Raw genomic sequence first — 72,089 nt, 5'->3', positions numbered from 1 at the left:
CAGGCGGCCCCGCCCACCCGGTGAGGCCTGTGCCAGCGCTGCGGGGTGCAGGGAGCAGAAGGAGGAGTCCGCCTGTCATCCTGTGGGCATCAGGGCACCAGCTGTCCTCAGTGTCCTTAGGTACAAGTGCGGGGCCCTGCCCCGACCACACCGACCCCTCCCCTCTGGAAACAGGCAGCCAGGCAGTGTCCTGCCCCACCCCCACCCCACTCCCTACTCCCGGGAGGCCTCAAAGTGGCTGCTAGGCCCACAGCCCGTCCCGTCCCCGCGCGGGTCCCGCAATGAAGGCCACGGCCGGGCCGGGTGGACTGTGGCTGGGCTCAGCTGAGGGGGACATCGCGGGCCCCAGACACTGAGGGTCAGGCCCCCAGTGAGGAGTGCGGGGAGCCCAGGCCCCAGAACTGGGGCCTGCGGATCGCTGCCCCACACGGGTCGCGTGGGTGTGAAGCCCCAGGAGCTGCTTTCTCACTTAGGGTCAGGAGGTCACGGGGCTGGGGGCCCGAGGCTGGGGGGTTGGGGGGCTGGCAGCAGGCCAGCTAGGGGACACCTGATGGAGGGTCCGATGGAGGGTCCCGGCACACTGAAAGCCCCAGGTGCCTTCTCACTTTGCATTGCGGGGAGTCACGGCGGAGGGGGGGTGGGATGCGTGTGTGTGGGGGGGGTCTGGCCCGAATTGGCTGCCAGCAGGCCAGCAGGGGGACACTGGCGTGGGAGGTCCGGGCAGATGGAAAGCCGGACGTTCTTTCTCACTTCGTGTCCGGAGGGAGATCACGAGCGTGGGGGATCAGGCCTAAGGTGCTGCTGGCACCAGGTCAGCAGAAGAGACCCTGGCATGGGAGTGTGGAGGTGGGCGTAAAGCCCCAGGTGCTTTCTCACTTTGCTTGCGGAGACCATGGGAGTGGCGTCCTGCGCCTCAGGGGCCGACAGCAGGTCAGCAGAGGTGTCATTGACGTGGAGGTCTGGGCGGGGTGTCCCGAGTTGCCTTCTCACTTCCCTAGGGGAGAGTCATGGGGCTGGGGGGTAAGGCGCTGGCAGTGGGTCACCAGAGGTGACATTGCATAGCAGGGTCTGGGCACTGTGAAGCCTATGGTGCTTTTTTCACTTTCCTTTGGGAGATCCTAGGGGTGGCGGCCTGCGCCTAAGGGGCTGGCAGCCGGTCAGCAGAGGGAGGATTTCCAGGTCAGTGGAGAGTCAGGCTACGGAGCATGATCACTGTGGGGACCACTCACCCCAGACACAGAGGACACCTCACAATCCCTAAGTACTGTGGTCAAAGAGGGCCCCAGGGATATGTCGATTCTGGGTTTGAAGGGTCTACTGGAGAGAGGCAGAGCAGATGGGGGGCTGGGGTGCCTGGCCAAAATTCACAGAATGATCCTGAATGTGAACTGAGAGCACATCGCAAACCCAGAACACAAGGTTCCCCTTGCCAGGCCCTGCCGTCACCCCAGTAACTCGAGGCACGGTGTATGGCTCTGTCCTAGGTACTCTCCATGCAGCTTTGCAGGGTTCTGAGGACCCAGGCCAATCAGAGAGGAGCCCCCTGGGTCCCCGAAAGCCCTGACGGCCCTCAGACCTGCAGAGGCGGCCTTGGTTAAGGCCAAGGTGGAATCTCCCTGCAGAGGTGCACACACCATCTCATTCTCCCTCCTCCAGGTGCTGGCATCACCTGTTCTGCCCACACCGGTGCCCGCTGTGCCTGACCTGTGTCATCATGCCTCGGGGTCAGAAGAGTAAACGTCTCCAGGGTGCAGCTGAGACTGAGAGTCTCCGAGGTGGTCAGGCCGCTGCAGCAGCAGAAGAAGAGTGCCCCACTTCTCCTGATTCTGGGGGTTCTCCCCAAAGCTGCCCTGCTCCTGGCCCTTTCCAGGAACCTCAGGGAGCCTCAGCCGCTGGGCCTCCTGAGGCAGGTGTGTCATTCCCAAGTTCTGATGGAGGGGCCCAGAGCCAAGTTGAGGAGGGCCCAAGCACCTCCCTTGTGGCATTGTCCACTCGGTCGGCTCCCCCAGATCCTCTGACCAGGAAGGCACACAGGCTGGTGAAGTTCCTGCTGGGGAAGTATAAAATGGGTGAGTGCATTACACAGGCAGAAATGCTGAAGTCGGTCAAAAAGAAGTACAAGGAGCAGTTCTCTGAGATCCTCAGGAGAGCCTCTCAACACATGGAGCTGGTCTTTGGCCTTGAGGTGAAGGAAGTCGACCCCGGCAATCACTTCTATGCCCTCATCACCATTCTGGATCTCCCCAGTGAGGGAAGTCTGAACAGGGATAAGAGTGTCCCAAAGATTGGTCTCTTGATGAACATCCTGGCCGCGATCTTCCTGAAGGGCAACCGCGCCACCGAGGAGGAGGTCTGGGAATCACTCAGCGTGTTGGGCGTCTACGCTGGGAGGAGGCATGCCATCTTCGGGGAGCCCAAGAAGCTCATCATCAAAGATTTAGTGCAGCCCAAGTACCTGGAGTACCGCCAGGTGCCCGGCAGTGATCCTCCACGCTATGAGTTCCTGTGGGGCCCAAGAGCCCACGCTGAGACCACCAAGATGAAAGTGCTGGAGATTATGGCCAGGCTCAAAGAGACCGTCCCCAGTGCCTTCCCAAAGCTGTACGAGGAGGCTTTGAGAGATGAGGAAGAGAGAGCAGAGGTGAGAGCCGCAGCCAGGGCTGCCAGTATTGCCAAGGCCCGTGCGCCTTCCAAGGCCACGGCGCACGGCTCCTCCCACATGTAGTGAGGTCTGGGGCAGGCTTTTCACCTCGGGGTTGAAGAGACCAGCCTGCCTGTCAAGTAGTGGGCGGTTGAGGTCACTTTAGTTTTAACAAAATGTTTATGTGCTTTTCCTTTTTTCTCATGAGTGACTTCTGGGTAGAGATAGAAGAATAGATAGATGACAGATACTAGATCGATACGTAGATAGATAAACACATAGAAACGGAGACCAATTTCAGATTATTTGTTTTAAGAAAGGTTTACAAGATTCAAAATATAAACATGAGAATGACGTGGCTGTCACATTTGTTGCTATCTAAAACGTTTGAAAGTTGTAAGACAAATTGTGGTGAAGGACGGTTTACTTTTAACAAAGTGTTTATCTGCATTTCCTTTTTCTTCACGACTAACTTCTAGGTAAATAGATTAGATGTAGGTATAGACAGACATGTAGTATTTTATCAAATGTGATGTCTTTTAAAGAAGGTTTAGAACTCTCAACATGTGAATATGTGAATGACATGGCTGTCATATTTTTTCTACGTAAAGGGTTTGAAAGTTACAGTTTTGGAATTTGTAAGACAAACTGTGGTCAACGTCAGTTTAGCTGTAAGCAGGATTTTTAAGAGCATTTCCTTTTTCACCCCATGTGCAACTTCTAGGTAAAGAAAGAATGATGGTACAGTGATGGATGGATGGATGGATGGATGGATGGATGGAGAGATGGATGGAAAGATAGGAGATATAGATAGATGACAGATAGCTATAGAGATATGTAGCATTTTGTCAAATGTATCTTTTAATGAAGGTTTATAACCTTCACAATATAAATATGTGAATGACATGCTCTCACATTTTTTAACTATCTAAAGGTTTGAATTTTAGACTTTTGGAATTTATAAGACAAGTTGTGATCAAGGCCAGTTTACTTTTAAAACGGTGTTTGTCTGCATTTCCTTTGTCCTCATGAGTAACTTCTGGGTAAAATAGATTAGATTAGATATATTAACAGACGTAGTATGTTTTTCAAATGTTATGTCTTTTAATGAAGCTTTACACCTTCAAATTATAAACATGTGAATGACGTGCCTGTCATATTCTTCCTATTTAACGGGTTTGAAAGTTACAGTTTTGGAATTTCAAAGACAAATTGTGGTCGAGGTCAGTATAATTGTAACACAATGTTAATCTGCTTTTCCATTTTCCTCACGAGTAACCTCTAGGTAAAAACAGACAGACAGATAAATAGACTGGTATAGATATGTAGTGTTGTTTTCAAATGTTGTTTCTTTCAGTAGAAGGTGTAGAACTTTCAGAATATAAATATGTGAATGCTATGGCTCTCACGCGTTTGCTGGTGAAAAGCTTTGAATGTTACAGTATTGAAATTTGTAAAACAACTTGAAAATATTCAATATTTTGCTCCTGATCTAGAGGAGATAACGGGGCAGTGAAACAGGATTCTCATGGAGACGTGAAAGAATCCAAGGATAAAACCCTTGGGATCCTAAAGGGAAGGAAGGAAATTAAAACACAAAAATTTCACTGTGATCAATTATTGGTTTGCCTTATACCTTACAGTCTTTATTTTGCTAATGTTAAAACTACGTGGATATGCTTAGCTTATTAAAGAAAGTTTGTTGCGAATCATTGCGTATTATTTGATATGTGCTGGATTTAAGAAACAAAAAACTCTGATGGGATCTTACTGTTTTGGGGATTCAAAATAAACACATAATAGCGGCTAATCATTAAAGACCCACTACATCCCAATCCATATCCCAAGTCGTCTATAATACAGTATGTATGTTCTAACATTCCTACACGATAAGGCTTACCGGACTGCCTTTAGACATCAATAACTTGCACATTTTTCACCTTCACAAAGCTGGTAAGTGACCGAGCCCGGATTAGATCCCTGTTTTGAATTTGTGGGAAGTTCACATTTTTCCAATCCTACCAGCCTGAGTCTGACTACGTGCCTTTTAATTCACTATTTCCATCTCAGAGCTCCAGGAATGCATCTCAGGGGACTAAGGAAGGTCTCTGTACAGAGAGCAGGGGATTAGAATAGGATACACACAGCAGTAAGAATAGCGATACAGAAGTATCGCTATGAGAATGAGCAGGATGAATAAAGAAGACAAGAAATAATAGTGGCAGTATGATTACGTACATATGCACAACCAGTTAAGCTCAAAACATTGAGGTCTCAAAAATCAACGTGGGCAGCCCCCCCTTGCAAAAGTCAGTCTGGCACTACAGAAGTCACATGACAGGCCAAGTGGAAAGAAGGAATCCATCAGACTGTTTTTTCTCTGACAACCCAGCACCTCGTCTGGGGTCCCTGCGTTTTGCCACAACCTGCCCCTGTCACATCACTCCTGGCACGAGGACCCAGTCTCTGCCAGGTTTGCAGTAGGAAACTTCTCAATGTGGTAGGGATGTGACACTTCCAAGAAGGGAACCAGAGCAGTGGGGTCCATAGAGCCCCACCCCAGCTGTCAGCCCTTGAAAGAGGAAAACAGTTGTGGCTATTCGCGGCTCCTCCTGACCTCTGTCTTGGAAGTCCCAGGAAGGCTATCCCCTAGGCCTGAGGGCTATCCCTTCAGGTAAGCAGAGGATACAGTCCCCAGATTGGCTCACACTCAAGGTGAAGACCCTGATTAACACAACAGAGGGGCCTGCACCCAGCCCCTCCCTCGAGGTTTGCCCTGGCAGGCCCAGGGAAGGCCTGGCATGATGGGGGACAACCTGACTTCTCCTTGGAGGGATTCCAGGAGATGGGGCTTTGCTTTTCAGCTTGGCTGTCCAGCAGAGAGGGGCAGCCCAGCGCAAGGCAGCCATCCAGGTAAAAATCCTGCATTAGGGATGAGGCAGCCATCCACCCCAGAAGAGAGGGGAAGGCACAAAGTTCTGCTTCCGCAGTCGGCCCTGGACGTCCAGGTAGAGCTTTCACACTGAGGTTACCCCTCAGTTTCTGAGGGAGGAGATGATCTGCGGGAACTGCAACTCTGGGACCCATGGGGGAGCCCCATTCAGCCAAGGGGCTAACAGTGTCAAGGTAGTGACACTAAGTGACAAAGAGCGTACCCTTCCCAGAAATGAGGGGGCAATCTAGAGCCCTGTCCCATTGTTGGACTTGGAGACCTGGGCTCCGTGAGGTGACCAGTCACACCTCCCTCCAGGGCGTCTCCTAGAGGGGAGGGACCTCATCAAGGAGTATCTCAACGCAGCAGAGGGAGGAATTACCGGTGGTCGGGAGTCAAGGTGAGAGCCTTGAAGACTGAGGGGACCAGATACCTGTTAACTGGGGGCAGCACAGATTCCTTCCACTGCTGTCAGCCTTGGGAGACCAGATGAGGCAAACTTCCCTTCTTCTCAGGGGTCAGGTTATTGTCAGCCCTCGTATGAGGGAAGAGCTACAAGTCAAGATACGGAGCATACTGAGGGAGGCCTCAGGAGGGCACTGGCCCAGAGCAGAGGGGAGCCACCAAGTCTCACCATCTTCCAGCCCTGCGAACCCTGGGCAGGGCTAGTCGGATATGTCACCACCTCACCTCCAGCCCCAGACACTCAATGAAGTGAAGGTATTGGCCTGAATCTGGGGTTCTCTAGTGGGCAGAGGGGGAAATTCAGATTCCGACCCTGTGAGAACTAAGGGGGCCGCCAACCTCAGAACAGTGAGGTCCCATAGAGCAGTCTCACTATTGCCAGTGAACTGATAGCCAGATGTGGAACCTTCCAGACTACGGACCAACCACCTCATAGCAGTGGGGGCCCCACAGAATCCTCCGACTATCAGCCCTGGGAGGTCCCAGGAAGAGATATCGGGAAGAGACGCCATCAGATCCCACTGAGAGGCCACTGAGGAGTAAGGGTCTCAGTGTGAGTGGGGTGGTCCCAGTTCAGCAGAGGGAGAAACATTCACGCCCACAGTTAGGAGTCTTTCAGGGTTCTTTCAGGGTTCTCAGGGACATGCGAGCTTGGCTCTATGTAGGTGACCTTAAGCTGAAAGAAGGAGCAGTCCCGGTTCCCATCAGGAGTCATGTAAGGATCCCGAGTGAGCATTGGGGCTCACTCCTACGCTGAACAAGAGGCCCCAAGGAGTCTGAATCCTGCTGTCAGCCCAGGAAGGGCGCAGGGAGGACATCCTCATGCAGCACTCCCTGACCTTCCCTCCCTGGCACCCCAGGAAGTGAGCACTTGGTCTGCGGCTCTGAGACCCAGGACACTACAGGGACGCATTCCAGGCCCTGCCAGGATTCAAGTGCAGAGCCCGGAGAGACCACAGGGTATTGCACACCCCAGGGCAGTGAGGTGGCCCAGAGACTGCCCCAGCCATCAACCCTGGGGTGCCTTGGTCAGGGCTGTCAGACTGACTCGGAGAGAAGGGTGGCAGAATGGAGGGCCTTGGTCTGAGGGGAGGGTCCTCAGGTAAGCCAAGGAAGATGTCCCCGGCCCTGTCAGGAGTCGAGGTGAGGACCCTGAGTCAGGATGTAGGGAACACTGCACACTCAGAACTGAGAGGACCACAGAGAACCCTGCCCCTGCTGGCTGCCCTGGGTACCTGGGCACTGTTGACAGGAAGTGACATACTCACTTCCTCCCGTGCTGTCACAAAGGGGTGACTTACTCTAAGGGGTGTGGCCTAAGGACCACAGGGGAGGATCTCTAGGCTTTCCAGAGGCCAACGTGAATACTGTGAGGACGAAGGGAACCACACACCTCACAGCAGTAGAAACACGACAGAATTCTCTTCCTTACCTGGCCGCAGGAGACTGACACAGGTATGGTCAGAGGCGGAGGTCCTCACTTCCTCCTAGGGGTCTCAGGGTGGTGCTGGCCTTAGCAGGAGGGGTAGGCCTAAGGGCTGGGGAGGAATTTGAGGCCATAATGGGGGTAGAAGCAACCACTGAGGGACCATCACCACTAAATCGTAGGGATGACAAAGAATCAGGCGACATCCCTGGTTTCAGCCCTTGAAGACCCAGGACGGGGCTGTCCCGCTGAAGCTCCCCCAACACTTATTTACATCAGGTCTATGGGAGGTGAAATCCTTAGTTTGAAAGTGGAGCCACCATTCGACTAAAGGGGTGGGTGTACCAGGCCCTATGTGGAGCCAAAGTAAGGGCCCTTATTGAGGACTGAGTACCCCAAAGTGACCGGGACAGAAAACTCCCCACTGGAGACCTGGACAGGGCTGACACCCTGAGGATCCCCTTCACTTTCTTCTCATGGGTTCCTAGAACTGCACCAATTGAATGATGCCCTTGAACATGAAATCAGAGACTTCTCATACGAAAAGACTCACAGCCCCTGTCCCGTCAGTATGCTACAGTCAGAGCACACAGATGCAGCCTAAAGGGGACAGGCCGATTAGAGCGGGAGCCCTGTGGGAATTTCGAGCAGTGCCCTTGGGGAAAACTGCAACTGTAGCCTCCTTGTAACCACGGTGGTATTTCCATGCTGAAAATGACTCCAATCAGCGTCTCAAGGAGAAGCGGTCTTTAATATGGCGGTTGACCTCAGGTCAGCACATGAGTGGTGGACCAACCCCCACAAGGAGTCAAGGGAAGACACAGACAGAGGACTGCGGGCGGGGGGGCGGAGTGAAGGGGGCGGGGGCCCCAACATCTCCAACAATCTTCCCCCCTGAAAACAGGCAGCCACACATTACCCTAAACTACCCCCACCCCCATTCCCGGGAGGCCTCAAAATGACTGCTAGGCCCAAAGTCCTCAGTTAGTCCCAAAGTCCTTTGCGTACCCCGGGTGGTCTCAGGGAATAAAGACCTCGGTCCGGACTACTGCTCTCTGGCTCAGCTCAGCTGAGGCAGAAATCGCAGGCCCCAGAGACTGAAGGTCAGGCCCGAAGTGAGGAGTGAAGGGACCCCAGACTCAGGAACTGGGGCGTGCGGATCACCACTCGACTTTGCATGGGAGGGTCCCGGCGGGTGCAAAGCCCCAGGTGCTTTCTCACTTTCTGTCACTACGTCATCGGGGTGGGGGCCGGGGGCTGAGGTGCTGGCAAAAGGTCAGCACAGGGAGGATTTCCTGGTCAGTGGAGAATCAGGGTACGGAGCATGATCACTGCGCGGACCACTCACCCCAAACTCAGAGCGAGGACCTCAGTATGCCTGACTACTGTCACTCAAGGAGGCCCAGGCCTTTGTCAGGGAGAACTGCCCCTTAATTCTTCCTCCGGGAATCACAGTGAGTGAAGGCCTTTGTCTGAGTGGTGCAGTCACAGTTCATCAGAGGGAAGAATCTTAGATACACCCAGGCATTCCAACAGGATTTGCGGGAGACCCGGTGGGAGCATTCACGAGGGGACCTCAACTTGTTCGTGCATCTTTCATTTGAGCGAAGCCAGGCCAATGCAGCCAGAGGAGGCGAAACTCTATTCTTCCTGCCGGCCCTCGGGTAGGTGCTGACATTACTATGAGATAGGCCTGAAGCCGAGAGAGGAGACCCTGGCTCTGGCTGTGCCAAGGCAGGAAACTGAGTGAAGCCTGAGGGACCACCCATCACCCTGAACGTGTGGTGACGGTAAAGCCAACAGTCAGCAGGACGGACGTCTCTCAGTCCCTACCTGGAACCACGTGAGCATTCCCCACGAGAACTGACGACTCCAAAAAGCGTAGGACAGAGAGGGCCCCAGAGAGATGTCAGTTTTGGGTGCACTCTCTACCAGAAGCACCATGTCTTCATTCTTGTGGCATGGAGGATTTAGGTGGCAGCTTAAGAACCACAGTGGGGAGTGGGGTAGGGCTTCTTGCCAATCATTAACATAATCATCCTGAATGTGAACTGAGAGCACTTCCCAAACCCAGGACAAAGGGGATCCCCTTGACAGGCCCTGCTGTCGCCCCAGTAACACCTAGAAAGGGCTGTGTGGCTCTGACCTAAATACGCTCTAAGCTTCTCTACAGGGTTTTCAGCAGACAGGCTGATCAGAGAGGAGCCCTCACATCCTTAAAGAGGGTTCCCAGAGCAATGACGGCCCTCAGACACTTAAAGAGGTGCCCTTGGTTAAGGCCAAGGTGGAATCTCCCCGCAAAGGTGCCACACCATCTCGTTCTCCCCCGTCCAGGTGCTGGCATCACCGGTGCCCGCTGTGTCATCATGCCTCCACGGCGACAGAAGCGTAAGGGCCGTGCCCGTAACAAACACTACCGAACCCGTGCTGACTCCAAGAGTCACAAGACAGATCAGAAAGCTGCAGTAGTGGGAAACGAGTACCCCTCCTACTCTTCTGTTTTGGAAGGTGATCCTCAAAGGCCATCAGCTACTGAGACAAGTAGCACTTCCCAGGGGTCTTGGAGACCCTCGTCTACCACCTTTACCTCTTCAGGTGCTTTTGACACAACATCTGACAAAGGTGATGAAAGTCAAGATAAGGACCATTCGTGTTCTTTGGAGGTCCCATCTCCCGAGACCTCGTGCAGTGATCTTCTAACCACGAAGTTGTATTTGCTGGAGCAATTTCTCCTGTGCAAGTATGAAATGCAAGAGCCCATTCTGAAGGAAGACATGCTGAAGATTGTGGGCGAAATTAACCAAGACCAATTTGCTGACATCATCAAAACAGCCTCTGATCATATTGAGGCCGTCTTTGCGGTCGACTTGAAGGAAGTCGACTCAAGCAACCAGGCATATGACCTGGTCAGCAAACTGAACCTCCCCAATAATGGGAGGGTGTATGCTGGCAACGGGTTACCAAAGACCGGTCTCCTCATGGGAATCCTGGGCGTAATCTTCATGAAGGGCAACTGTGCCACAGAGGAAGACATCTGGAAATTCCTGAATATACTGCAAGTATACGCTGGGAGGGAGCACCGCATCTACGGGGAGCCCAGGAAGCTCATTTACACGGACCTGGTGCAGCTAGAGTATCTGGAGTACCGCCAGGTACCTGACAGCGATCCTGCGCTGTACGAGTTTCTGTGGGGCCCCAGAGCTCGCGCTGAAACAAGCAAGATGCAAGTCCTGGAATTCTTGGCAAAGGGTGTTGACACAGGCCCTAGTGCCTTCTCACCCTGGTATGAAGAGGCTCTGTTAGACGAAGAGAGAGCAAGCGCTACAGAGTCAGTCAGGGCTGCCACTGGTGCCACAGCCGGACATGACATCACGGCCCTGGCTGCTCTCGCCCCTAGTGATGCCTGAGGATTTTTTTTTACCATGAAGATAAAAATAAAAATAAAAAACTACATCACAAGAGGGACATCAGAGGAAATGTGAAAGAATCCCACGGTAAAATTTTTCGGAGAATGGAATAGAAAAAATAATAAAACGTCATAAAACTTTCATTTTGCTGACTCAGTCTTTTGTTTTGTAAAATTGATTTACATCTTGATATGCTTAGCGTATTAAAGAGTGTAGGAGATGGTAGATCTTAACAAGTTAGACCAGACCTCTCACTCACTCTCTCTTCTCTTCCCAAAACATAATTGAGCGTCTGCGCTTTGGAAGCCTCTGTGCTAGTACTAGGCTTGCAGACATAAAGACCCAGCCTCTGCCCACAGAACTTTGGAAGCTGGGAGCTTCAGTCATGTGAGGAAGATGTTGAGATCCCCTCTATGACTTACAGGAGAGTAAAAAGGACGAGTGAGACGGGAGGGCTTCCAGGTGAAAGCACTCAAGCATATAACCCCTGAGGCAAGGCAGTTGAAGTTTTGGAAGCTACAAGTCAGTCCCCACAATAGACTTTTACATTAAACTACACGGTGGTGGACTGTATGAGGCTATGGGACTGGTGAACAGAGGCCAGATCCTCAGATGAGGTGTCTGAATTGAGAGAAAATGACTGGAAAACTGCACTGTGGGGCAAGGTCCAAAATTAAGGCCCAATAATATGGGCTGCCTGGACATTTGGAGAAACCAGCAGGGACTCACATCCCCTAAAGGCAAGTTCCCCTCCATAGTCTTCATTTGCAGATAAGGTCCCCTACCAAACAACCAGCTTTATCAGGGGACAAAGCATAGATCTTGCTCATTCCTAAGCAGCAGTCGTCTGTTCCCTACCCGCCTGCAGAATTTTGCAGACAATCTCATTACACGTTGTCTTGGGAACGAGGGGTTACCTCACACTCTTAATACCAAAAACGCCCCCTCCCAAAGATACTGTCTCTTCACTGAGTTCCCGAGTGCAAACCCCGTGTGGCACCGTGGGGCACGTGGGGTCCTCCCCGTCATGTGAGTACACGTGGTTAATAAATGGCTGTCTATCTCATCTCTGCAGTGTCCAGTGTTGTGTGTGTGGACACCCCATGACCACCTTCCTCACCTCATGGGGTAAACAGAAGGCCATAAAACATGCTCTTGTGAATTACATTGGGATGGTAGATAACCCAGAAAGAAATGCCCACTTGGGGCAGTGTAGTAGTTATCTCAGGCTGCCCTAACAAAATACCCCAGACTGGGTGGTTTAAACAACCAAAATTAATTTTCTCACTGCTCTGGATGCTGGAAGTCCAAGGTCGAGCACTGGCAGGATTAGTTCCCTCTGAGGCCTCTCTCCTTGGCTTGTAGACAACTCCCCTCTTCACGTGGCTGTCTCATTGTGTGAGTGTGTCCCCAGTGTCTCCTCGTGTGTCGTAATCTCTTCTTATAAGGACACCACTCAGACTGCATTATGGCCCACCCTAATGGCCTCATTTTAACTTAACCAGACTTTGAAGACCTGATCTGCAACTACAGTGCCTTTCTGGGATACTGAGAGTTATGACTTCCACAAGAATTTTGGGGGACACAATGGTCTCTCTTGTTTCATAGATCCACACATAAAGATGGAATGTGTCCAGCTGGAACACTTAACAACTTGTCCTGCGGGGCGGCCTGCGGGGTCTGCGGTCCCGCTCCCCACATAAGAACACGGGATATGGTGAGGCCAAACAGGAACACCCACGGAGCCATAAGCAGGGAGACATATCACTATATTCTCGCCGGCGGCATCTGCCTCTCTGCAATCCGCTCTTGCTAGTCCCCATTTTTCTGCTAGCGTAGCCACAGCAGTTATATTAGTGGCCAATGGCTTATGGGTTACAGCTGACGGCCAACTAGCCACAGCTGATGGCCATCTGATCACAGTTGATGGCCATTTACTACCCGAGCCAGCACCTTTCTATGTGAGGCCGAGAGGCCTGGAAACTGTTCTCTGGGGCTCTGTCCCCACATTCCACCCCTACACAGGGTCTCGCCTCACAATCTACTCCACAAGCGTCTTCCGCGAGGGTCCCTGTGCAAGGAGCCTCGGGGTGAATGCAATACCCTGGACACAGCCAGGCTCTGTGGGCACAGCCAGGGTTTCTCAGGGCACCACCAGTACTTCTGGGCACAGCCAGACTTCCTAGGCTTCTTAGGGTACCACCAATCTCTCCGGGCACAGACAGGGTTTCTCAGGGCACCATCAGTACTTCTGGGCACAGCCAGACTTCCTGGGCTTCTTAGGGTACCACCAGTCTCCCCGGGCACAACCAGGATTTCTCAGGGTACCACCAGTACTTCTGAGCACAGCCAGACTTCCTGGGCTTCTTAGGGTACCACCCATCTCTCCGGGCGCAGACAAGGTTTCTCAGGGCAACACCAGTACTTCTGGGCACAGCCAGACTCTCTGGGCTCAGCCAGGGCTCTCAGGGCACAGCCAGACTCTCTGGGCTCAGCCAGGGCTCTCAGGGCACTGCTACTCTCTCTCTGGGCCTCTCGGGGTACCGTGCTGGAACAACAGCGGCTCACAGTCAAGGTGCTTACATATTCTCATGCTGGCCGGTCAAGATACAAAAGCAAACATCCACCAGTTCCAATACATGGTGGTATGTTCCCAAACAAACAGTCAAGCTGTCCATTAAATCAGGGATAGAAGGCAATTCCCCATGGTCCATAGTCATTCGCCAGGGCTGCCCTGGTGATGAGGGACGACCTTGACCTCACCCTCATCTCCCACGGAGGACTCAGCAGCGTTTCCTCCTGGGACTACAAGTCCTGCATCTGGGCTGCCTCAGCATGCACTTCCCAGCCCACAGGGCCGCAATGAACTTCGCCTTCTCCGGCCTCTGCTGGCTGGGGAACCAGCCACGTCTTCCCACCCATCCACGGGGATCCAGCTCTCAGGCAACTGCTCCTCCTGGTCTTCCTGAGACCGAGTGCTCATACTCACAAACTGCTCCACTGGCTTCGGAAAGCTTTGGCCGGCACCGTATCCTGCCGACTACGCCATGTGTCGTGAGAGGCGGCCTGCGGCCTGCGGGGTCTACGGTCCCGCTCCCCACATAAGAACACAGGATATGGTGAGGCCAAGCAGGAACACCCACGGAGCCATAAGCAGGGGAGTTTTATATCACTGTATTCTCGCCGGCGGCATCCGCCTCTCTGCAATCCGCTCTTGCTAGTCCCCATTTTTCTAGTAGCGTAGCCACAGCAGTTATATTAGTGGCCAATGGCTTACGGGTTACAGCTCACGGCCAACTAGCCACAGCTGATGGCCATCCAATCACAGTTGATGGCCATTTACTACCCGAGCCAGCACCATTCTATGTGATGCAGAGAGCCTGGAAACTGTTCTCTGGGGCTCTGTCCCCACACAACTACACCCCTGGAGACTCAGCGTCACTTCCAGGTTGACTTTGATATGGACCATGAGGTTGGAATTTTGAGGGGATGTTGTAATTGAATCAGGTATGTAAGGATCTAGGGAGGGGACATATTTTGCACAAGGTAGGGACATGAAACAACGGGGCCTGAAGGGCAGGCTGCGGTAGACAGAGTTGTACTGGGCACACAGGATCCTTACCTACTGGTGATTCTACCTTTGTGTATTCCTATCCTCATGTGCAGGTAGGGCCTGTGGCTTGATTCTAAGGAACAGATTGTGACAAAGGTGCTGGGATGTCCATCAATTGCATTACATTGCGTTTCAAAAGCGTGCGATCACTATCCTGCTTGTCTTGAAGAAGAAATCTTCCATGTTTTGAATAGCTTATGGAGAGGGCAATGTGGCATGAAATTGCAGGTTCTGTTTAGTTTTTTTCCTTTTCTTTTTTATCAAAGTTTATCGGGGTGACAATTGTTAGCAAAGTTACATAGGTTTCAGGTATACAGTTCTATAATACAGCGTCTCTATATCATGTTGTGGGTTCACCACCCAAAGTCACTCCTCCTTCCCTCACCATATAGTTGATCGTCTAGATAAGGAATTTTTCCTCTAAGCAACAAAAAGGAAACAAACACTGACTCCTATAGATAAAAGGAAAGGGATTCCGCCCCAAACGCTGAGTGAGCTGGAAAGTGGATTTTGCTTGGTCACTTCCAGGTTTCAGTCCAGCATGGAAGGAGCGCCAACTGTCACGCCCATGCTCCCAACAAGGAATAAGCTGAACATACAGCAAACTGAGCCATCTTCTTAGCTCCATCAGAGAACTGAGTTCACAAGGCAATGCTGCCCCCCAAAATGCAGACATTGAGTGGGAGATACAGAGACTCAGAGCTCTTTGGAGCAGAAGTCCAAGAGCAGAAACCACTGTTAGAGCCAATAACGGGATAAAAACAAAACAGTATATTTGCCAAATTGCTGGAGGTTCAGTGTAGACTAGCTTGAGATGTAAAAACTCCAGGCAGGTCCAGTTTAACAGGGACTCCTAAACTTTTGTGAGTTTTACCTCCAGGAGCCCTACGAGGTCCTCACCTTTGTATTTTCAGCAGAGGGGAGGAAAAAGTAGCCATTTTGAAAAACGCCTACAGCAACCTGTTCTTTATAAAAAGGCCCGATTAAAGAGAAACTATTTATCGGAACCTAACTGACTAGCGTTTCACCAGAGCCTAAACAACCTGGGGGAGAGGAAATGACCAACGCTAGGCCTCTCAACTTCCTTTCCCTAAGGGGTGAAAAAACTGAAAAGCGCTTGTGAAATCATAGCCCAGAGGAACAGGTCCACTAAAAATCTGAGATCTAGTCATCCGATCGTACAATATTACCCCTCACCCCACACCTTATGACCCCATCAGCAAAGTTCCTGTATAATCACAAAGGATTACAACGGAAACACCTGCACATCTCACACCTTATTTAAGAAGAACAAGGGAGATGAAAACAAGGACACCACAGGAAATTTAGCTTCTGATACCTACAGCTCCATCAGATAGTAACAGCCTAAGTCTGGGCCAGAAAAACACAAAACCTCACACAGAAGACCTACTTACCCCAGTTCCTTTGACCCAGTACGTTATGTCTGATTTCGAACAAAAAATTAAAAGGCATAATAAAGGACAAGAAACACAGTTTGCAGAGACAGATCAGGCATCACAATCACAATCAGATATGGCCCACATCCTGGAATTATCCTGCAAGTAATTTAAAATAACAATGATTAATGTGCTAAGGGCTATAACGGAAAAAAGTAAACAACAGGCAAGAATAGGTAGGTAATGTAAGTAGAGAGATGTAAACTCTAAGAAAGAATGAAAAACCAATACTGGAAATAAAAAAGAGAAATGAACAAAGTCTTTGATGGGCGCGCCAGTGTACTGAACATGGCTGAGGAAAAAACTCCAGGGAACTTGAAAAATTGTCCATAAACCTTTCAACTGAAATGCAAAGAAAAAAAAGGGAAGAACAAAAAAGACAGGAGAATAGCCAAGAACTACTGTCTTCTCTCTTTGAGAGGGAATGGCCCCCTTTTGGATGACAAAAGGTACGTATAACATTTGCAACCCTAGAAGGAGGAGAAAGAATCAAAGAAACAGAAGAAATGCATAAAGTAATGATGACTGAGGATTTCCCAAAATTAATGACAAACACTATACCACACATCCGGGGAGTTCAGAGAATTCCAAACAGTATAAACACCAAGAAATCTATACCTAGAAATATCACATTCAAGTGGAGAAAACTAAAGAAAAAGATAATTTCTTGAAAAAAGCCAGAGAAGGAGGTACCTTCCCTACACAGAAGCAAGGATACGAATTACATTGGCCATCTCCTCAAAAATTATGCACATAAGAAGAGAGTTGAACTAAAGCTTTAAAGTGTTGGCAGTGAAAAAACACCAACCTGAAATTCTGCAAACAGGTGAAATGATCCTTCAAAGTGAAGGATAATGAAAGATTTTCTCAGACAAATGTAAACTGGGGTAATTCGTTACTAGAACCGCTTTGAAAGAAATGTTAAGCTAAGTTTTTCAGAGAGAAGGAAAATGATACAGGCCAGCAACTCAGGTCTACATAAAGACGGGAAGAGTGTTAGAGAGGGAATAAGCGAAGATAAAATAAAATACGTTACTTTTGCTTATTTGATCTAACAGATAACAAACAGTTTACAGTAATAACAGCAGCGGTGTGCTCAGTAATTACACCTTATGAATCAGCGAAATGAATGACAGCAATACGAGTATTATAGGGAACAGGACTTGGTAGTGCACTGTTTGAACGTGGACTTGGATTAGTTATCAATGTGGAAACTTCAAACTTTACTTACTGCAGGGCATCCACTGCAGTAAGTAAAGAAATTAGTATAACTGATATGCTAAACAAGAGAGAAAATGGAATAATGTAAATAAAATGCACAATTCAAACCAGGGAAGGTAGCAAAAGACTGGGAGACAGAAAAGAAACGAAGAACAAGGGTGACAAATAGAAGACAGTAACTAATATGGTGGATATTAATCCAACTATACCACTCATTAATTGAGAAGTCAGTAGTCCTAATACACTAATTAAAGGACACAAATTGTCAGAGATAAGAAAAAGAAGAACAAGACCATATGACATATTGCCTGCAACGAACCCACCTTCCAATAAAGATACAGATAAAGGAAAGGGACGCAAAACGATATACCATTCTGACACAAATGAAAGAAAACTGGAGCAGCCATATTTATTTCAGACAAAGCAGACTCCAGATCTGGAGAGCACTATAAATGAGTATTACCGATATTTCCAGATGACAAACAGTGGACAAGAATACAGTTCTACCTAAAGGAGAATTTCAAGTTATAAACTCAAAGGAATTTTAGAATTAGAGAACTAACATCCTGCAGTCTCTAATGTATACACGGATAAGAGTGATGACTGCCAACATCACCAAAAAGAGACAGTAGACATTTCCTAACTAACTAAGTGCACATTGTTACCTCTGGAGTGTGCCTGCCAATCACCAAACGAAATCCTAAAGCTTAATGTGAACAAGATCCTACTTATAAAAATTGAGGATTGGTAATGATGCACGTCAGGTAATTGGGTTCACTATTCTATTCTCTGTACCGTTGTGTATGTTTGAGAATTTCTATAATAAGAGGATTTTATTTAAATATCATATCTTCAATATGAAAACTGAGGTAAAATGGAGCATTTTTAGCAAATTGTAAATAATTAAATAGATCCACAGAGAAACAGAAATCTTCAATCCACATAATACAAACAGAAACTACACTCCAACCCAAGGCAGCATTTTAATCCTCCAAGACCACCCTGGTTTGGGTACTTGTTAACACCAAATAGCAAAAGAAAAACTAATCATCGATTCACGCAAATTCTTCTAAACCACACAAAACGATAGGGAATTAGTCAACCGTTATAACAGGCTACCTCTACTTCATACAAACACCAGGCGAGGATCCCTCAATAAAACAATACTTAGGCCAAAGCTAGTCACATAGGGACAGACATTCTAAATAAATACAGAGTATTTCCAATATAGCAGTTAATTAACATTAGAAATCACTGTCAACTGGAAATCACCACATTAGCACAAAAAGGGGGAACCACAGGACCACGTGCAAGGGTAAAGCAAAAGTCTCTGAGGTTAAAGGAAAAGAGAGAATCTTAAAAGCAGCAAGAGAAAAGCACACAGCCACATACAAGGGAGCTCGCATCCAAAAGACTGTCAGGTGATTTTCAACAGAAGCTTGCAGGCCAGAAGGAATTAGCAGGAAATATTCAAAGTGATGAAAAACAGGGACACAACCTAGACTCCTCTACCCAGCAAGCCTGTCATTTAGATTGAAGGATAGATAAAGAGCTTCCCCGACAAGCAAAAGAAAAAGCAGTTTATCACCACCAAAGCGGTGTTACAAGAAATGTTAGAGGCTTCTTTAAAAAGAAGAAAAGGAGGTAAAAAAAAATATATGACTAATAAAATCACAGTTGCTATATGTCTATCAAAATTAGTTACAATATAAATGGATTAAATGCTCCAATAAAAACACATAGTGGGGCTGAATGGATATGAAAACAAGACCCTTACATATGCTGCCTACAAGAGACACACTTCAGATCGCAAAACACATACTGACAAAAAGTAAAGGGATGGAAAAAGATACTTCATGAAAATGGAAACAAACAAAGAAACAAACAAAAAGCTGGGGTACCAATAATTATACCAGACAAAACAGACTTTAAAACAAAGGCTATTACAAGAGACAAAAAAGGACCTATTAATTTCACTTCTGGGTATTTATCCAACGAAACGTAAAACACCGTTTCCAAAAGTCATCCAAAAGTCAAGATATGGAAGCAAACTAAGTGTCCATCAATAGGTAAACAGATAGAGAAGAAATCCTACATCTTACATACAATGGAACTTTAAAAAAAAAAGAATGAAATCTTGCCGTCTGCAACAACATAGATGGACCTACACGGTATTGTGCCAACTGAAATAAGTCAGAGAAAGACAAACAGAATATGATTTCACTTACATGTGAAATCTAAAAAACAAAATAATCAAACAAAACAAAAACAAACTCATACATACAGAGAACGTTTTGACGGAGGACGGGGGATGAGGTTAAGAGGTACAAATTCGTAGTTACAAAATAGTCCTGGCATACGGAAAATAGACAATAGCATACGGAATATAGACAATAAGTAAGATTGGGATAACTATGTATGGTGTCGGATGGGTACGAGATTTATCAGGGTGATCACCTCGTAAGCTACATAAGTGTCTGATCACTATGTTGTACACACGAAAGTAATATAATAATATGGCGTGTCAACTGTAATTGAAAATTTTTAAAAAAATTGTTAAAAAAGAAAAAGCATTTGACAAAAATTCACACCAGTTCAGGACAATAACTTTTAGCAGTAGCAGAGAATTTCCATTTTGTGAAATCTACTATGAACGTACTCAACGTGAAACAATACAAGCATACCCAATAGAGTCATGAACATGACAAAGATATATGGTATGAAAAACACTGTTTATAATTGGATGAAAATACATACCCAGTACAAAACTATTATACAAGAATACAAACACCAAAATAGATAAGAAGTAAGAATAGTGAAAAGAAAGAGATAATGATACTAACAATATGATCTCCTTATTAAAAACCTAAAACTCGTTGCAGAAAGTATTCAGATATATAGGAAACTTGGAAAAGCTGACGTACCAAAGATCACTACAGCAAATTCAGGAATCCGGCCAAACGAGATGACTAAGAAATTACAACATGTAACGGAAAATATGCCATTCACAACAATACTATACAAAACATACCTAATAGAAAATCAAACAGAAATGTACAAGTTCTTTACGAGACCTATAAAAACGTACTGATAGGCTTATCAGTATGTCTGAGAAAAAAGAAGTCTGAGAGCAGTATACTATATTTATTGACAGGAAGGAGAATATTGTCAATAGGTCAATACTCCTTAATGTATTCAGACTTACTGCCTTACGTATAACTGGAAAGGTGATAAACAAACTCACACTGCTGTTTCCCACACTCCAAATCGACCCTGGAAAAATTAAGGAATAACAAAAGCAATGTTAACAACAACAGTAAAACAAAAAACATGACTACCCCTGGGGTACTCAAAGTCAGTGTTTAACTAGAACCTCTGTGTGGGCAGGTAGGAGAGTGCTCTGAAGCTGAGACTATTCTATAGCCGGAAATAAAGTCAGATTGAGAGGAGTGGTTGAAGGAAAGATTTTAAAGATCAAACCTGAATCGTCCATCCAGGGGAACAGAATATTGTAAAAATGAACATTCTTAAATGGATTACAGATTTAGAGCCTTACCCATAGTTTCCAAGATGACGACCAAACTTGGGCTGCTGTTTCCTGGGTCCCAAATCAACCATTCAAAAACTAAAGAAGTGATAAAAACAACAACAACAACAATAGCAGTAAAAAAGTAATGAGAAACCGCTGAGAAGCACTAAGTTTGTACTGAATCAGTAATTGTGTGGGGGCAGCTGGCAGCGTGCCAGGAAGGAGACACAGGCCTGTAGTTGACAGGGATGGTTGGAGGAAAGTTTGTAAAGTTTGGGCCTTGTTTCTTCCCGTGTGCCCTGGGACAATGAATTTCTCATGTTTCCCTGAAAGAACCCGAGGCACTGCCTCATAGCCAGGTGCCAGGGCCATGGGGTAACATCAGGATGAAAGTTTGAATTGTTTGGGACACTGTGAGTCCAGAGGTTGTTCAATGACCATCTGAAATTTTGTTAGTAGATGAGGACTGTGCTTTTCAAATCATCACCTTAATACAAGCTCAGGCGTGGATTAAACAAGAATAGCAACTATCACAGCATTTGCACATGAGGGCAGAAATTTGGTCCAGAAACTTGCAGCAATAACACCGATGTCAGCCAACAGAGGCCCCCGGCAGAGCTGTGAGGCTAATGGGCACCCCACTTTCTCCACGTGATTCTAGAGGAACTTAGGAAAGGAAGGATTTAAGTTAGACAAGGGATGACTTACAGGCCTGCTATGTATGATACAGTACAGTGCAAGTTCCTTACCTCAGAATACGGGGGCCCCCAGGATTCTCACACCCTGCAGCCATCTCTGGGAGCCCTCACACAGGGAGGGCCAGGAGGGGTGCACCAGCACACGCAGCAGGAGTCTCAGGCAGTCGCAGTCTTTGATGTGAGAGGTTGGCCGCAGGGCGACACAGGGGAGGTGGCCCAGCAGCTACAAGGCATCAAGGGAAGACAGAGAGGACGGCGGGGGGGGGGTCACCCATTACTGTCAGTGATGGGCGGCCCCACGCATGGCAGCTTGGCTCGGGTCCCTAAATATTTCCTCCTGGGGGTTCTGAGGGACAAGAGAGCCTGGGTCCCAGGCCAGCTGACTCGGGGGAGCAGAAGGAGGAGCCCCAGGACCTGCTGAGAGTGCAGACCGGGCTCCTGAGGGCCAGTCCTGCGGGGCTCTCCCCCAGACCCCCACCCCCTCCCGTGCCGCAGCCCCGCCCAGCCCCACGCACCGGAAGTGGCCCCGCCCACTGCCAGGGAGCCAGGCGGCCCCGCCCACCCGGTGAGGCCTGTGCCAGCGCTGCGGGGTGCAGGGAGCAGAAGGAGGAGTCCGCCTGTCATCCTGTGGGCATCAGGGCACCAGCTGTCCTCAGTGTCCTTAGGTACAAGTGCGGGGCCCTGCCCCGACCACACCGACCCCTCCCCTCTGGAAACAGGCAGCCAGGCAGTGTCCTGCCCCACCCCCACCCCACTCCCTACTCCCGGGAGGCCTCAAAGTGGCTGCTAGGCCCACAGCCCGTCCAGTCCCCGCGCGGGTCCCGCAATGAAGGCCTGGGCCGGGCCGGGTGGACTGTGGCTGGGCTCAGCTGAGGGGGACATCGCGGGCCCCAGACACTGAGGGTCAGGCCCCCAGTGAGGAGTGCGGGGAGCCCAGGCCCCAGAACTGGGGCCTGCGGATCGCTGCCCCACACGGGTCGCGTGGGTGTGAAGCCCCAGGAGCTGCTTTCTCACTTAGGGTCAGGAGGTCACGGGGCTGGGGGCCCGAGGCTGGGGGGTTGGGGGGCTGGCAGCAGGCCAGCTAGGGGACACCTGATGGAGGGTCCGATGGAGGGTCCCGGCACACTGAAAGCCCCAGGTGCCTTCTCACTTTGCATTGCGGGGAGTCACGGCGGAGGGGGGGTGGGATGCGTGTGTGTGGGGGGGGTCTGGCCCGAATTGGCTGCCAGCAGGCCAGCAGGGGGACACTGGCGTGGGAAGTCCGGGCAGATGGAAAGCCGGACGTTCTTTCTCACTTCGTGTCCGGAGGGAGATCACGAGCGTGGGGGATCAGGCCTAAGGTGCTGCTGGCACCAGGTCAGCAGAAGAGACCCTGGCATGGGAGTGTGGAGGTGGGCGTAAAGCCCCAGGTGCTTTCTCACTTTGCTTGCGGAGACCATGGGAGTGGCGTCCTGCGCCTCAGGGGCCGACAGCAGGTCAGCAGAGGTGTCATTGACGTGGAGGTCTGGGCGGGGTGTCCCGAGTTGCCTTCTCACTTCCCTCGGGGAGAGTCATGGGGCTGGGGGGTAAGGCGCTGGCAGTGGGTCACCAGAGGTGACATTGCATAGCAGGGTCTGGGCACTGTGAAGCCTATGGTGCTTTTTTCACTTTCCTTTGGGAGATCCTAGGGGTGGCGGCCTGCGCCTAAGGGGCTGGCAGCCGGTCAGCAGAGGGAGGATTTCCAGGTCAGTGGAGAGTCAGGCTACGGAGCATGATCACTGTGGGGACCACTCACCCCAGACACAGAGGACACCTCACAATCCCTAAGTACTGTGGTCAAAGAGGGCCCCAGGGATATGTCGATTCTGGGTTTGAAGGGTCTACTGGAGAGAGGCAGAGCAGATGGGGGGCTGGGGTGCCTGGCCAAAATTCACAGAATGATCCTGAATGTGAACTGAGAGCACATCGCAAACCCAGAACACAAGGTTCCCCTTGCCAGGCCCTGCCGTCACCCCAGTAACTCGAGGCACGGTGTATGGCTCTGTCCTAGGTACTCTCCATGCAGCTTTGCAGGGTTCTGAGGACCCAGGCCAATCAGAGAGGAGCCCCCTGGGTCCCCGAAAGCCCTGACGGCCCTCAGACCTGCAGAGGCGGCCTTGGTTAAGGCCAAGGTGGAATCTCCCTGCAGAGGTGCACACACCATCTCATTCTCCCTCCTCCAGGTGCTGGCATCACCTGTTCTGCCCACACCGGTGCCCGCTGTGCCTGACCTGTGTCATCATGCCTCGGGGTCAGAAGAGTAAACGTCTCCAGGGTGCAGCTGAGACTGAGAGTCTCCGAGGTGGTCAGGCCGCTGCAGCAGCAGAAGAAGAGTGCCCCACTTCTCCTGATTCTGGGGGTTCTCCCCAAAGCTGCCCTGCTCCTGGCCCTTTCCAGGAACCTCAGGGAGCCTCAGCCGCTGGGCCTCCTGAGGCAGGTGTGTCATTCCCAAGTTCTGATGGAGGGGCCCAGAGCCAAGTTGAGGAGGGCCCAAGCACCTCCCTTGTGGCATTGTCCACTCGGTCGGCTCCCCCAGATCCTCTGACCAGGAAGGCACACAGGCTGGTGAAGTTCCTGCTGGGGAAGTATAAAATGGGTGAGTGCATTACACAGGCAGAAATGCTGAAGTCGGTCAAAAAGAAGTACAAGGAGCAGTTCTCTGAGATCCTCAGGAGAGCCTCTCAACACATGGAGCTGGTCTTTGGCCTTGAGGTGAAGGAAGTCGACCCCGGCAATCACTTCTATGCCCTCATCACCATTCTGGATCTCCCCAGTGAGGGAAGTCTGAACAGGGATAAGAGTGTCCCAAAGATTGGTCTCTTGATGAACATCCTGGCCGCGATCTTCCTGAAGGGCAACCGCGCCACCGAGGAGGAGGTCTGGGAATCACTCAGCGTGTTGGGCGTCTACGCTGGGAGGAGGCATGCCATCTTCGGGGAGCCCAAGAAGCTCATCATCAAAGATTTAGTGCAGCCCAAGTACCTGGAGTACCGCCAGGTGCCCGGCAGTGATCCTTCACGCTATGAGTTCCTGTGGGGCCCAAGAGCCCACGCTGAGACCACCAAGATGAAAGTGCTGGAGATTATGGCCAGGCTCAAAGAGACCGTCCCCAGTGCCTTCCCAAAGCTGTACGAGGAGGCTTTGAGAGATGAGGAAGAGAGAGCAGAGGTGAGAGCCGCAGCCAGGGCTGCCAGTATTGCCAAGGCCCGTGCGCCTTCCAAGGCCACGGCGCACGGCTCCTCCCACATGTAGTGAGGTCTGGGGCAGGCTTTTCACCTCGGGGTTGACGAGACCAGCCTGCCTGTCAAGTAGTGGGCGGTTGAGGTCACTTTAGTTTTAACAAAATGTTTATCTGCTTTTCCTTTTTTCTCATGAGTGACTTCTGGGTAGAGATAGAAGAATAGATAGATGACAGATACTAGATCGATACGTAGATAGATAAACACATAGAAACGGAGACCAATTTCAGATTATTTGTTTTAAGAAAGGTTTACAAGATTCAAAATATAAACATGAGAATGACGTGGCTGTCACATTTGTTGCTATCTAAAACGTTTGAAAGTTGTAAGACAAATTGTGGTGAAGGACGGTTTACTTTTAACAAAGTGTTTATCTGCATATCCTTTTTCTTCACGACTAACTTCTAGGTAAATAGATTAGATGTAGGTATAGACAGACATGTAGTATTTTATCAAATGTGATGTCTTTTAAAGAAGGTTTAGAACTCTCAACATGTGAATATGTGAATGACATGGCTGTCATATTTTTTCTACGTAAAGGGTTTGAAAGTTACAGTTTTGGAATTTGTAAGACAAACTGTGGTCAACGTCAGTTTAGCTGTAAGCAGGATTTTTAAGTGCATTTCCTTTTTCACCCCATGTGCAACTTCTAGGTAAAGAGAGAATGATGGTACAGAGATGGATGGATGGATGGATGGATGGATGGATGGATGGATGGATGGATGGATGGAGAGATGGATGGATGGAGAGATGGATGGAAAGATAGGAGATATAGATAGATGACAGATAGCTATAGAGATATGTAGCATTTTGTCAAATGTATCTTTTAATGAAGGTTTATAACCTTCACAATATAAATATGTGAATGACATGCTCTCACATTTTTTAACTATCTAAAGGTTTCAATTTTAGACTTTTGGAATTTATAAGACAAGTTGTGATCAAGGCCAATTTACTTTTAAAACGGTGTTTGTCTGCATTTCCTTTGTCCTCATGAGTAACTTCTGGGTAAAATAGATTAGATTAGATATATTAACAGACGTAGTATGTTTTTCAAATGTTATGTCTTTTAATGAAGCTTTACACCTTCAAATTATAAACATGTGAATGACGTGCCTGTCATATTTTTCCTATTTAACGGGTTTGAAAGTTACAGTTTTGGAATTTCAAAGACAAATTGTGGTCGAGGTCAGTATAATTGTAACACAATGTTAATCTGCTTTTCCATTTTCCTCACGAGTAACCTCTAGGTAAAAACAGACAGACAGATAAATAGACTGGTATAGATATGTAGTGTTGTTTTCAAATGTTGTTTCTTTCAGTAGAAGGTGTAGAACTTTCAGAATATAAATATGTGAATGCTATGGCTCTCACGCGTTTGCTGGTGAAAAGCTTTGAATGTTACAGTATTGAAATTTGTAAAACAACTTGAAAATATTCAATATTTTGCTCCTGATCTAGAGGAGATAACGGGGCAGTGAAACAGGATTCTCATGGAGACGTGAAAGAATCCAAGGATAAAACCCTTGGGATCCTAAAGTGAAGGAAGGAAATTAAAACACAAAAATTTCACTGTGATCAATTATTGGTTTGCCTTATTCCTTACAGTCTTTATTTTTCTAATGTTAAAACTACGTGGATATGCTTAGCTTATTAAAGAAAGTTTGTTGCGAATCATTGCGTATTATTTGATATGTGCTGGATTTAAGAAACAAAAAACTCTGATGGGATCTTACTGTTTTGGGGATTCAAAATAAACACATAATAGCGGCTAATCATTAAAGACCCACTACATCCCAATCCATATCCCAAGTCGTCTATAATACAGTATGTATGTTCTAACATTCCTACACGATAAGGCTTACCGGACTGCCTTTAGACATCAATAACTTGCACATTTTTCACCTTCACAAAGCTGGTAAGTGACCGAGCCCGGATTAGATCCCTGTTTTGAATTTGTGGGAAGTTCACATTTTTCCAATCCTACCAGCCTGAGTCTGACTACGTGCCTTTTAATTCACTATTTCCATCTCAGAGTTCCAGGAATGCATCTCAGGGGACTAAGGAAGATCTCTGTACAGAGAGCAGGGGATTAGAATAGGATACACACAGCAGTAAGAATAGCGATACAGAAGTATCGCTATGAGAATGAGCAGGATGAATAAAGAAGACAAGAAATAATAGTGGCAGTATGATTACGTACATATGCACAACCAGTTAAGCTCAAAACATTGAGGTCTCAAAAATCAACGTGGGCAGCCCCCCCTTGCAAAAGTCAGTCTGGCACTACAGAAGTCACATGACAGGCCAAGTGGAAAGAAGGAATCCATCAGACTGTTTTTTCTCTGACAACCCAGCACCTCGTCTGGGGTCCCTGCGTTTTGCCACAACCTGCCCCTGTCACATCACTCCTGGCACGAGGACCCAGTCTCTGCCAGGTTTGCAGTAGGAAACTTCTCAATGTGGTAGGGATGTGACACTTCCAAGAAGGGAACCAGAGCAGTGGGGTGTATAGAGCCCCACCCCAGCTGTCAGCCCTTGAAAGAGGAAAACAGTTGTGGCTATTCGCGGCTCCTCCTGACCTCTGTCTTGGAAGTCCCAGGAAGGCTATCCCCTAGGCCTGAGGGCTATCCCTTCAGGTAAGCAGAGGATACAGTCCCCAGATTGGCTCACACTCAAGGTGAAGACCTTGATTAACACAGCAGAGGGGCCTGCACCCAGCCCCTCCCTCGAGGTTTGCCCTGGCAGGCCCAGGGAAGGCCTGGCATGATGGGGGACACCCTGACTTCTCCTTGGAGGGATTCCAGGAGATGGGGCTTTGCTTTTCAGCTTGGCTGTCCAGCAGAGAGGGGCAGCCCAGCGCAAGGCAGCCATCCAGGTAAAAGTCCTGCATTAGGGATGAGGCAGCCATCCACCCCAGAAGAGAGGGGAAGGCACAAAGTTCTGCTTCCGCAGTCGGCCCTGGACGTCCAGGTAGAGCTTTCACACTGAGGTTACCCCTCAGTTTCTGAGGGAGGAGATGATCTGCGGGAACTGCAACTCTGGGACTCATGGGGGAGCCCCATTCAGCCAAGGGGCGAACAGTGTCAAGGTAGTGACACTGAGTAACAAAGAGCGTACCCTTCCCAGAAATGAGGGGGCAATCTAGAGCCCTGTCCCATTGTTGGACTTGGAGACCTGGGCTCCGTGAGGTGACCAGTCACACCTCCCTCCAGGGCGTCTCCTAGAGGGGAGGGACCTCATCAAGGAGTATCTCAACGCAGCAGAGGGAGGAATTACTGGTGGTCGGGAGTCAAGGTGAGAGCCTTGAAGACTGAGGGGACCAGATACCTGTTAACTGGGGGCAGCACAGATTTCTTCTACTTCTGTCAGCCTTGGGAGACCAGATGAGGCAAACTTCCCTTCTTCTCAGGGGTCAGGTTATTGTCAGCCCTTGTATGAGGGAAGAGCTACAAGTCAAGATACGGAGCATACTGAGGGAGGACTCAGGAGGGCACTGGCCCAGAGCAGAGGGGAGCCACCAAGTCTCACCATCTTCCAGCCCTGCGAACCCTGGGCAGGGCTAGTAGGATATGTCACCACCTCACCTCCAGCCCCAGACACTCAATGAAGTGAAGGTATTGGCCTGAATCTGGGGTTCTCTAGTGGGCAGAGGGGGAAATTCAGGTTCCGACCCGGTTAGAACTAAGGGGGCCGCCAACCTCAGAACAGTGAGGTCCCATAGAGCAGTCTCACTATTGCCAGTGAACTGATAGCCAGATTTGGAACCTTCCAGACTACGGACCAACCACCTCATAGCAGTGGGGGCCCCACAGAATCCTCCGACTATCAGCCCTGGGAGGTCCCAGGAAGAGATATCGGGAAGAGACGCCATCAGATCTCACTGAGAGGCCACTGAGGAGTAAGGGTCTCAGTGTGAGTGGGGTGGTCCCAGTTCAGCAGAGGGAGAAACATTCACGCCCACAGTTAGGAGTCTTTCAGGGTTCTTTCAGGGTTCTCAGGGACCTGCGAGCTTGGTTCTATGTGGAAGACCTTAAGCTGAAAGAAGGAGCAGTCCCGGTTCCCGTCAGGAGTCATGTAAGGATCCCGAGTGAGCATTGGGGCTCACTCCTACGCTGAACAGAGAGGCCCCAAGGAGCCTGAATCCTGCTGTCAGCCCAGGAAGGGTGCAGGGAGGACAGCCTCATGCAGCACTCCCTGACCTTCCCTCCCTGGCACCCCAGGAAGTGAGCACGTAGTCTGCGGCTCTGAGACCCAGGACACTACAGGGACGCATTCCAGGCCCTACCAGGATTCAAGGGCAGAGCCCGGAGAGACCACAGGGTATTGCACACCCCAGGGCAGTGAGGTGGCCCAGAGACTGCCCCAGCCATCAACCCTGGGGTGCCTTGGTCAGGGCTGTCAGACTGACTCGGAGAGAAGGGTGGCAGAATGGAGGGCCTTGATCTGAGGGGAGGGTCCTCAGGTAAGCCAAGGAAGATGTCCCCGGCCCTGTCAGGAGTCGAGGTGAGGACCCTGAGTCAGGATGTAGGGAACACTGCACACTCAGAACTGAGAGGACCACAGAGAACCCTGCCCCTGCTGGCTGCCCTGGGTACCTGGGCACTGTTGACAGGAAGTGACATACTCACTTCCTCCCATGGTGTCACAAAGGGGTGACTTACTCTAAGGGGTGTGGCCTAAGGACCACAGTGGGAGGATCTCTAGGCTTTCCAGAGGCCAACGTGAATACTGTGAGGACGAAGGGAACCACACACCTCACAGCGGTGGAAACACAACAGAATTCTCTTCCTTACCTGGCATCAGGAGACTGACACAGGTATGGTCAGAGGCGGAGGTCCTCACTTCCTCCTAGGGGTCTCAGGGTGGTGCTGGCCTTAGCAGGAGGGGTAGGCCTAAGGGCTGGAAAGGAATTCTAGGCCAGAATGGGGGTGGAAGCAACCACTGAGGGACCATCACCACTAAATCGTAGGGATGACAAAGAATCAGGCCACATCCCTGGTTTTCAGCCCTTGAAGACCCAGGTGTAATGAAGAGCCAGGAAATGGAGGAGGAGGAACACATGCTAGAATGGGGTTAATTAATTTATTTAGCAATATCTGACCCATTTATTTAGCAATATCCAATAGCAAAAGACAAGGGCAATTAATAGAATGTGCTAAGGACAGAAAGTAAAGGCGGTTAAGACTATATACATTGATAACAATGTCATGTCAAAGGAGTATACATACACATAACTTTAAGAAATCTCAATATATGTTTTGTATTGATCAAAAATCACTTGGCTAAATACACAGATAACATCAGTAATGAAAATCTAAAAACAGTAATAAGCTCTATACGATAGTAAATACTACAGTAGATGTCAAAAGCTCACCAAACTATGGGAGAACAGCACTGGAAAAGTCATAAATCATATCCTTGTCAGGTTTGTAGCTGCAAGAAATTTAGGCGTATCCCCCACCACTGTTTGCTAGTTCTCAAGAATGCTGCTGTTGTCTTTGTTGTTGTTATCAGTCAAGGCGTTTTCTGATGCTATAAGGTGCAAGCTGTATATGTGTTTTAAGTTGTTAACCATCTGAAGAATATTGCTGTTGTTGTCGTTGCCGTTGTCAGAAGTCATAACGTCTTTTGATACTGCAAGCTGTAAGTTACATACAAGTTCTCAAAGATGCTAGAATGATGAAAAGTCACCAACAAAAGAAGTCTCTACTGTCCATGGAGGAAATGTTCCGATCTCTCACTCTGAAACAATCCAATCCTAAAAAGCAGTCCTGAAACAGCAAATCCTGTGAATAGCAATCTCTTGAAAGAGCAATCAATCATAAATCCACCTGATGTCTGTCTTATATATCTCTTTAGATGCACTCCAGAGCCAAGTTTTTGTGTTCATGCCACCCCTCCAGGAATGGCCAGTTCCGGGAGGGTCCGGCAGTTACTGATATAAATGCTGCCCATCCGGCCGAAGGGCCAATTCATCCAGATAAGCAATTATCTACTGTTCTTGCTTGGGACCATCAGCCCAAGGTCTTCCAAATCCTGGCAACGTTCCTGTCACGTCGTCCTGATATAACTTAGCTACTTCTTCTCTTCATCTGTTGATGTGGGTGAAACAGACAGAACAGAGGGAATTCTTTCAACCCCTGATGAAGAATTTCTTTAACCTTAAGCTAACCATCACCTCACAGCACAGACAGAAAAGGCAGAAAAGCGACCTCATCTCATATCTCCCCTGCACAGGAGAATGAGGCCAACAGGGAAATTCACTCAACCCCTGATCATAGTATAGAAATCACCCCACATACAGGAACGAATAAAAGATAATAGACAAATGCTCACATCGACCAATGAAGACAAATTTTCACCAACATCTACCCTACACCACAACAGGGCTATGATGCGGAAGCTCCCTCAATACTTACTTACCTCAGGTCTAGGGCAGGTGAAATCCTTACTTTGAAAGTGGAGCCACCATTAGACTAAAGGGGTGGGCGTACCAGGCCCTACTGGAGCCAAAGTAAGGGCCCTTATTGAGGACTGAGGACCCCAAAGTGACTGGGACAGAAAACTCCCCATTGGGGACCTGGACAGGGCTGACACCCTGAGGGTACCCTTCACTTTCTTCTCATGGGTTCCATGAACTGCACCAATTGAGTGATGCCCTTGAACATGAAATCAGAGACTTCTCATACGAAAAGACTCACAGCCCCTGTCCCGTCAGTATGCTAGAGTCAGAGCACACAGATGCAGCCTAAAGGGGACAGGCCGATTAGAGCAGGAGCCCTGTGGGAATTTCGAGCAGTGCCCTTGGGGAAAACTGCAACTGTAGCCTCCTTGTAACCACGGTGGTATTTCCATGCCGAAAATGACTCCAATCAGCGTCTCAGGGAGAAGCGGCCTTTTGTGAGGGGTTGACCTCAGGTCAGCACATGAGTGGTGGACCAACCCCCACAAGGAGTCAAGGGAAGACAGAGAGGATTGAGGGGGGCACCCATTACTGTCAGTCTTGGACGGCCCCATGCATGGCTGCTTGGCTCAGGCCCCCAAATATTTCCTACTGGGGGTTCTGAGGGACATGAGAGGCATCTGACTCGGGTGAGCAGAAGGAGAAGCCCCAGGACCTGCTAAGAGTCCATAAAAGGCTCCTGTGTGCTCCTGCAGGCCTCTACCCCACCCTGCAGTCCTGCCTCTTCCCTTTCCCTGCCCCTCCTTCAAGCCCTGCCCTGCCCAGACCCATGCAGGAGAAGGGGCCCTGCCCATGAAGGGGCCCTGCCCAACTGCCACTGAGACAGGCTGCCTAGAGAGAGGCCTTGTCTAACAGTGAGGCCTTAGAGCTGCGGGCATAGGGTGAGCAGGAGGAGGCCCTCATCTTGTCTTGACGTCAGGGTGCAGGGTATCCTAAGGTAGAGTGTGGGGACAAGACCCGACATCTCCAACCCCCTCCCTCCCTGAAAACAGGCAGCCACAGAGTGCCCTGCCCCACCCCCACTCCCATGTTCCTCCCTTAGGCCTCAAAGTGATGGTTAGGCCCAAAATCCTTGACATATCTCCGCGGTGTCAGGTATTAAAGGCCTCGGTCCGAGACTGGTGGACTCTGGCTCAGCTCAGCTGAGGGAGAAATCTCATGCTTCAAAGACATAAGTTCAGGCCAAAGTGAGGAGTGAAGGGAACCCATCACATGAACTGGGGTGGTGCAGATCAGCAATCCAAATTGCATGGGACGGACCCGGGAGGTGTAAAGCCCCAGATGCTTTCTCACTTTGTGTAGGGGGATCATGCAAGTGGGGGCCCAGGCCCAAAGGGCTGGCAATTCCATCAGAGGTGTCATTTTGATGGGAGGGTCTGGGCTGGTGTAAAGTCCAAGGTGGAATCTCAATGACTGTAGGGGGATCATGGGGTGGGGGACAGACCCAAGGGGCTGGCAGCAGGTTAGCAGAGGGGACACTGGCATGGGAGGGTCCAGACTGTTGTAAAGCCCAAGGTGCTTTCTGACTTTACTTCGGGAGTATCATGGCACTGGGGGTCTCGGCCTAATGGGCTGGCAGCAGGTCAGCACAGGGAGGATTTCCTGGTCAGTGGAGAGTCAGGGTACGGAGCATGATCACTGCGCGGACCACTCACCCCAAACTCAGAGTGAGGACACCTCAGTATGCCTGACTACTGTCACTCAAGGAGGCCCAGGCCTTTGTCAGGGAGAAGTGCCCCTTAATTCTTCCTCCGGGAATCACAGTGAGTGAAGGCCTTTGTCTGAGTGGTGCAGTCACAGTTCAGCAGAGGGAAGAATCTTAGATACACCCAGGCATTCCAACAGGATTTGCGTGAGACCCGGTGGGAGCATTCACGAGGGGACCACAACTTGTTCTTGCATCTTTCATTTGAGCGAAGCCAGGCCAATGCAGCCAGAGGAGGTGAAACTCTATTCTTCCTGTCGGCCTCCGGGTAGGTGCTGACATTACTATGAGATAGGCCTGAAGCCGAGAGAGGAGACCCTGGCTCTGGCTGTGCCAAGGCAGGAAACTGAGTGAAGCCTGAGGGACCACCCATCACCCTGAACGTGTGGTGACGGTAAAGCCAACAGTCAGCAGGACGGACGTCTCTCAGTCCCTACCTGGAACCACGTGAGCATTCCCCACGAGAACTGACGACTCCAAAAAGCGTAGGACAGCGAGGGCCCCAGAGAGATGTCAGTTTTGGGTGCACTCTCTACCAGAAGCACAATGTCTTCATTCTTGTGGCATGGAGGATTTAGGTGGCAGCTTGAGAACCACAGTGGGGAGTGGGGGAGGGCTTCTTGCCAATCATTAACATAATCATCCTGAATGTGAACTGAGAGCACTTCCCAAACCCAGGACAAAGGGGATCCCCTTGACAGGCCCTGCTGTGGCCCCAGTAACACCTAGAAAGGGCTGTGTGGCTCTGACCTAGGTACACTCTAAGCTTCTCTACAGGGTTTTCAGCAGACAGGCTGATCAGAGAGGAGCCCTCACATCCTTAAAGAAGGTTCCCAGAGCGCTGACGGCCCTCAGACACTTAAAGAGGTGCCCTTGGTTAAGGCCAAGGTGGAATCTCCCCGCAAAGGTGCCACACCATCTCGTTCTCCCCCGTCCAGGTGCTGGCATCACCGGTGCCCGCTGTGTCATCATGCCTCGGCGGCGACAGAAGCTTAAGGGCCGTGCCCGTAACAAACACAACCGAACCCGTGCTGACTCCAAGAGTCACAAGACAGATCAGGAAGCTGCAGTAGTGGGAAACGAGTCCCCCTCCTGCTCTTCTGTTTTGGAAGGTGATCCTCAAAGGCCATCAGCTACTGAGACAAGTAGCACTTCCCAGGGGTCTTGGAGACCCTCGTCTACCACCTTTACCTCTTCAGGTGCTTTTGACACAACATCTGACAAAGGTGATGAAAGTCAAGATAAGGACCATTCGTGTTCTTCCGAGGTCCCATGTCCCGAGACCTCGTGCAGTGATCTTCTAACCACGAAGTTGTATTTGCTGGAGCAATTTCTCCTGTGTAAGTATGAAATGCAAGAGCCCATTCTGAAGGAAGACATGCTGAATATTGTGGGCAAAATTAATGAAGACCAATTTGCTGACATCATCAAAAAAGCCTCTGACCATATTGAGGCCGTCTTTGCGGTCGACTTGAAGGAAGTCGACTCCAGCAACCACGCATATGACCTGGTCAGCAAACTGAACCTCCCCAATAATGGGAGGGTGTATGCTGGCAACGGGTTACCAAAGACCGGTCTCCTCATGGGAATCCTGGGCGTGATCTTCATGAAGGGCAACTGTGCCACAGAGGAAGACATCTGGAGATTCCTGAATATGCTGGAAGTATACGCTGGGAGGGAGCACCGCATCTACGGGGAGCCCAGGAAGCTCATTTACACGGACCTGGTGCAGCTAGAGTATCTGGAGTACCGCCAGGTACCTGACAGCGATCCTGCGCTGTATGAGTTTCTGTGGGGCCCCAGGGCTCGCGCTGAAACAAGCAAGATGCAAGTCCTGGAATTCTTGTCAAAGGGTTGTGACACAGGCCCTAGTGCCTTCTCACCCTGGTATGAAGAGGCTCTGTTATATGAAGAGAGAGCAAGCACTATAGAGTCAGTCAGGGCTGCCACTGGTGCCACAGCCGGACATGACATCACGGCCCTGGCTGCTCTCGCCCCTAGTGATGTCTGAGGATTTTTTACCATGAAGATAAAAGTAAAAAAAAAAAAAAATACATCACAAGAGGGACATCAGTGGAAATGTGAAAGAATCCCACAGTAAAATTTTTCGAAGAATGGAATAGAAAAAAAAATAAAACATCATAAAACTTTCATTTTGCTGACTCAGTCTTTTGTTTTGTAAAACTGATTTATATATTGATATGCCTAGCGTATTAAAGACTGTCGGAGATGGTAAATCTTAACAAGTTAGACCGGACCTCTCACTCACTCTCTCTTCTCTTCACAAAACATAATTGAGCGTCTGCGCTTTGGAAGCCTCTGTGCTAGTACTAGGCTTGCAGACATAAAGACCCAGCCTCTGCCCACAGAGCTTTGGAAGCTGGGAGCTTCAGTCATAGAGGAAGATGTTGAGATCCCCTCTATGACTTACAGGAGAGTAAAAAGGACGAGTGAGACGGGAGGGCTTCCAGGTGAAAGCACTCAAGCATATAACCCCTGAGGCAAGGCAGTTGAAGTTTTGGAAGCTACAATTCAGTGCCCACAATACACTTTTACATTAAACTACACGGTGGAGGACTGTATGAGGCTATGGGACTGGTGAGCAGAGGCCAGATCCTCAGATGAGGTGTCTGAGTTGAGAGAAAATGACTGGAAAACTGCACTGTGGGGCAAGGTCCAAAATTAAGGCCCAATAATATGGGCTGCCTGGACATTTGGAGAAACCAGCAGGGACTCACATCCCCTAAAGGCAAGTTCCCCTCCATAGTCTTCATTTGCAGATAAGGTCCCCTACCAAACAACCAGCTTTATCAGGGGACAAAGCATAGATCTTGCTCATTCCTAAGCAGCAGTCGTCTGTTCCCTACCCGCCTGCAGAATTTTGCAGAAAATCTCATTACACCCTGCCATGGGAACTAGGGGTTAGCTCGCCCTCTTGATACCAAACGCCCCCTCCCAAGGACACTGTCTCATCACTGTGTTCCCGAGTGCAAATCCCGTGTGGCACAGTGGGGCACGTGGGGTCCTCCCCGTCATGTGAGTACACGTGGTTAATAAATGGCTGTCTATTTCATCTCTGCAGTGTCCAGTGTTGTGTGTGTGGACACCCCATGACTACCTTCCTCACCTCATGGGGTAAACAGAAGGCCATAAAACATGGTCTTGTGAATTACATTGGGATGGTAGATAACCCAGAAAGAAATGCCCACTTGGGGCAGTGTAGTAGTTATCTCAGGCTGCCCTAACAAAATACCCCAGACTGGGTGGTTTAAACAACCAAAATGCATTTTCTCACTGCTCTGGATGCTGGAAGTCCAAGGTCGAGCACTGGCAGGATTAGTTCCCTCTGAGGCCTCTCTCCTTGGCTTGTAGACAACTCCCCTCTTCACGTGGCTGTCTTATTGTGTGAGTGTGTCCCTGGTGTCTCCTCGTGTGTCATAATCTCTTCTTATAAGGACACCACTCAGACTGCATTCTGGCCCACCCTAATGGCCTCATTTTAACTTAACCAGACTTTGAAGACCTGATTTGCAACTACAGTGCCTTTCTGAGATACTGAGAGTTATGACTTCCACAAGAATTTTGGGGGACACAATGGTCTCTCTTGATTCATAGATCCACACATAAAGATGAAATATGTCCAGCTGGAACACTTAACAACTTGTCCTGCGGGGCGGCCTGCGGGGTCTGCGGTCCCGCTCCCCACATAAGAACACAGGATATGGTGAGGCCAAGCAGGAACACCCACGGAGCCATAAGCAGGGGAGTTTTATATCACTATATTCTCGCCGGGAGCATCCGCCTCTCTGCAATCCGCTCTTGCTAGCCCCCATTTTTCTGCTAGCGTAGCCACAGCAGTTATATTAGTGACCAATGGCTTACGGGTTACAGCTCAAGGCGAACTAGCCACAGCTGATGGCCATCCAATCACAGTTGATGGCCATTTACTACCCGAGCCAGCACCTTTCTATGTGAGACCGAGAGGCCTGGAAACTGTTCTCTGGGGCTCTGTCCCCACACAACTACACCCCTGGAGACTCTGCATCATTTCCAGGTTGACCTTGATATGGACCATGGGGTTGGAATTTTGAGGGGACGTTGTAATTGAATCAGGTATGTAAGGATCTTGGGAGGGGTCAGGTTTTGCATAAGGTAGGGACATGAAACAACGGGGCCTAAAGGGCAGGCTGCGGTAGACAGAGTTGTACTGGGCACACAGGATCCTTACCTACTGGTGATTATACCTTTGTGTATTCCTATCCTCATGTGCAGGTAGGGCCTGTGGCTTGATTCTAAGGAACAGATTGTGACAAAGGTGCTGGGATGTCCATCAATTGAATTAGATTGCGTTTCAAAAGCGTGCGATCACTATCCTGCTTGTCTTGAAGAAGAAATCTTCCATGTTTTGAATAGCTTATGGAGAGGGCAATGTGGCATGAAATTGCAGGTTCTGTTTAGTTTTTTTCCTTTTCTTTTTTATCAAAGTTTATCGGGGTGACAATTGTTAGCAAAGTTACATAGGTTTCAGGTATACAGTTCTCTAATACAGCGTCTCTATATTATGTTGTGGGTTCACCACCCAAAGTCACTCCTCCTTCCCTCACCATATAGTTGATCGTCTAGATAAGGAATTTTTCCTCTAAGCAACAAAAAGGAAACAAACACTGACTCCTATAGATAAAAGGAAAGGAATTCTGCCTCAAACGCTGAGTGAGCTGGAAAGTGGATTTTGCTTGGTCACTTCCAGGTTTCAGTCCAGCATGGAAGGAGCGTCAACTGTCACGCCCATGCTCCCAACAAGGAATAAGCTGAACATACAGCAAACTGAGCCATCTTCTTAGCTCCATCAGAGAACTGAGTTCACAAGGCAATGCTGCCCCCCAAAATGCAGACATTGAGTGGGAGATACAGAGACTCAGAGCTCTTTGGAGCAGAAGTCCAAGAGCAGAAACCACTGCTAGAGCCAATAACAGGATAAGAAAACCAGCATATTTGCCAAGTTGCTGGAGGCTCAGTGTAGACTAGCTTCAGATGTAAAAACTCCAGGCAGGTCCATTTTAACAGGGACTCCTAAACTTTTGTGAGTTTTACCTCCAGGAGCCCTACGAGGTCTCACCTTTGTATTTTCAGCAGAGGGAAAAAAAAGTATCCGTTTTAAAAATGCCTATTGCAACCTGTTCTTTATAAAAAGGCCCATTTAAAGAGAAACTATTTATCGGAAGCTAACTGGCTAGGATTTCACCAGAGCCTAAACAATCTGTGGGACGGGATATGCCCAACTATCAGCCCTCTCAACTTCCTTTCCCTAAGGGGTGAAACAAACTGAAAAGCACTTGTGAAATCGTAGACCAGAGGAACAGGTCCACTAAAAATCTGAGACCTAGTCATCTGATCATACAATATGCCTGGTCACCCCACACATTAAGTCCACTTCAGCAAAGCTCCTGTATAATAACAAAGGATTACTAGGCAAAGACAATCTCAGACATCAACGCACATCTCAGACATTTGTTAAAAGGAACAAGGGAGATAAAAACAAGGACACCACAGGAAATTTAGCTTCTGATACCTACAGCTCCATCAATAGTAACAGCCTGAGTCTGGGCCAGAAAAACACAAAACCTCACACAGAAGACCTACTTACCCCAGTTCCTTTGACCCAGTACGTTATGTCTGCCTTTGAACAAAAATTAAAAGGCATAATAAAAGACAAGAACACAGTTTGCCGAGACAGATCAGGCATCAGATTCAGAATCAGGTATGGCCCACATCCTGGAATTATCCTGCAAGTAATTTAAAATAACAATGATTAATGTGCTAAGGGCTATAACAGAAAATGTGAACAACAGGCAAGAATAGGTAGGTAATGTAAGTAGAGAGATGTAAACTCTAAGAAAGAATCAAAAACCAATACTGGAAATAAAACAGAGAAATGAACAAAGTCTTTGATGGGCGCGCCAGTGTACTGAACATGGCTGAGGAAAAAACTCCAGGGAACTTGAAAAATTGTCCATAAAACATTCAACTGAAATGCAAAGAAAAAAAAGAGAAAGAACCAAAAAGACAGGAGAATAGCCAAGAATTATTGTCTTCTCTCTTTGAGAGGGAATGGCCCCCTTTTAAATGACAAAAGGTATGCATCACATTTGAGTGGTAGCAACCCTAGAAGGAAAAGAAAGAATCAAAGAAACAGAAGAAATGCATAAAGTAATGATGACTGAGGATTTCCCAAACTTAATGACAAACACTAAAACACACATCTGGGTAGTTCAGAGAATTCCAAACAGTATAAATACCAAGAAATCTATACCTAGAAATATCACATTCAACTGGAGAAAACTAAAGAAAAAGACAATTTTTGAAAAAAGCCAGAAAAGGAGGCACCTTCCCTACACAGAAACAAGGATATGAATTACATTGGCCATCTCCTCAAAAACTATGCACATAAGAAGAGAGTTGAACTAAAGCTTTAAAAGGGTGGCAGTAAAAAGGACCAACCTGAAATTCTGCATCCAAGTGAAATTATCCTTCAAAGTGAAGGACAATGAAAGATTTTCTCAGAGAAATGAAAACTGGGGTAATTCGTTACTAGAACCACTTTGAAAGAAATGTTAAACTAAGTTTATCAGAGAGAAGGAAAATGATACAGGCCAGCAACTCAGGTCTACATAAAGACAGGAAGAGTGGTAGAGAGGGAATAAATGAAGATGAAATAAAATATGTTACTTTTGCTTATTTGATCTAACAGATAACAAACAGTTTACAGTAATAACAGCAGCGGTGTGCTCAGTAATTACACCTTATGAATCAGCGAAATGAATGACAGCAATACGAGTATTATAGGGAACAGGACTTGGTAGTGCACTGTTTGAACGTGGACTTGGATTAGTTATCAATGTGGAAACTTCAAACTTTACTTACTGCAGGGCATCCACTGCAGTAAGTAAAGAAATTAGTATAATTGATATGCTAAACAAGAGAGAAAATGGAATAATGTAAAATGCACAATTCAAACCGGGGAAGGTAGCAAAATACTGGGAGACAGAAAAGAAACGAAGAACAAGGGTGACAAATAGAAGACAGTAACTAATATGGTGGATATTAATCCAACTATACCACTCATTAATTGAGAAGTCAGTAGTCCTAATACACTAATTAAAGGACACAAATTGTCAGATATTAGAAAAGGAAGAACAAGACCACATGACATATTGCCTGCAACGAACCACCTTCAAATACAGATACAGATAAAGGAAAGGGACGTAAAACGATATACCATTTTGACACAAATGAAAGAAAATTGGAGCAGCCATATTTATTTCAGACAAAGCAGACTCCAGATCTGGAGAGCACTATAAATGAGTATTACCGATATTTCCAGATGACAAACAGTGGACAAGAATACAGTTCTACCTAAAGGAGAATTTCAGTTATACACTGAAAGGAATTTTAAATTAGCGAATTAACATCCCGCAGTCTCTAATGTATTTACGGATAAGAGTGATGACTGCCAACATCACCAAAAAGAGACAGTAGACATTTCCTAACTAACTAAGTGCACATTGTTACCTCTAGAGCATGCCTGCAAATAACCAAACAAAATCCTAAAGCTTAATGTGAACAAGATCCTACTTATAAAAATTGAGGATTGGTAATGATGCATGTCAGGTAATTGGGTTCACTATTCTATTGTCTGCACTGTTTGTATGTTTGAGAATTTCTATAATAAGAGGATTTTATTTAAATATCATATCTTCAATATGAAAACTGAGGTAAAATGGAGCATTTTTAGCAAATTGTAAATAATTAAATAGATCCACAGAGAAACAGAAATCTTCAATCCACATAATACAAACAGAAACTACACTCCAACCCAAGGCAGCATTTTAATCCTCCAAGACCACCCTGGTTTGGGTACTTGTTAACACCAAATAGCAAAAGAAAAACTAATCATCGATTCACGCAAATTCTTCTAAACCACACAAAACGATAGGGAATTAGTCAACCGTTATAACAGGCTACCTCTACTTCATACAAACACCAGGCGAGGATCCCTCAATAAAACAATACTTAGGCCAAAGCTAGTCACATAGGGACAGACATTCTAAATAAATACAGAGTATTTCCAATATAGCAGTTAATTAACATTAGAAATCACTGTCAACTGGAAATCACCACATTAGCACAAAAAGGGGGAACCACAGGACCACGTGCAAGGGTAAAGCAAAAGTCTCTGAGGTTAAAGGAAAAGAGAGAATCTTAAAAGCAGCAAGAGAAAAGCACACAGCCACATACAAGGGAGCTCGCATCCAAAAGACTGTCAGGTGATTTTCAACAGAAGCTTGCAGGCCAGAAGGAATTAGCAGGAAATATTCAAAGTGATGAAAAACAGGGACACAACCAAGACTCCTCTACCCAGCAAGCCTGTCATTTAGATTGAAGGATAGATAAAGAGCTTCCCCGACAAGCAAAAGAAAAAGCAGTTTATCACCACCAAAGCGGTGTTACAAGAAATGTTAGAGGCTTCTTTAAAAAGAAGAAAAGGAGGTAAAAAAAAAATATATGACTGAAGAGACTGAAAAAAATGGCGGCGTGAGGTGAGCCTCTGTAACGCTCCCCTGGAATTTACAACGAATCGGACAACAATAACTCCACAAAGGACTCCTTGCACAGAAGACAGGCAAGACGAAGAGGCCGACTACTGAATTCACCTCCAGGTGGGTGAATCGCGCGAGCGGGGGAGGAGGGAGAGGAGAAGTGCGGAGACGGAGCCGCAGGCGGGCGCAGGACACAGACCTAGCTCAGTGCTCGGAGCCCGCTGCTCCCGGAACTACCGCCGCTGCGGGAGAGGGAAGGACTCGGACTGCTAGGGCTCCGCTCACGGCCCGCAGGGCTGAGGGGGCAGCATACAAAACCGCTGAACCCAACGCTCGCTCACGGCAGACCTCGGAGCAAAGACTGAGGGAAGAGGGCTGAAATCGGTGGTTTAAGCCCTCACTGCCGAGCGGAGAACGGAAGCCTTAGGCACGGAGACTAGCCGCCCCCTCCCTACCCTCCCAGAGCTCGCCCCGCCCCCACCTGCCCCGTGCTAGAAGCGATAAAGTAGCAGTGTCGGATCAAAGGACAGAATATTTGCTGCTCTGAGAACTGTGGACCGCAGACACAGATTCGCAGCTCAACTAGTTCCCGCAAAGGGGAGGGAGCTGTGGAAGCAGGACTGGCTGTGGTGGTGGTCGCCGCCATTGCTCTGGGCCACCTCTCACAACTCACCCCGCCCCTGGCCCCACCTATCTGGGCGGATCCCTGCAGGAGTAAACAGAACTGCTGAAACAAACGGGCTCTGAATCTGGTGCAGAAAGAGCTTTGGAACTCCAAAAGCTCTTCGCATACCTATCAACCTGTTGCAGAAGACACTCCTGTAGATGTCTAGGAAGAGAAATAGTAAATCAGTGATTGCCATGAATAACCAAGGCAACAAGATAGCTCAGAAAGAAAGTGAAAAGTCTCCAGAAAAGGAACTTAGAGATATGGACCTTTGTGATTTAAATGACAGAGAATTCAAGATCGCAATTCTGAAAAAACTGAACGAGATGCAAGAAAACACAGAAAGGCAGTTTAATGAACTCAGAAACACAATCAAAGAACACCATGAGCATTTTACAAAAGAGATTGAAATCTTGAAAAAGAACCAAATAGAATTTCTGGAGATTAAGAACTCAATAGAAGAAATTAACAATAAAATATCCAGCTTAGGTAGTAGAGTTGACCAGATAGAGGAAAGAATCAGTGACATCGAAGATAGGAACCTGGAATTTACACAGAGGGAAGAAGAAAGAGACTTGAGACTTAAAAGAAATGAAAGAACTCTACAAGAACTTTCTGACTCCATCAGAAAGAGCAATATAAGAATAATGGGCATACCAGAAGGAGAAGAAAGAGGGAAGGGAACAGAGAATATATTCAAACAAATCGTCGATGAGAACTTCCCAAACTTGTGGACAGAACTGGATCCTCGAATCCAAGAAGCAAATAGAACACCTAATTACCTCAATCCCAACAGGCCTTCACCAAGGCACATTGTACTGAAGCTGTCTAAAATCAATGATAAAGAAAGAATCCTCAAGGCAGCCAGGGAAAAGAAGACGGTAACTTACAAAGGAAAGCCCATTAGATTATCATCAGATTTTTCAGCAGAAACTCTACAAGCTAGGAGGGAATGGAACCAAATATTCAAACTATTGAAAGAGAGAAATCATGAGCCAAGAATAATATATCCAGCAAAGATCTCCTTTAGATATGAAGGAGGAATAAAGACCTTTCCAGACATCCAGAAGCTGAGGGAATTTTCTAATACACGACCTGCACTACAAGAAATACTAAAGGAGGCTATTAGACCACCATCAACAGGGACAACTTGTGGCAACCAAAACATAAAAAGGGGGAGCGTAAAGGCCTGAACTGGAATATGGGAATAGAGAAAGTAAGCGGACTGAAGAAACTGGAATACTCTAAATATCAAACTTTCTTTTACATAAACTCAAGGGTAACCACTCAAAAAACATCCAAATCTGAAATATATACTGTAATAAAAGAAGAAACAGAGGGAATCATCATAGAATACTACCACACAGAAATAACAGACAACAACAAAAAGGCAAAGAAACAATGGAGACACAGCCTTACCAGAAAACTAAAGACAGAATGACAGGAAATCCTCACATATCAATAATCACCCTAAATGTAAATGGACTGAACTCACCAATAAAGAGACACAGAGTAGCAGATTGGATCAAAAAACTAAACCCAACCATATGCTGCCTACAAGAGACACATCTCAGCTACAAGGACAAGCATAGACTCAAAGTGAAAGGGTGGAAATTGACACTTCAAGCAAATGGTACCCAGAAAAAATCAGGTGTAGCCATAATGATTTCCGATGAAACAGACTTCAGGGTGAAAAAGATAACAAGAGACAAAGATGGACATTTCATAATGGTAAAGGGGACTATACAACAAGAAGACATAACAGTCATCAATATTTATGCCCCCAATCAGGGAGCACCGAAATATACCAAGCAACTACTAACAGAACTAAAGGGAGAAATTGACCAAAACACAATTATACTAGGGGACTTAAATACATCATTGACAGCTATGGATAGATCCTCCAAACAGAAGATAAATAACGAAATCGCAGCCCTAAATGACACATTAGATGAATTGGACATAATTGACATATATAGAGCACTTCATCCTAAAACATCAGACTATACATTCTTTTCTAGTGTACATGGAACATTCTCAAGGATAGACCATATATTGGGACACAAAATCAGCCTCAGCAAATTTAAGAAGATTGAAATCATACCAAGCATATTCTCTGATCACAAAGCTTTGAAATTGGATATCAACTGCAAAAAGAAAGCAGGAAAAAACACAAATACATGGAGATTAAACAACATACTTTTAAAGAAGGACTGGGTCAAAGAAGAAATTAGAGGAGAGCTCAAAAGATACATAGAAACAAATGACAATGAAAATACATCCTACCAAAATTTTTGGGATGCCGCGAAAGCAGTTTTAAGAGGGAAATTTATATCATTACAGGCCTATCTCAAGAAACAAGAAAAATCCCAAATAAATAACCTCATGTTAAACCTTAAAAAACTAGAAAAAGAAGAACAAGCGAAACCCAAGGTCAGCAGAAGAAAGGAAATAACAAAAATCAGAGCAGAACTAAATGAAATAGAGAACAAAAAGACAATAGAAAAAATTAATGTGACAAAAAGCTGGTTCTTTGAAAAGATTAACAAAATCGACAAACCCTTGGCTAGACTCACTAAGATAAAAAGAGAGAAGACACTAATTAACAAAATCAGAAATGAAAAAGGGGAAGTTATCACGGACACCACAGAAATACAAAGGATTATCCAAGAATACTATGAAGGACTATATGCCACCAAATTTAATAACTTAGAAGAAATGGACAAGTTCTTAGAAACATATAGCCTTCCAAGGCTGAACCAAGAAGAAGTGGAAAATCTAAACAGGCCGATCACCAGTAACGAAATTGAATCAGTCATCAAAAACCTTCCCAAAAGCAAAAGTCCGGGACCAGATGGCTTCACCAGTGAATTCTACCAAACCTTCAAAGAGGATCTAATACCAATCCTGCTCAAACTCTTCCAAAAAATTGAAGAAGAGTCAGTACTCCCTAACTCATTTTATGAGGCCAACATTACCCTGATACCAAAACCTGGTAAGGACAACACAAAAAAAGAAAACTACAGACCTATATCTCTGATGAATACAGATGCTAAAATCCTAAACAAAATTCTAGCAAATCGAATACAACAATGCATTAAAAAGATTATTCATCACGACCAAGTGGGGTTCATCCCCGGGGCACAAGGATGGTTCAACATTCGAAAATCCATCAATGTGATACATCACATAAACAAAATAAAGGACAAAAACCATATGATTCTATCAATTGATGCAGAAAAAGCATTTGATAAGATACAACATCCATTTATGATTAAAACACTTACTAAAATTGGTATAGAAGGAAAATACCTCAACATAATAAAGGCCATATACGACAAGCCCTCAGCTAACCTCATAATTAATGGTGAAAAGCTGAAGCCCTTTGCTCTACGTTCAGGAACACGACAAGGTTGTCCCCTATCACCTCTGCTTTTCAACATAGTGTTGGAAGTCCTCGCCAGAGCTATCAGGCAAGAGAAAGAAATAAAAGGCATCCAAATTGGGAATGAAGAAGTTAAATTGTCACTCTTTGCAGATGACATGATGCTATACATAGAAAACCCTAAAGACTCCACCAAAAAGCTATTAGAAACAATCAATGAATATAGTAAAGTTGCTGGCTACAAAATCAACGTACAAAAGTCCATTGCTTTCCTATATACCAACAATGAAATCTCAGAAAAAGAGATAGAAAAAACAATTCCTTTTGCAATTGCAGCAAAAAGAATAAAATACCTAGGAATAAACTTAACCAAGGATGTGAAGGATTTATATGCTGAAAACTATAAGACATTTTTGAAAGAAATTGAAGAAGACACAAAGAAATGGAAAGACATTCCGTGCTCATGGATTGGAAGAATCAACATCGTTAAAATGGCCATATTACCCAAAGCAATATACAGATTTAATGCAATCCCCATTAAAATCCCAATGGCATTTTTTAAAGAAATAGAACAAAAAATCGTCAGATTTGTTTGGAACCACAAAAGACCCCGAATAGCCAAAGCAATATTAAAAAAAAAGAACAATACTGGAGGTATCACACTCCCTGATTTTTCCTTGTACTACAGGGCTACAATAATCAAAACAGCTTGGTATTCGCGGAAAAACAGACTCATAGACCAATGGAATAGAATTGAGAACCCAGAAATAAAACCACATAAATATGGACAGATAATTTTTGACAAAGAAGCTAAAAACATACAATGGAGAAAAGACAGCCTCTTCAATAAATGGTGCTGGCAGAATTGGATAGCTACGTGCAAAAGAATGAAACTGGACTGCTATCTGTCACCATGTACCAAAATTAATTCAAAATGGATCAAAGACTTAAGCATAAGACCTGACACAATAAACTGCATTGAAGAAAACATAGGTACTAAACTTATGGACCTTGGGTTCAAAGAGCATTTTATGAATTTGACTCCAAAGGCAATGGAAGTAAAAACTAAAATAAACAAATGGGATTATATGAAACTGAAAAGCTTCTGCACAGCAAAAGAAACTATTGACAAAATAATGAGGCAACCAACTGAATGGGAGAAGATTTTCGCAAACAGTTCCTCTGATAAGGGGCTAATATCCAAAATATACAAGGAACTCATGAAACTCAACAACAAAAAAACAAACAACCCAATTGAAAAATGGACAGAGGACCTGAAGAGACATTTCTCCAAAGAGGATATACAAATGGCAAATAGACATATGAAAAAATGCTCAACATCGCTAATCATCAGAGAAATGCAAATGAAAACCACAATGAGATATCACCTCACCCCAGTCAGAATGGCTTTCATCAACAAAACAAATAGTAACAAGTGTTGGAGAGGCTGTGGAGAAAAAGGAACTCTAATACACTGTTGGTGGGAATGCAGACTGGTGCAGCCGCTATGGAAGGCAGTGTGGAGGTTCCTCAAGAAATTACGAATAGAATTACCATATGACCCAGCAATCGCTCTCCTGGGTATCTACCCCAAAAATATAAAAGCATTTCTCTACAGAGACACGTGTACTCCAATGTTCATTGCAGCTTTGTTTACGGTGGCCAAGACATGGAAACAACCAAAATGTCCTTCGATAGATGAATGGATAAAGAAGTTGTGGTACATATACACAATGGAATACTATTCGGCATTAAGGAAAGATGATATAGGAGCATTTGTGACAACATGGATGGATCTCGAGAGAATAATGCTAAGTGAAATAAGTCAGACAGAAAAAGCAGAGAACCCTATGATTTCACTGATATGTGGTATATAAACCAAAAAGAACAAGACAAACAAATGAGAAACAAAAACTCATAGACACAGACAATAATTTAGTGGTTACCAGAGGGTAAGGGGGTGGGGGGTGGGTGATGAGGGTAAAGGGGATCAAATATATGGTGATGGAAGGAGAACTGACTCTGGGTGGTGAACACACAATGGGATTTATAGACGATGTAATACAGAATTGTACACCTGAAATCTATGTAAATTTACTAACAATTGTCACCCCAATAAAATTAATTAAAAAAAAAAAAAAAAAAAAAAAAAAAAATATATGACTAATAAAATCACAGTTGCTATATGTCTATCAAAATTAGTTACAATATAAATGGATTAAATGCTCCAATAAAAACACATAGTGGGGCTGAATGGATATGAAAACAAGACCCTTACATATGCTGCCTACAAGAGACACACTTCAGATCGCAAAACACATACTGACAAAAAGTAAAGGGATGGAAAAAGATACTTCATGAAAATGGAAACAAACAAAGAAACAAACAAAAAGCTGGGGTACCAATAATTATACCAGACAAAACAGACTTTAAAACAAAGGCTATTACAAGAGACAAAAAAGGACCTATTAATTTCACTTCTGGGTATTTATCCAACGAAACGTAAAACACCATTTCCAAAAGTCATCCAAAAGTCAAGATACAGAAGCAAAGTAAGTGTCCATCAATGGGTAAACGGATAGAGAAGAAATCCTACATCTTACATACAATGGAACATTAAAAAAAAGAATGAAACCTTGCTGTCTGCAACAACATAGATGGACCTGCACGGTATTGTGCCAACTGAAATAAGTCATTGAAAGACAAATACAATATGATTTCACTTACGTGTGAAATCTAAAAAACAAAATAATCAAACAAACAAAAAAAAAACTCATACATACAGGGAACATTTTGACGGAGGACTGCGGATGAGGTTAAGAGGTACAAATTCGTAGTTACAAAATAGTCATGGCATATGGAAAATAGAGAATAGCATATGGAACAGAGACAACAAGTAAGATTGGGATAACTATGTATGGTGTTGGATGGGTACGAGATTTATCGGGGTGACCACCTCATAAGCTACATAAGTGTCTGATCACTATGTTGTACACACGAAAGTAATATAATAATATGGCGTGTCAACTGTAATTGAAAAATTTAAAAAAAAATTGTTAAAAAAGAAAAAGCATTTGACAAAAATTCACACCAGTTCAGGATAATAACTTTTAGCAGTAGCAGAGAATTTCCATTTTGTGAAATCTACTATGAACATACTCAACGTGAAACAATACAAGCATACCCAATAGAGTCATGAACATGACAAAGATATATGGTATGAAAAACACTGTTTATAATTGGATGAAAATACATACCCAGTACAAAACTATTATACAAGAATACAAACACCAAAATAGATAAGAAGTAAGAATAGTGAAAAGAAAGAGATAATGATACTAACAATATGATCTCCTTATTAAAAACCTAAAACTCGTTGCAGAAAGTATTCAGATATATAGGAAACTTGGAAAAGCTGACGTACCAAAGATCACTACAGCAAATTCAGGAATCCGGCCAAACGAGATGACTAAGAAATTACAACATGTAACGGAAAATATGCCATTCACAACAATACTATACAAAACATACCTAATAGAAAATCAAACAGAAATGTACAAGTTCTTTACGAGACCTATAAAAACGTACTGATAGGCTTATCAGTATGTCTGAGAAAAAAGAAGTCTGAGAGCAGTATACTATATTTATTGACAGGAAGGAGAATATTGTCAATAGGTCAATACTCCTTAATGTATTCAGACTTACTGCCTTACGTATAACTGGAAAGGTGATAAACAAACTCACACTGCTGTTTCCCACACTCCAAATCGACCCTGGAAAAATTAAGGAATAACAAAAGCAATGTTAACAACAACAGTAAAACAAAAAACATGACTACCCCTGGGGTACTCAAAGTCAGTGTTTAACTAGAACCTCTGTGTGGGCAGGTAGGAGAGTGCTCTGAAGCTGAGACTATTCTATAGCCGGAAATAAAGTCAGATTGAGAGGAGTGGTTGAAGGAAAGATTTTAAAGATCAAACCTGAATCGTCCATCCAGGGGAACAGAATATTGTAAAAATGAACATTCTTAAATGGATTACAGATTTAGAGCCTTACCCATAGTTTCCAAGATGACGACCAAACTTGGGCTGCTGTTTCCTGGGTCCCAAATCAACCATTCAAAAACTAAAGAAGTGATAAAAACAACACCACCAACAACAATAATAGCAGTAAAAAAGTAATGAGAAACCACAGATAGGCACTAAGCTTGTACTGAATCAGTAATTGTGTGGAGGCAGCTGGTAGCGTGCCAGGAAGGAGACACAGGCCTGTAGAAGACAGGGATGGTTGGAGGAAAGTTTGTAAAGTTTGGGCCTTGTTTCTTCCCGTGTGCCCTGGGAGTATGAATTTCTCATGTTTCCCTGAAAGAACCCAACACAGGACCTCACAGCCACGTTCCAGGGCCATGGGGTAATATCAGGATGAAAGTTTGAATTGTTTGGGACACTGTGAGTCCAGAGGTTGTACAATGACCATCTGAAATTTTGTTAGTAGATGAGGACTGTGCTTTTCAAATCATCACCTTAATACAAGCTCAGGCGTGGATTAAACAAGAATAGCAAGTATCACAGCATTTGCACATGAGGGCAGAAATTTGGTCCAGAAACTTGCAGCAATAACACCGATGTCAGCCAACAGAGGCCCCAGGCAGAGCTATGAGGCTAATGGGCACCCCACTTTCTCCACGTGATTCTAGAGGAACTTAGGAAAGGAAGGATTTAAGTTAGACAAGGGATGACTTACAGGCCTGCTATGTATGATACAGTACAGTGCAAGTTCCTTACCTCAGAATACGGGGGCCCCCAGGATTCTCACACCCTGCAGCCATCTCTGGGAGCCCTCACGCAGGGAGGGCCAGGTGGGGTGCACCAGCACACACAGCAGGAGTCTCAGGCAGTTGCAGTCTTTGATGTGAGAGGTTGGCCGCAGGGCGACACAGGGGAGGTGGCCCAGCAGCTACAAGGCATCAAGGGAAGACAGAGAGGACGGCGGGGGGTCACCCATTACTGTCAGTGATGGGCGGCCCCACGCATGGCAGCTTGGCTCGGGTCCCTAAATATTTCCTCCTTGGGGGTCTGAGGGACAAGAGAGCATGGGTCCCAGGCCAGCTGACTCGGGGGAGCAGAAGGAGGAGCCCCAGGACCTGTTGAGAGTGCAGACCAGGCTCCTGAGGGCCAGTCCTGCGGGGCTCTCCCCCAGACCCCCACCCCCTCCCGTGCCGCAGCCCCGCCCAGCCCCACTCACCGGAAGTGGCCCCGCCCACTGCCAGGAAGCCAGGCTTCTCCCCGCCCACCCGGTGAGGGTTGTGCCAACGCTGTGCTGCGGGGTGCGGGGAGCAGAAGGAGGAGTCCGGCTGTCATCCTGTGGGCGTCAGGGCGCTAGCTGTCCTCAGTGTCCTTAGGTACAACTGCGGGGACCTGCCCAGACCACCTCGACCCCTCCCCTCTGGAAACAGGCAGCCAGGCAGTGTCCTGCCCCACCCCGACCCCACCCCTACTCACCGGAGGCTTCAAAATGGCTGCTAGGCCCACAGCCCTTCGCGTCCCTGCGCGGGGTCCGGTAATGAAGGCCTCGGCCAGGCAGGGTGGACTGTGGCTGGGCTCAGCTGAGGGGGACATCGCGGGCCCCAGACACTGACGGTCAGACCCCCAGTGAGGAGTGCGGGGAGCCCAGGCCCCAGAACTGGGGCGTGCGGATCGCTGCCCGACATTTTATAGGAGGGTTCCGGCGGGTGTGAAACCCCACGTGCTTTCTAACTTTGTGTGAGAAGATCATGGGGATAGGGGCCCAGGCCCAAGGGGCTGGCAAGGCCATCAGAGGGGTCATTTTTTTGCAAGGGTCCTGGCAGGTGTAAAGCATGAGGTTCCTTCTTAGTTTGTGTAGAAGGATGAGGGGGTTGAGACCCAGGTGCTGGCAGCACGTCAGCACAGGGAGGATTTCCTGGTCAGTGGAGAGTCAGGTTACGGAGCATGATCACTGCGCGGACCACTCACCCCAAACTCAGAGCGAGGACCTCAGTATGCCTAACTACTGTCACTCAAGGAGGCCCAGTCCTTTGCCAGGGAGAAGTGCCCCTTAATTCTTCCTCGGGGAATCACAGTGAGTGAAGGCTTTTGTCTGAGTGGTGCAGTCACAGTTCAGCAGAGGGAAGAATCTTAGATACACCCAGGCGTTCCAACAGGATTTGCGTGAGACCCGGTGGGAGCATTCACGAGGGGACCTCAACTCGTTCTTGCTTCTTTCATTTGAGAGAAGCCAGGCCAATGCAGCCAGAGGAGGCGAAACTCTATTCTTCCTGTCGGCCCTCGGGTAGGTGCTGACGTTAGTATGAGATAGGCCCGAAGCAGAGAGAGGAGACCCTGGCTCTAGCTGTGCCAAGGCAGGAAACTGAGTGAAGCCTGAGGGACCACCCACCACCCTGAACATGTGGTGAGGGTAAAGCCAAGAGTCAGCAGGAAGGACGTCTCTCAGTCCCTACCTGGAACCACGTGAGCATTCTCCATGACAACTGAGGACTCCAAAAAGCGTAGGACAGAGAGGGCCCCAGAGAGATGTCAGTTTTGGGTGCACTCTCTACCAGAAGCACCATGTCTTCATTCTTGTGGCATTGAAGATTTACGTGGCAACTTGAGAACCACAGTGGGGAGTGGGGGAGGGATTCCTGCCAATCATTAACATAATCATCCTGAATGTGAACTGAGAGCACTTCTGAAACCCAGGACAAAGGGGATCCCCTTGACAGGCCCTACTGTCGCCCCAATAACATCTAGAAAGGGCTGTGTGGCTCTGTCCTAGGTATGCTCTTAGCTGCTGTACAGGGTTTTCAGCAGACAGGCTGATCAGAGAGGAACCCTGTGGGTTCCCAGAGCGTTGACAGCCCTCAGAGCCTTAAAGACCATTGGTTAAAGACACGGTGGAATCTCACCACAGAGGTGTCACACCATCTCGTTCTCCCTCCTCCAGGTGCTGGCATCACCTGTTTTGCCCACACCATTGCCTGCTGCGCCTGACCTGTGTCATCATGCCTCGGCGACAGAAGAGTAAGGTCAATGCCCATAAGAAACACAGTCAAACCAGTGATCACTCTGAAGGTCTCAAGAGAGTTCAGGAAGCTACAGTAGTGGGAAAGGAGACCCCCTCCTGCTCTTCATTTTTGGAAGGTGATCCTCAAAGGCCATCAGCTACTGAGACAAGCAGCACTTCCCACGGGTCTTGGAGATCCTCGTCTTCCACCATTACCTCTTCAGTTGCTTTTGACAAAAGATCTGAAAAAGGTGATAAAAGTCAAGATATGGACCATTCGTGTTCTTCTGAGGTCCTATCTCCTGAGACCTCAGGCAGTGATCTTCTAACCACAAAAGTGGATTTGTTGGAGCACTTTCTCCTGTGCAAGTATGAAATGCAAGAGCCCATTCTGAAGGAAGACATGCTGAAGGTTGTGGGCGAAATTAACCAAGACCAATTTGCTGACATCATCAAAAAAGCCTCTGATCGTATTGAGGCCGTCTTTGCAGTTGATTTAAAGGAAGTCGACTCAGGTAACCACGCATATGACCTTGTCAGCAAACTGAACCTCCCCTATAATGGGAGGGTGTATGCTGGCAACGGGTTACCAAAGACAGGTCTCCTCATGAATATCCTGGGAGTGATCTTCATGAAGGGCAACTGTGCCACTGAGGAAGACATCTGGAAATTCCTGAATATGCTTAAAGTATACGCGGGGAGGGAGCACTTCATCTATGGGGAGCCCAGGAAGCTCATTACCGAAGACCTGGTGCAGCTAGAGTATCTGGAGTACCGCCAGGTACCTGACAGCGATCCTGCGCTGTACGAGTTTCTGTGGGGCCCCAGAGCTCGCGCTGAAACAAGCAAGATGCAAGTCCTGGAATTCTTGGCCAAGGGTGGTGATACAGTCCCTAGTGCTTTACCATTCTGGTATGAAGAGGCTTTGAGAGATGAAGAGAGAGCACGAGCCATAGAGGCAGTGAGAGCTGCCACTGGTGCCACAGCCGGACATGATATCACGGCCCCGGCTTCTCTCAGCCCTAGTGATATCTGAGGATTTTTTTACCATGAAGATAAAAATTTAAAAAATGGCATCACAATAGGGATTTCTGTGGAAATGTGAAAGAATCCCATAGTAAACTTTTTTGGAGAATGGAATAGATAAAAAAATAAAACATCATAAATCTTCATTTTGCTGACTCCTTTCAGTCTTTTGTAGAATTGATTTATATCTTGATTTGCTTGGTGTATTAAAGAATGTAGGAGATAGTATATCTTAACAAGTTAGACTTCTCACTCACTCTCTCTTCTCTTCCCGAAACATAATTGAGCATCTGCGCTTTGGAAGGCTTTGTGCTAGTTCTGGGATTGCAGAATAAAGACCCAGCCTCTGCCTATAGAACATTGGAAGCTGGGAGCTTCAGTCATGTGAGGAAGATGTTGAGATCCCCTCTATGACTTACAGGAGAGTAAAAAGGACGAGTGAGACGGGAGGGGTTTCAGGTGAAAGCAGTCAAGTATAAAACCCCTGAGGCAAGGCAGTTTAAGTTTTCGCAGCTGCAAGTCACTCCCGCAATACACTTTTAAATAAAACTACACAGTGGACTATAGGAGGCTATGGGATTGGTGAGCAGTTTCCAGATCCTCAGATGAGGTGTCTGAGTTGAGAGAAAATGACTGGAAAACTGCACTGTGGGGTAAGGTCCAAAATTAAGGCCCAATAATATGGGCTCCCTGGACATTTGGAGAAACCAGCAGGGACTCACATCCCCTAAATGCAAATTTCCCTCCATAGTTTTCAGTTGCATATAAGGTCCCCTATCAAACAACAAGCTTTATAAGGGGACATGGCATAGATCTTGCTGATTCCTAAGCTGCAGTCGTCCGTTCCCTACCAGCCTGCAGAATTTTGCAGACAATCTGATTACAGGCTGCCATGGGAACTAGGGGTTAGCTCACCCTCTTGATATCAAAAATGGCCCCTGCCAAAGACACTGTTTCTTCACTGTTCCCTAGTGTAATCCCAGTGGGGCACCCATCTTGTGAGTACACTTGGTCAATAAATGGCTGTCTATCTCATCTCTGCATTGTCCAGTGTTGTGTGTGTGCAAACTACATGACCATAGTGTGGAAATCCCTTCCTCACTTCATGGGGGTCAACAGAAGGCCATAAAACATGGTTTTACAAATTACGTTGGTATGGTAGATAACCCAGAAAGAAATGTCCACTTGGGGCAGTGTATTAGTATCTCAGGCTTCCATAACAAAATACCCCAGACTGAGTGGCTTAAACAACCCAAAATTCTTTTTCTCACTGTTTTGGAAGCTGGAAGTCCAAGATCTTGAACTGGGAGGGTTAATTTCCTCTGAGACCTCTCTCCTTGGCTTGTAGACAACGACCCTCTTCACTTGGCCGTCTCATTGTGTAAAAGCATCCCTGGTTTCTTTTTGTGTGTTGTCATTTACTCTTGTAAGTATACCACTCAGATTGCATCATGGCCCAACTCAATGGTCTCATTTTAACTTAACCATCCTTTAAAGACCTTATTTCCAACTACAGTGACTTTCTGAGTTACTGAGGGTTACGACTTCAACAATAAGTTTGGAGAACACAATACAGTTCCTAAAACGTAAGAATCAAGGATTTCCAGTCAAGATGGTGCAGTAGGTCAACTTGTGCTTGCCTCGTTTCATGACGACAGCAAAAGTACCAGTACACTACACAACAACCATCATTGAGAGTCCCATGAAGTCTAGATGAAACAAAGTCCTACTGCTAAGGACAAAGAGAAGAAGCCACCTGAAGACTGGTAGGAGGGTCAGAGACACAGAATGGGATGATCCTATACCCATGTGTGATCGTTAGTAATTGAGACAATACCTCAGCTGCAGAGGTTACCTCTAGAAGAGCGAGGGGTCCCAGCCCCATACCAGACTCCCCAGCTCAGGTTTCCACTGCTGGGGAGAGAAGTCCCCATAACTTTTGGCTATAAAACACAGTGGAGATTGTGGCTGAGTGAGACCGAGGGAGGTTGCATTCCTAGGTGCTCCTCTTAAAGGGTCTGTGCATGGAATTATTTGCTTATAGACTCACTCGCTCTGTGCTCCAGCATTGGGGCAGTAGCTTGAGAGATGCCAGAGACATACAGGGAGAAACTGAATAGTCTTGCTTCAGGGTGAGTGCTGGTGGAGCAGTTTTCTGGCAGAATGCATTGTTTCTTTGTTGAGCCCTCTGCCATCCCCACCTGGAGACAAAGGTAGCTGACATACCTGAGTTACCATCAATGTGGCAAACTCCCTTTGTCCAATCTGGCCCGGTGATTCCCTGAGACCCTGCTCCACTCAAGGGCCAAACCAAGGTGCTTTAGTAGCTTTTCCATACAAATCGCCTATCTTGGCTCATGCTGGAGACTTTCATAAAATGTCTCAAAGGTTCATAAAATCCAAAGAAGCAACATTTGGCTTTAGCATGTCCAGTACCTGTTGCCGAGCAGCCTGAAGTCTGGCACTAGCAGTACCTGACCTCAGTTCATAGCTTGGCCACTCCCAGGCACCTCCAAACCCAGTGTGTGTGGCTGCCATCTATAGATTTGTTTGTTGCTCATGCCAGGTGGCCCTGGGGAGGGTGCAGGCTGTGGGTGAACTTGGCCTGTGGCGGGGCCCCTTATAGGAGGCCCCGGTGGTGGCACGCTGGGTGGTCAGCATCAGACCAAGCTGCAGCACTACCCACCTGCCTCCATGGGAAACACACTCAAAGAGCAGACTGCACAGGTACCAAGAGCCCTGCTAAAGCAAATACTGCTCTATAAGACCAGCCTCTGCACAATAGCTCCTCCATATAGTTATGGCCAGTCTCCACAACCAATCAGCCAGAGGGTCAGTTCCTTCCACTGACATACAAACATTAACCAATGCTGAGCTACAGCAGGAGGGCACATACAATGCACACAAGGGACACACCTCAGGCACACAAATCAGGTGACCAAGGAGACTACACCACTGGGTCCCACAGGACACCTACTACATAAGGCCACTCTACTAAGACCAGGAGACAGCACCCCAACTTGATATGTAGAAACAAACAGAGGGAGCCAGCCAAAATGGAGAGACAAAGAAACATGCCCCAAATAAAAGAACAGAACAAAGCTCCAGAAAAAGAATAAAACAAAATAGACTCAAGCAATCTACCAGATGTTGAGTTCAAAACACTGGTAATAATGATGCTCAAGGAAAACTTCAACAAAGAGATGGGAGATGTAAAAATGGAAATACAAAACCTAAAAGAGAAAAAGTCAGAAATGAAAAATACAATAACTAAAATGAAGAATACATTAAAAGGAATCGACAGTAGATTAGATGAAGCAGAGGACTGACTCAGCCATTTAAAAGATAAGGTAGCAGAACAGCAAAAAGAACAGCAAAAGCAAAAAAGAAAAAAAGAATCCAACAAATGAGGATAGTTTAAGGGGCCTCTGGGACAACATCAACCATACCAACAATTGCATCAGACATGTATCAGAAAGAAAAGACAGACAGAAAGGAATAGGAAACCTATTTGAAGACATAAAGACAAAAAACATCTCTAACCTGGCAAAGCAAATAGAAACACAAGTCCAGGAAGCACAGTGTCCAATACACTGTGAACCCAAAGAGGCCCACACCAAGACACATCATAATTAATTAAATCCCAAAGGTTAAAGTAAAAGAGAAAATCTTAGAAGCAGAAAGAGAACAGCAGTTAGTGACCTACAAGGGAACTCCCATAAGACTATCAGCTGATTTATCAACCGAACTTTGTAGGCCAGAAGGGATTAGCATGATATATTCAAAGTGATGAAAAACAAAGACCTACAACAAAGATTACTCTACCTAGCAAATTTATCATTTAGAATCGAAGGACAGATAAAGAGCTCCCTAGACAAGAAGCTAAAGGAGTTCATCACCACCAAACCAGTATTACAAGGAATGTTAGAGGGCCTTCTTTAAGACAAATAATAATAATAATAATAATAATAATAATAATGGAATAATAAAATGGTAATAACTACATATCTATCAACAATTACTTTCAATGTAAATGGATAAAATGCTCCAATCAAAAGACAAAGGGTGGCTGAAAGGATAAGAAAACAAGACACATATACTGCCTACAAGAGATTTACTTCGGATCGAAAGACACACAGACTAACAGTAAAGGGATGGGAAAGACATTTCATGGAAATGGAAACGAAAAACAAAACTATCTAAGATAGCCATACTTATAACAGACAAAATAAACTTTAAAACAAAGGCTATAACGGGACAGAAGGATCTAGTAATGCCACTTCTGTGTATTTATCTGAAGAAACTCAAAACGCTACTTTGAGGGAACGTGTACATCCATAGGTTAATTGCATCACTGTTTATGATAGCCAAGATATGGAGGCAGCCTGAGTGTCCGTCGATGGAAGAATGGAAAAAGAGGAGGTGGTACATACATTCAATGAAATATTACTCAGCCATAGATGGGAATAGGATTTTGCCATCTGCAGCAGCATAAGGGGATCCGGAAGGTATTGTGTAAAGGAGTATGTCAGACAGAGAAAGACAGATACAATGTGATTTTGCTTATATGTAGAATCTAAGAACAAAATAAACAAACAGAAAACAGAAATAAACTCATAGACACAGAGAACATTTTGATGGTTGTCAGACAGGAGGGACTTTGGGGTAGGTAAAAATGGGGAAGGGATTAAGAAGTACAAATTGGTTGTTACAAAGTAGTCATGGGGATGGAAAGTAAAGCATAGGGAATATAGTCAATGATATGGTAATAATGGTATATAGTGCCAGGTGGATACTAGACTAGTCAGGGGGATTACTTAAATTATATAAATGTCTAACCACTATGCTGCACACCTGAAATTAATATAAAATAATACTGAATGTCAACTGTAATTGAAAAATTAATAACCAAGGGGGAAAAGTTGAAGGGCAATAAAATTTTCAAATTTCCAGATATAAAACAAATAAGTCATGGGGATATAATATACAGCATAAGGAATACAGTCAATAATATTGTGATAGTGTTAGACGGTTGCTGGATTTATCATGGTGATCACTTCTTTAGGTATATAAATCTGGAATACATATGGTGTATACCTGAAACTAATATAATATTGTATGTTAGCTATATCTTAATAAAAATCTTTTTTAAAAGGAATAATGCCACTGTGAGATATATTTTTCATGTGCCTTAATTAAATGAGAACAAGTTGTCTTTTGTATAAGAAAGTAATAAAGAAATCCTTGAAATTGAAAAAAAAAAACAGAAACACACAATGGGATTTATAGATGATGTAATACAGAATTGTACACCTGAACTTATGTAATTTCATTAACAATTGCCACCCCAATAAATAAATTTAAAAAAACAACAACAACAACAAAAAAACAGAAATTAAAGTTGTGTTTACTATTATCTCAAAGCAGGAGAATATAGTGCACAAATTGGTATTTTATGCACCTTGTCTCCAGGGAGTTTCTGAAAAATAAGTGTGAACTCCCCTGAGATAAAATGCACAGAAGGCACTGTATTGATACTTTTTGCTTTGAATTGGTAGAGCCAGATTCCACCGTATTAAAGAAGCATGTTATACAGTAAAGTTACAGGATAGAAAATCAATGTACAAAAATCCATTGCATTCCTATATAATAACAATGAAATTTAAGAACAAGAAATGAAGAAACAATTCCTTTTGTAACACACACACACACACACACACACACACACACACACACAAAGAATAAAATACCTAGTCATAAATTTAACAAAGGATGTAAAGGACCTATTAACTGAAAACTAAAAGGCCCATTAAAAGAAATTGAAGAAGACACAAAGAAATCAAAAGATATTCTGTGTTCATGGATTGGAAGAATAAACATAGTTTAAATGGACACATTATGCAAAGCAACACACAAATTCAATGCAATCCCTATCAAAATCCCAATGGCATTTTTAAAAGAAATAGAACAAAAGATCATCAGATTTGTATGGATCCACTAAAGACCCTAAATAAACATACCAATCCTGAGAAAAAAGAACAAGGCTGGAACTATCACATTCTATGACTTCAAATTATACTACAAAGCCAGAATAATCAAGACATCGTATTGGCAGAAAAACAGAAACACCAATCAATGGAACAGAATTAAGAGCCCAGAAATAAATCCATGAATTTATGGTTATTTAATTTATGACAAGGGAGATAAGAATATACAATGGGATAAGGACAGTCTAGTCAACAAATTATGTTGAGAAAACCAGACAGGTGCATGCAAAAAATGAAAGCAGACCACCTTCTTATATTGTATATAAGAATAAGTTCAAAATGGATTGAAGACTTAAATGTAATACCCAAAACTATAAAACTCCTAGAAGAAAACATAGGCAGTAAACTCTCTGACATTACGCTTAGTAATATTTTTTTCTGATACATCTCCTTGAGCAAGGAAAACAAAATGGCACTACATGAAGCTGAAAAGTTTTTGCACAGCAAAGGAAACCATCAACAAAACGAAAAGACAACTTACTCAATGGGAGAAGATACTTCCCAATGATACATCCAATAACGGGTGAATATCCAAACTTCATAAAGAACTCATGCAACCTAACACCAAAATAATTAACAATCCAATTAAAAAATGGGCAGAGGACCTGAACAGACATTTCTCCAAAGAGGACATACTGATAGCCAACGGACATATGAAAAGATGCTCAACGTCATTCTCCATCAGAGAAATGAAAATTAAAACCACAATGAGATTATTACCTCACACCTGGCAGAACAGCTATCATCAATAAATCAATAAACAAAAAGTGTTGTCAAGGAAGTGGAGAAAAAGGAACCCTCACTCGCTCTTGGTTGGATTGCAAATTGGTGCAGCCACTATGGAAAACAGTATGGAGGCTCCCCAAAACATTAAACAGAACTACCGTATGGCCCAGCAATTCTCCTTCTGAGTATTTATCCAAAGAAATCCAAAACACTAATTCGAAAAGATATATACACCCTTATTTTCATTTCAGCATTATTTACAATAGTCAAGATAAGGAAGCAGCCTAACTGCCCATCAATAGAGATTGAATGAAGAGGTGATATATATATGCAATGGAATATTACTCAGCCATAAAAATGAATGAAATCTTAACCATTGCGACAACATGGATGGACCTGGAAGGTATTATGGTAAGTGATATAAGGCAGACTGAGAAAGACAAATACCATATGATCTCACTTATATGTATGTGGAATCTAAAGAACAAAATAAATGAACAAACAAAAGAGAAACAGACTCATAAAGAGAACAAATTGATGGTTGCCAGAGGGGAGGAGAGTTGAGGGAATGGATGAAAAAGGTGAAGAGATTAAGAAGTACAAATTGGTACTTATGAAATAGTCATGGGGATGTAAAGTACAGCATAGGGAATATAGTCAATAATGTTATAATAACTATGTATATTTCCAGGTGGGTACTACACTAATTGGGAGATCACTTCATAAATTATATAAATGTCTAACCACAATGCTGTACACCTGCAACTAATGTAAAATAATATTAAATGTCAACTTTAATTGAAAAATAAAACAAGAAGTACAAATTGGTAGTTACAAAATAGTCATGGGGATATAAAGTATAGCATAAGGAATATAGTCAATAATATTATAATAACTATGTATGGTGTCAGATGGGTACTAGATTTACTGGGGTCATCACTTCCTAAGTTATATGGATGTCTAATCACTATGTTGTACACCTGAAACATATAATAGTGTATGCCAATTATAATTAAAAAATTAAAAAATATTTTAAAAGATTAAAAAATAAATCTTCCAGCTTTTAAGTCATAATACTGGATTCTATTAGGTATATACCTTCTAACTTTATATCTCTGTCTTCCATAGTTTTATTTCTCACTTTAACCAGAAAATAAATAAAATGTAGTCTAAATAAATTGTCCAAATCATGAGTCTACTAGCTGTAGGTTCTATGATTTACTCACCTTCATTTCTCATCCTTTCATTTTGTCAATTACATTTTAATTTCAAGTACTTTCTGTGTTCTCTCAACGCTCTGTTTTCCTAATAGTCCTATTATTATCAAGATAAATATCTTCTCAATTCTCCTTAAAAATAAAAATTGTAATTTAAAAAAAGTTATAAAAAAGAATACAGATTTGTTGTTATGAAACAGTCCAGGGGATGTAAAGTACAGCATAGGGAGTATGGTCAATAATATTGTAATAACTATGTATAGTGCCAGGTGGGTACAACAGTAATTAGGGGGATCACTTTATAAATTACATAAATGTCTAACCACTATGCTGTACATCTGAAACTAATATAAAATAATATTGAATGTCAACTGTAATTGAAAATAAATTTAAAAAAACGAATGAAATTACACTGCATTTTGTCACAATATATGAAATTTAACTCAAAATGCGTCAAAGACCTAAATCTAAGACTTGAAACAATAAAATGAATAGAGAAATACATAGGTACTAAACTTATGGACCTTGGTCTCAGAGAAGATTTTATGAATTTGACTGCAAAGGCAAGGGAAGTAAAAGCAAAATTAAAAAATATGACTATGCACATATATCAAATTAAAAAACTTCTGCACACAAAAAAAACTCATCAACAAAACAAAGAGGCAACCAACCAAATGGGAGAAAATATTTGTAAACAACATCTTTAATAACAGGGTTAATATCCAAAATACTGGGGAGGGGAGCTGCCCCCCAAAAAAGTATACACATTTTAAGATATATTATCCATGTATTACTTTTCAAAGTTGAATTGAATTACAGTAGCAATGTGTAGTATGACATTCACTCAAAAGATGGCGTTAATCAAATGAATGCTAGCATCACTAGCGACAGGCTGGACAGTTAAAGAAAGCACGGCTGTCGTTGGAGGAGCCCAAGACCATTTTGAAGTGGTATTTGAAATTAGAGAATGTTGTGGAAGTACAATGACAATAGAGGAGTGAGTATGCAACAGAACCTACAACATGCCTAACAATTGCACACATTCGTGATAAGTTTGAGACGCATGGTACTATGTGAAGAAATTGAAACTGCATGTGCAGTGATACAAGTGGACACTTTGGTCAACGTTGCTCAAGCAGTAGTTCACCATAATCAGAAGTATCTGGACGCTGATGGTAACTACTTTGATCTGTACTTGTAATTGCAGAAGTCAAATGTGACTTGTATTTCATCTTTTGTTATCGGTATATATTGAGTATTACAATTTTAATACAGTTTTTTTCCTTTCTTAAAATGTGTATACATTTTTGTGGGTTTTTATTTTGTATCCTCTGTATATAAGGAACTCATACAACTCAACAACCAAAAAATAAATAATCCAATTGAAAAATGGGCAGAGGATCTGAAAAGACACTTCTACCAGGAAGACATACAAATGGACACTAGATATATGAAAAGATGCTCAACTTCTCTAGCTATTAGGCAACTGCAAATCAAAACCACAATGAGATATCACCTCACACCTGTGAGAATGGCTATTATCAACAAGACACGTAATAACAAGTGTTGGAGAGGTTGTGGGAAAAAGGAATCTTCGTACACTGCTGGTGGGAATGCAAATTGGTACAGTCACTATGGAAAACAGTATGAAGGTTCCTCAAAAAATTAAGAATAGAATTACCATATGAACCAGCAATCCCTCTTCTGGGTATCTACCCCCAAAACTCTGAGAACATTTATTCATAAAGATATATGTACCCCTATGTTTAAGACAGCACTATTCACTGTGGCCAAGACATGGAAAAAATGAAGTGTCCTCTGATAGATGATTGGGTAAAGATGTGGTACATATACAATGGAATATTACTCAAACATAAGAAAAGATAAAATACTGCCACTTGAGACAACATGGATGGATCTTAAGATTATCATGCTAAGAGAAAAAAGCAGACAGAAAAAGTCGATAACCATATGATTTCAATCACATGTGGGATATAAAACTGAAAGTGACAAACAACAAAAACTCATAGACACAGACAGTAGTGTAGCGGTTACCAGAGCAAAAGGGGGGCTGGTGGTAGCAAAGAGTAAAGGGGGTCAAATATATACTAACAGAAGGAGATTTGACTTTGGGTGGTAAACACACAATGCAATATACGGACGATGTGTTACAGAATCATACATATGAAACCTATATAATTTTATTAACTAATGTCACCCCAATAATTTAATAAAAAATAAATAATACACATGAAAGAATAGCATTTGCATTAGGTTATCTTGTGTGTATTTTGGCAAATTCTAAGAGAGGGCTACATTTAGGTGGGGAAGAAACAAGAGAAAACAGAGGTGGACATTTGGAAGGACATCTGAAAAGGACTGAAGAGTTGATCCTTGACAAAATTCTAGGAGCCCTGAGTTGCATCCAGGTTGGGGAAGAAAACACACCAACATTAAATAATAATCGCTCTGATGGGGGTAAGCTATTTAATTTTACATACTAAAGCAAAGTTTTGGTTGATTCAGTGTTCTTTCTGAGAGCATTGCATTTTCTCTGACATGTCCTGGATTAAAGAAAAAAGGAAATTCCTATTTAGGATGATATTATCTAGGTAAAAATCATAACTGCCATTCATTAAATACCCAATATTTGCCAGTCATCTTGACAGATGCTTTATACATGGTACATACATTCCTAGTCTTACAGGATATGGTTTCTGAAACTCAGTTGGCAGATGTAGAACTTGCAATATTCTCATATTCACAAGGGGTTAAGTAACAGAAATAGACTAGACCCCTGGTATGAATTTGTCTAGGGCACACACTGTTCCACTTGCACCCTGAAGCAGACCTTGTGTATCTTTATTCACTTTTCTTCTCACTACTCCAAATTATATCTCAGGCTATTTTAAAAAAGGACTTTGTGCTCAAAGTACTGAACTGGAAAACACAGCTTGAGCAATAAGGATACCAAAATAAATGAGAGGTATGAATAATAAAAGGAAGGATATAATATCTGGTAATAATATGGTCATCTACATATGCAGTGTCAGTTAACCTCAAAAGGTGGGGTCTTACAAAATTATCTGGCTCAATCCGTTTCCTATAGTAAATCTTTTACAACAGAAGTTAGGTAAGAGGCCGTCTGAGTCGTAAAAAGAAGGAACAGAACTGCGTGTTCGTTTTTTTTTTTTTTTTTTTTTGGTTGTTTTGGCTTTTTTCTGACAGCCCACCGCCTACTCTGCATTATCTGCCTTGTTCTTTAGCTTCCCCATCTCACATAACTCCTGGGATGGATACTTATTCTCTAAAACTTGCAGTAGGGAGATTACTCACGAGTTTGCCTGGACGTGGTAATTCCCAGAAAGCCGTTCATAAAGAGACAGGAGACAAGATGAGGACCCAGATAATGACCAGATTGTATTGGGGGTCCCGAAGAGACTTCCCGTCACCCACTCTTAGACCTACGCAATCAGGCTGACTTCAGCAAGGACTGTCTCAAGGAGGTGAGGGCGTTGTTATAAGAGTTGTGATAGAGGGAAGTGTCCAAGGTCCAAAGAGGAGTTTCATCGAAACTTCTGTGGGAAACTGAGGATACCTTCCACCCCAAAGCAGAGGGGGCGACAGAGATCCTGTTAGTCTTGAGAGGCGCTGTGACTGGTGTCGTGAAGAGTGGTGCTCACTTCCTCCTAGCGCACGACTCGGGCAGGGAGTGAGAGATCGTGTCTCGGGCGTGACAGATTGTGTCTTGGGCGCAAGGTTTAAGGGCAGGTGAGTGAGGAGTCCCAGGCAAATGCCCAGGCTTTTTCTTGCCCAGGCTATGGCAAGAATCCAAGTGAAGAGGTTGAATGAGGGAACGATCACCCCAGAGGCGCGCCTCTGCCGCCGCCAGCAAAGCCTGTCGCCTCTTCTCAGGCGGAGGGAATCCGGCGCAAAGCAGTCAGGCTGAGAGAAATTTCCAGCCTGAGGGTCTGAGGAAGATGAGGGCCTTGGTATAAGTGGACATCCCCAATTTAGCGGAGGGAGGAGGAGAAGATGCTAACAAGAGTTTAAATGAGGAAACGTAGGCAGAAATTTCCACCATGGCCCTGCTTGTAGCTCCGGGAGGACCTAAGCATGGCGGTCGGGTGGATGTGAGCTTTCCTTTCCTACTTGGATAAGGAAGCTGAGGGCCGTGACTTGAGGGGAAGAGTACCATGCCCTGAAGGAAATCAAGGGCAGAACTCTGACTGAAGTCTGAGGGAACCGTCAACCCCAGAACAGTGAGGTGACGTGGAACTTGCCACTGCCATCCAGGCAACCCTGGGAAGCCACAGGCAAGGCCGTCGGGCTATTTCTGCCAGGAGAGTCAGGGCGAGGGGCATTGCTTTGAGGTGTCAAATTCATAGCAGGAGAATAGAGGGGGCCCAAGACCTGCCCAAAGTTGACATGATGAACCTGACTGTGAACCTAGAAGACCCCCACACCCTAGAACGGAGGCGGCACACTGGCGGCCCACCCCACCCCACCCCCTCATCCCCAACCTCCATTGTCAACCCAATGCACCCCACGCAGGGCTGCCAGGCTACAGTCTAAAGGTCCCTCTAACGTCCTCCACAAGGTTCTAAGGGGACATGTTGATTAGAACAGGAGCCCTATGGAAACCTGCAGAGGTGGCCATGGTTAAAACTAAGGTGAAATGTCCCTGCTGAAGGTAAACACACCATCTCACTATCTCTCCTCCAGGTGCTGGCATCACCTACTCTTCTGCTCACACTGGTGCTTGCTGTCCCTGACCAGTGTCACCATGCCTCGGGGTCACAAGAGTAAGCAACGCCGCAAGGCCCAAGGTGAGACTCAGTGTCTCCAGGATGCTCAGGCCACTGCAGCAGCGGAAGAGGAGTCCACTCCCGCCTCCTCTCCTCAGTGTGAAGGTAATACCCAGAGTCTGTCTGCTGTTGGGACATGTAGCATTTCCCAGGGGCCTCAAAGCACGCTAACAACCACCTTTACTTCTGCAGGCATTTCTTGCCCTGGATCTGCTGAAGCTTTCCATTTCCAAGATAATAGGGCAGGTGCCTCTGAGGCCCAACCCTCCACTGAAAGCTTAGATGAATACAATTTATCCAGTGTGGCTCTGTTTTTGGAGCAGTTCCTTCTGTACAAGTATAAAATGAAACAGCCCATTACGAAGGAAGACATGCTGAAGGTTGTTGGTGAATATTACAAAGATAAATTTCCTGAGATCCTCAAGAGAGCCTCTGCGCACATTGAGGCCATCTTTGCGTTAGATGTGAAGGAAGTCGACTCAAACAACCACTTATATGACCTCATCAGCCAATTGAAACTCCCCAATAATGGGAGGGTGCGTGCTGGCAGGGGGTTCCCCAAGACCGGTCTGCTGATGAATATCCTGGGCCTGATCTTCATGAAGGGCAACTGTGTTGCTGAAGAAGACATCTGGAGATTCCTGAGTCTGATGCGCATATATGCTGGGAGGAAGCACTGCATCTATGGTGAGCCCAGGAAGCTCATCACCAAGGATTTGGTGAGGCTGCAGTACCTGGAGTTCCGCCAGGTGCCCGGCAGTGATCCTCCACGCTATGAGTTCCTGTGGGGCCCAAAAGCTCGCGCTGAAATAAGCAAGATGAAAATCCTAGAGTTTTTGGCGAAGGTTGGTGATACCGTCCCCAGTGCTTTCTCACCCCATTATGAAGAGGCTTTGCAAGAACAAGAGAGAGCACGAGCTGTAGATGCAAGGAGGGCTGCCACTACTGGTTAAGTCAGTATACCTTCCAGGGCCATGGTTAGCAGTATCTTTCCACCCCTAGAGAAGTCGGAGGCTTTTTATGCTTCAGACAAGAATATGTAACATCACAATAGGGATTATATTCTTAGAAATGTAAAAGAATTTCACAGTAAAATAGTTGGGATAATGAAATAGAAAAAAGAAAAACATGATCAATTTTAGTTTTTCTTGTTCCTTTTAGTCTTCAGTTTTGTAAAATTAAGTTATACTTTAATGTTCTTAGCTTACTCAAGAAGTTTGAAATATTAAATCTTAGTAAATTAGACCTTGTGTTTGCTGGCACTTTTTATCCATCACACACTGAGTATCTCTTCTTGGGAAGGCTCAGTGTTAGTACTGGGGATACTAAAAAAAATCCAGCTTCTACTTATATAAGTTTAGAGCCTGTGAGTTACAACTATTTGAGGAAGATGGTGAACCTTTTCACAGCATTAACTGATTTCAAGTTCTACAAAATGTGTCAGAAACCCACAGAAAACACTGACAGTATTTATATTTTAAATAAAAACTATTAAGTTGCTACATTTTATTAAAAATAAATGGTTACTTTAAAGTATAAAAATTGCTTATTGTTATTCATTCTTGAAAAACACAAAAACATAGAAAAATGTACATCTGCTTTCTTAAACTTCCTTTCTGGAACACTGAGCTTGGGGGGTAAAGTCAAACGCCGCAGTGAGCAGCATGGAAATATCATTTGACTGTAGAGGAACGTCACAGCGAAAAGGTGAAATACCCATTATGATCTATAGGGAAAGTAAAAAGAATGGGTGAGGAAGAAGGTGTTCCTTATGAGAGCAGGATGTTTCCTGAGCAAGGCAGTTTGACACTTGGGGAAGTCCTCAATGGAATATCATTTTCATTTATGCTATAAGGTGGGCTAGTTGAGGTTTTGGAAATGGTGAGACCCTCCAATGGTATGCTTCAGAGTTGAGAGTCAAAGTGTGTTAGTCTGCTCAGGCTGCTATAACAAAGTACCACACACTGGGTGGTTGAAATAACAGATTTTTTCACAGTTATGGAGGCTGGGAAGTCCATGATCAAGGTGCCAGCAGATTCAGTTCCTGGTAAGAACTCTCTTCCTGGCTTGCAGATGGCCACCTTCTTCATGTCGTCATATGCCAAAGAGAGTTCTCATCTCTCTTGCCTTTCTTGTAAGAACACTAATTGTATCATGGCCACCTCATCCTTATGACCTCATCTAAACCTAATTACCTTCCAAAGACCTCCACCTCTAAATACCATCACACTGGAGGTTAGAGCTTTGACATATAAATGGGGAGGGCACATCTTTAGTCTATAATGAAAAACTGCTCCTATAAGTTACTTGGGACTGTGGGTAAACCAGAGAGAAATCTTCACCTGGGGCAGGAAAAGAAGGCACTCTTTGTTCTTGTCCTAGTTCAGGTAAACACAACGTGCAAACTAGGTGTTCTATGCTCGTCATCTCCAGGGAGTTTCTGAGAAATAAGGGTGATATTCTCTAGAGTTGAGATGCCAAGATGCCACTGTACTGACACTTTTTGCCCCAAGTTGGAAGATCCAGAAGTTGGAAGAGCCTGTTCCATTGAGAAGACATTTAAAGTAGGTTACCTTGAGTGCAATTTGGCAAACTCTAAGAGAGATCTAGCTTTTGGTGAGGGTATAATGAATGTAAACAGAGGTGGTTTGGATGAAAGTGTACGTGAAGAGGGATGGAAAGACTTGTACCTTGACATCAATTCTAGGAGCTTTAATTGCATAGAGCTGGGGAAGGCAACACCACGCCTGAGTGAAATGACAGGTGCTCTGAGGGGAAATTTTACTCAGTTTTACTAGCTAGGGAAAATTTTTGGTTCACAGTTTTCTTTGTCTGAGAATATAGCATATTCTCTGACATCTCCTGAGTTTAAAAAAAAAAAAATTCCAAGGGAGGTGAGTGGTATCATCTGGGATCAAAATAATAATATTAATTGCCATTCTCTAAATATTGGGCAATATTTGCTAGCCATCTTACCATGTGGTTTATATACAGTACATGCATTCCAACAGTTATATAAGATAGAGCTTACCAAACTCACTTGGAATGTGATGAAGTTGCAATTTACTCAAATTCACAAGACTGGTTAGTAGCAGAGCTGGGATTAGTCCCCTGGTCAGAAATTGTCTAGAGGCCACCTTGTTCCACTCTTCCTAACCGTGAGGAAGACCTTCTGTCTCTTAATTCATTTTTGTCCTCACTGTTTCCAAATGAATCTCAGGCAATAAAAAGGCACTTGTAGTCAAAGTCCTAAGAGCAGGCCAATTGAAGGAAAAGGTAAATAATGAGAATGAATCAAAATTGGGGATTGTCTTTGGGTTTCATTTTCCTAGGATCCTATTGAGATCTAACTCTGCCCAGGAGCTGATATTCTGTCAAGCTCCAGCTCTTTTCATCATTACAGCTCCCTTCCCGCAGGACTTCCCCAGCTTGTCTTCTTTCCAACTCAGGAAACTGATCTGCTGACCAGCTCTTCACTGTGGCCCCCTCTGAGGGTCCACTCTGCGCTCAGTGGAGCAGACAGCTGGTATCTCTTGCTCTCCCGAGTTAGAGCACCCCAATACCCTGGCAGTCACTTTGTTCACTGTGGATGGATATCACCTTTATATTCCTGTTTATGTGGTAATTTGGAGATCTTTATTTCTTTCTATCTCTCTCACTTCGTTGTTTTGCAAATGCTGTTCCTTTTAATAGATGGTTTAAATAGCTTTTGAATATACGTTTATGAATCACTTTGTTTACGCATTTACTGCTGTGCATCAAGTTTATAAGTTTATAAGGATTTTTATATTTTGTGAATCAAATTGAGAAACCTTCCCTCTTATTTTGGATAAAAACCAGGATAAGTGGCATTCAAATAGGCATTACTTTGCAAACGTAAAAAATCTCAGTAGTAAATTGTTTGAGATCAAGAAAGAGCAAAATAAAGTAAAAGATTGTTAATTCCTATCTTTTATCATTTTTTAGTCTGTTGTTTGGTAAAACTCAATGATACATACTTGGCTTGATTAGTTTACTTAAGAATTTAGGAGAAATTAAATGTCAATAAATTAGATAATATGCTCACTTACACATAATTATTAGAAAATAAAAAATGCTTCAAAATAGTGACTTCAGAAAATAGAAATATATAAATTACTTTGGCATGTTAGGCTTATGAACGCATGCCAGATAATAAAATAGTAATACACGTTTTACAAAGAACGCATATAGTGAATACTGACAGGAGGGAGGGGAAATTCCCTTCACAGTTCTTATGACTGGTTGAATAATTAAAATCCCATAAGGCAAATTAACAGGAGAAAATCAAGTTTTAATATGTATGCACTGGAAAATCACATAAACATGAAAATTCCAAATATAGTAAGACAAAATGAGGTATATGTCCTTCTGGACTAAGGAGGTAAGGATGTGGGCCTTCAAAAGGAAGTAAGGTAGTTTACAGAGAGATGAAAAGAGATACTGGTTAGTAAATAAACATTTGTTGGGCCATCACATAGAGGACTTTGATCAAGTGGTTATCAGTGGTGAAAGTTCTTCCCAGAATAAGGCTTCTATCTTAAATTCTTTTAGGCAGTTTGCGGGGAGGTCAAAGCTTCTTGAGTCTTTTGTTTCTTAAAAATAATTTTCATGCCAGAGAGACACATTTTGGGGGTTACAAATTTTGCTTCCTTAGAGTCCCACGAGAAGGAATATGTACAATTGCTTTCACTGAATGAAAAGTAGTTTGTGAAAATTGAAATCTAAGCCACAATGCTAAAATACTGCATGGGCCCAAGCCACCTGCTATCCATGAATACAATATTGCTCGTAATGCATTATTTGAAAATTTAAAAGTTTGGAATATAAGTATTGTAGGGATATTTCAAACTATAGTAAGATTTAAAAAAATTAAAATTAAATAGGACTAGTTCATGATATAGTCTAGTGGTATGTAAAATTTCTTCTAGAGAAACAAAGAACGTTTTTGGACCAATGCATAAAACAGAAGCTAAAATTTCCTCCTTTGCTTGTCACTCATGTGATCATATTTGTTAGTCTTTCAAATTCTCAAAACACTTTGATAGCTTTTGCAAATGGGGACTTATTATTATTTTTTTGCAAATAAGGGATATTTTTTGGTTTGCAGTTTCTCTAGCATAAATTCTTATATGTAGAGAGGTGGAAGTTCTTTAATTAATTGCCACAAACCAAGAAAAAGTAAATTTCTTAACTCAATAAAATATTTAAAATAATATGCCAGACTATTTTTTACAATATAAAGTATTATATTATAAAGGTTGTGTACTATATAATTTATTATTTTTGTCAGACCATCCAAAACATAGAGTGTAAATTTTATTTATGTAGACTGAAATTATTATACTGACCTGTAATCGAGTTAAACTTTGATTATTTAACATGAAAATAATAAGCATTAAATGGTTAAAGTAATAAGAAAAAAGACCTCTGATCCTTTATTTCATATTGATTTTGCTAGGATATTGTGAAAATAACAGAAATAACAGAAACACAAATTAGAACTCCATTAAATTATTTTTGAATAATAATTGACAATGGCCCTAACACACCTTAACATGCTGATACTTAACGTGAACAAAGAATATTCAATGTTACGAGTTTCCTTTTGGAGGATATCTGTATTCTGAGTATTTAGTACAGCATCAAACATAGTATGAATATTCAATAAATAATTGAAATAAGCAAATCGATTAACAGAATTATATATTCAATTATAGTTGGCATTATTGTATTGAATCATGTTCTCTTGCAAATT

The 72,089-nt window shown here is 44.9% G+C and overlaps 6 protein-coding genes across 6 annotated transcripts; all 6 read left to right on the top strand.

The window, feature by feature from the left end:
• Window positions 1–1,714: 1,714 nt before the first annotated feature.
• Window positions 1,715–2,725, top strand: LOC308495157 (melanoma-associated antigen B1-like; the record flags this gene model as incomplete). Its single annotated transcript, XM_081043079.1, has 1 exon — window positions 1,715–2,725. One exon carries the CDS (start codon window positions 1,715–1,717, stop codon window positions 2,723–2,725), a length of 1,011 nt encoding a protein of 336 aa, XP_080899205.1.
• A 4,429-nt stretch (window positions 2,726–7,154) lies between these two features.
• Window positions 7,155–10,871, top strand: LOC308495156 (melanoma-associated antigen B5-like; the record flags this gene model as incomplete). Its single annotated transcript, XM_081043078.1, has 2 exons — window positions 7,155–7,269; window positions 9,799–10,871. 2 exons carry the CDS (start codon window positions 7,155–7,157, stop codon window positions 10,869–10,871), a joined length of 1,188 nt encoding a protein of 395 aa, XP_080899204.1.
• Window positions 10,872–23,648: 12,777 nt separating this feature from the next.
• LOC308495155 (melanoma-associated antigen B1-like) lies at window positions 23,649–24,659 on the top strand (the record flags this gene model as incomplete). The annotated part of the gene is made up of 1 exon (XM_081043077.1): window positions 23,649–24,659. One exon carries the CDS (start codon window positions 23,649–23,651, stop codon window positions 24,657–24,659), a length of 1,011 nt encoding a protein of 336 aa, XP_080899203.1.
• An 8,020-nt stretch (window positions 24,660–32,679) lies between these two features.
• On the top strand, window positions 32,680–34,828 carry LOC308495154 (melanoma-associated antigen B5-like; the record flags this gene model as incomplete). Its single annotated transcript, XM_081043076.1, has 2 exons — window positions 32,680–32,875; window positions 33,756–34,828. 2 exons carry the CDS (start codon window positions 32,680–32,682, stop codon window positions 34,826–34,828), a joined length of 1,269 nt encoding a protein of 422 aa, XP_080899202.1.
• Window positions 34,829–52,487: 17,659 nt separating this feature from the next.
• Window positions 52,488–53,525, top strand: LOC308495153 (melanoma-associated antigen B5-like; the record flags this gene model as incomplete). The annotated part of the gene is made up of 1 exon (XM_081043075.1): window positions 52,488–53,525. The coding sequence occupies one exon, from the start codon at window positions 52,488–52,490 to the stop codon at window positions 53,523–53,525; it is 1,038 nt and encodes a 345-aa protein (XP_080899201.1).
• Window positions 53,526–66,291: 12,766 nt separating this feature from the next.
• LOC308495152 (melanoma-associated antigen B5-like) lies at window positions 66,292–67,266 on the top strand (the record flags this gene model as incomplete). Its single annotated transcript, XM_081043074.1, has 1 exon — window positions 66,292–67,266. The coding sequence occupies one exon, from the start codon at window positions 66,292–66,294 to the stop codon at window positions 67,264–67,266; it is 975 nt and encodes a 324-aa protein (XP_080899200.1).
• Between the last annotated feature and the right edge of the window lie 4,823 nt (window positions 67,267–72,089).

Source organism: Rhinolophus hipposideros, assembly GCF_964194185.1.
Source record: "Rhinolophus hipposideros genome assembly, chromosome: X".
In the NCBI taxonomy this organism is placed as follows: domain Eukaryota; kingdom Metazoa; phylum Chordata; class Mammalia; order Chiroptera; family Rhinolophidae; genus Rhinolophus; species Rhinolophus hipposideros.
Note: the sequence above shows the minus strand (reverse complement) of the source record. Positions and strands in the feature narration are given on the sequence as shown.